Source organism: Lepeophtheirus salmonis, chromosome 5 (genome assembly GCF_016086655.4).
Source record: "Lepeophtheirus salmonis chromosome 5, UVic_Lsal_1.4, whole genome shotgun sequence".
Classification (NCBI taxonomy): domain Eukaryota; kingdom Metazoa; phylum Arthropoda; class Copepoda; order Siphonostomatoida; family Caligidae; genus Lepeophtheirus; species Lepeophtheirus salmonis.
The window spans coordinates 70448729-70520817 of record NC_052135.2 but is presented as its reverse complement, the minus strand read 5'-3'; the positions used below and the strand labels follow the sequence as shown (position 1 = coordinate 70520817).

At 30.3% G+C, this 72089-nt stretch overlaps 1 protein-coding gene across 4 annotated transcripts; it reads left to right on the top strand.

Annotated features, from left to right (window-relative positions):
* Nucleotides 1-49410: 49410 nt before the first annotated feature.
* LOC121118155 (uncharacterized) lies at nucleotides 49411-70014 on the top strand. Of its 4 annotated transcripts, none has more exons than XM_071888928.1 (4): nucleotides 49411-49825; nucleotides 66411-67335; nucleotides 67497-69343; nucleotides 69601-70014. In XM_071888928.1, the coding sequence occupies exons 1-2, from the start codon at nucleotides 49595-49597 to the stop codon at nucleotides 67269-67271; spliced, it is 1092 nt and encodes a 363-aa protein (XP_071745029.1). In that variant the 5' UTR covers nucleotides 49411-49594; the 3' UTR covers nucleotides 67272-67335; nucleotides 67497-69343; nucleotides 69601-70014. The 4 variants fall into 4 exon arrangements, with proteins under 4 accessions (XP_071745029.1, XP_071745030.1, XP_071745031.1 ...); XM_071888929.1 differs by having other exon boundaries at nucleotides 49412-49825; nucleotides 69302-69338; XM_071888930.1 differs by lacking the exon at nucleotides 67497-69343 and having other exon boundaries at nucleotides 49412-49825; nucleotides 69706-70014.
* Nucleotides 70015-72089: the final 2075 nt, after the last annotated feature.

Sequence of the window (72089 nt, the reverse complement as noted above, 5' to 3'; positions counted from 1 at the left end):
TGCCACTATTTAAATTTATCCCACCTCCATTTAAACCCAGAAAGGGGCCCCGAAATTTGAGACTGTTTTGTGTTTCATCTCGTTTTGAGGACAGCTGTACCCGAAATAGCCCCAAACTTCTAGGTATAGATTTTTAAGGGTTTTGTAAAGGTTTGTAAGAACTCGTTACAGTTTTTTTATGGAGGGGTGGTGGAGTAAATATCTCGGCCTGGAAATGTCTGGAGTGAAATGTCGTAGAAACAGTTTTTCATATATTGAAATGTAAAATTTGCAGGTCGACTTTCTGTCGGTCGATGTTCTGTCCATTCGACATTTTGTCGCTCGACGTTCTGTGGGTCGACGTTTTGGCCTACTACCTCAGTAACATACTTATATAAGCAACTTAATTATATATATATACTTTCTATTATCTATTTCTAAAATGAAGAAATATATCTGAAATCCCATATATTTGCAGAGGTCGGGAAAATCCCTATACTGCAAGTCCTACTTGAGTTTTAAGTATTTTTTTCTAAAGTACAAATTCTTAAATATTTTCAATGAGTCTAGTTCGAGTCTCAAATTTATTTTGAGCACATTTTCAGCTTATAATTACAATATTAAGCCCATTCTGCTTATACTTTTGTAGAGTTTAGTAAATATAACTCATGTCCAAGCCGAGTCGTATGTCTTTCATTGTGAGATGAAGTTTTTTAAATATGGACTCAAATTGTAGTCGATTCACAAGTCTTGAGCCCAAGTCTCTCACCCTTGTATATTAATAAAGCCTGGAATCCCGAGGGAGTTCTGGAATCCATTTCAATCATTTAAGACAAAATGTGGAATTGCGATTCTTCATTTTGTTTGCACTAGTCTCAGTCTTAACAAGTATTTTCCCATCGATAGTGAATAATCAAAAATTGAACAATTTCTTTTTTTGCCCTTGAACGTAATATAAAGTGAGATTACTTTTAGTGAAGAATCATGTTAAAAATGTAGAACTTTCCTCATCACTAATAATATTTTGTCAAAATAGTGAATAAAAGTACCATACAAGTACAAACAAGTCCGATCGAGAGCGTTTGTTGAAATAATATCCATTCGATATGGAAGATGCTGTGAATTAATATCTTAAAATGTTTACGTTAGAGCTATAAATAGTAGCGAATTTATGGCGTACAACTTGAATTATATTATTTACTTATGACTTACATGGGAGGATAAATTTGATTGGGTGATTTGAATGTTGAGGCGTGAGGATCTACCTTAATATGGTTTGTGTAGGAACGCTAAAAATGGAAAATTTAAAGGGATTTCAAGTCTCACTTGTTTCGTTCCAATGTCACACTTTCACAGCAGACATGAAATTTCTCACGCATTTATAACTCCATCATCAATCATGATAAGATTGTTAGTATAAATGGTGGATTTAGAATCACGATGTTTCAAAGGAGAGTAATCCAACCTCGTCATATTTTAAGAGCTTAAGTAAGTCACAATTGTAATTAAATGTTTATTTGTAGTTAAAAAATATTTATGTGTATAGGGACTGTTTGATGTACAGTCATTTCCATAGCCCTCTATCCAGTCAAAACACGACATGATCTCAAATTTTAAACACTCAGAGGAAGTCAAATATCAGTCCATATACTCTGTGGCATCATTTTCTTGTAATATAAACTTTGCCTTGAGATATGATTTTTCAAACTTTATAATGTTTTTGACAGGGGTGTTGCTAATAGAAACAAAGAAGAGAAGGAAGTGGAAGTTTTATTTCGATCACAAACAGTCTCTTAATGACCTCGAAGACCCAAAAATATCATATGAGCATACTTGGTTAATTTATATGTCTCCTTGCTAAATTTCAGGCTGATCTGTTCGACCATTTATTCATGGAGTCCAGGTATCATAAACACCAAAACCAGATATACGATATATGAAAAATGATAAAAAAATTATGGGACTTCTGAAACGTTTAATAGGGCTCAACCCTCTCCCCCCCAAAAAAAAAAAGAGATCTGCTACGCCACTAGATTTGATTGAAAATGATCGTTTAAAATCTTATTGAGTTTTGCCACGATCCTAGCACCGTGCATCTGCAGACAAGTCGTGCCAGACGTTGTAGAGGCTCTGTTCTTTTGTCCCATAATCAGTTCGTATTTATTTGGTCCAGTCCATTGTTATGGCCAGGTTTTTAAGTGAGTTGGTCCTGCGTACTACCAGTACTAGAACTGATCAAATAAAGGAAAAATAAAGTTGTGTGACGTCGTCAAGGACCGCACATTATCAGTTTTAGAACTGTCATGCAGGGCTGAACAGGAAGGACAGGAGCCTGTTTGCAGGATTATATGTTGTTGTTGTTGCTGTTTTTTTTTGGGGGGTATTTTTTTTCATAGCTATTCACAAAAAGTTAATTTTTTTTTTGGAAAAAAAATCATATATAAAAATTTTAATATAATAATTTGCCCGAATACAAAAATTTGACTCCTGTTTTCGCGTAAATTATTTTTATAATTATCAAACCAGGCCAAATCCTTGGGGGTTTTTTTTGGGGGAGGGCACCTCGAGCCCGCCCCATCTAGGACTGCAGTCTTCAGTTCTAAATAAGGACTGAAACAAGACTACTATTCTTCAATTATCAGTTAAATGACATCGTAATAAATGTGGCGTCCCATAAAATACTCTCACGGAGTCCACTTTTAAACTGGAGAGCCACGTATTTATAGAATAAATTTGAGAATGATAATTATTGAATACGTAATGATAGCAATTATATAACAAGAATAGGTATAAATTTAATACTGTTCAAATCATACTTTATTTATTTCTTCAGTAGGGGTACATATTGTATGTATACTAGTGTATAGTATATACCTACCTACCTACCTAAATAAATATACATACATGTATAAAGGGGTGAATGGCTTGAAGGGAAGGAGAGACAAACTAACACATATTATATACGATAGTCTATACAGTATATGTAGACTCATACGTAAAGTAAAGTAAGACGCAATTAGAACTCTTACATAGGTGCAACAACACTCTTTTTTTTTTTTCTCTCTTTTTCATTACTCGAGAGTAATGAAAAACTATCTGTGTCAACATAAAAGCAAGCTAGAGTAATATTGGATTACAATGCGTCAGCAGGATTATATTTTTTGGGGGCTTGGTTTGGGAATTATTTGGAAAAAAGTTTCAAATATTAAATTTTTTCGAAAAAAAAATTGGATTTAGGAGAAAAATCACACAAACCAATCCCTATTTACAGATAAAAAATGTTGGGGAAAAAAATTTAAAAATTCAACAGCTGTTCACAAAAAAAAAGAAAAGATTTTTAATTATTATACTTTTTGGAAAAAATTTCAAAAATCTACAGGTCTTAATAAAAAATTTCAATTATTAAATTTTTTGGTAATTTTTTTCAAAAAACCATGCCTAATCACAAAAAATGAAATTTTTTCGAAAAAAAAACTTCACATATGAAATTTTTCGGAAAATAATTTCAAAAATCTATAGCTCTCAACCAAAAATTAAATTTTTTGAAAAATTAATTTGAAAAATTAAAAAAAAAATTCCAATATTACATCATTTGGAAAAAGTTTAGGAAAACCAAAACTATTTACAGATAATTAAATTTATTTGAAAAAAATTTGAAAAATTAAATCAAACTTGAATTTTTGAATTTTTTTTCCAAAAAAATTTAAAATTAATTATTCTACTAGGAAGGAAAAATTCCTTAATTCAGGTGGGGGGAGTCCTATCAGCCCATCCAGTCTACGCCTATCGGACATCCCTGACTACATTAGTATACTTGAGAATTTATCGTCAATGGGACATGATTGTTATTTACTTATATTCGTTTGTAAATATAGCAATTGAGAGACTTGTCTTGTGGCAAAAACAAATTTAGCCCCCCCTTCCAAAATTAAGAATTTTTTACTTTTTAGTAGAAATTTTTTTGTTACAGATGAAAAAAATTTACACATACATATGGGTAATTTTTTTTTCAAAATATCTTATATTTGAAATTTAAGATTGGAAATTTTTTTTCTTAAAAAATAAATATTTTGTGAATGGCCGTGGATTTTTGAAATTTTTTTCCTAAAAGGTAATTTTGAAATTTTTTGGGAACAGCTGGGGACTTTTTAATTGTTTGTCCAAAAAATTTAAGATTCGAAATTTTTTTCAAAAAAAATTAATTTTTTGTGAACACCTGTGGATTTTTTGGCATTTTTTTTTCAAAATATTACTACTCAAAATATTTTTTTTAAATTTCATTTGATAAATTTTGAAATTTTTTCAATAAAATTCTAAAAACAAAGAAACAAATATATGTATATATATATAATCCTGCGAACGCCCCTGTGATCTCTAAGTATACAACATCTGATTAGAAATATACCCTTATTTCCTTCTTCTGAATTTATTTTTTATACGACTATCAAATTTATTCTTCCCTTATGTTACTACACATGTCTACAACGTTTGCATAATTTGTATTTTTTTAACAGATAATAAGGTTAGACAAGGTTGGACAAAGACAAAATCAATTTTAAGGAAAATTCATTTAAAACTTTTGAAAGATTGTTCATTCCTCAAAATTTAGCATTTAAAGTAAAAATAACTATTACAGAAGAACAAAAAATTCAATGAAATATTGGGACATTTAAGAAATAAATTTCTACATATATAAATTAGGACTTTTTCCTTTTATTCGTATGCAAGACTGCCTTTGTGTTGACTTATAACGTACTGTAATATGTCCCCTTTTTTAGTTATAATCTTTTATACTAACTTTGTAGACTAAAGAAGCAATCATTATAACAAACTCAGTGATCCCCTTAGCAGAAGAACTCTTCCTCTTAACCTTTCTTTCAAATTAAATATTGATGTACATCATTTTTCATATATCTCATAAGTCACATCAGTCGACTCTCATATTAAATTGGGATACTATACGTAAAAATGTCAGATATAATTATTTCATGTCTGGGAAGAAAAAAAAGTTAAATATCTGGTAAGTCTGTTTGTTTTATAAACATTTAAAGCTTGGACTCAAATTGGACAAAAATAAGTAAACGGAAAGGCTATTGCAAGGATTTTTCTGGAGCAACGTTCTTTTGGTGCAGTACTTTTTTTGAAAATTGTGACATTATTTTAATTATATATATATTGGCAGCAATCAATATTGTTAATTATATATATTTGACAACATTTCTTACCCAAATTTAACTACAGTTTTAGTTAGAGGAGTCTAGCACCTTTCCATACAATCCCCCCATCCCCTTTTATTTATTTTCACTTTTATGGCAGATTGCCATTTAGACGAAGACATCAAGACTTCCATTAAGCCACATCATACAGCCAAGAAGTACCAATACTTCTCCATGTGGTCCTTCTCTAATCCTAATATCACCCCATGGACTTTGCTGTTTATAGCGTCTTGAAGAAAAATATCTGACGCACTTCTCATCCAAATTTGGATACAAACAGAGCTTTCATGGTACACCATGAACACAGCCTTTATCGTCCAGAGCTGACAATCTATTCACTAGCATGGCAAGGCTGTTATTGCTGTGAAGGAGGATATATTGAGGCACCTCATCCAAATATGAGGTATTTCAAATCTGGCATTACAAAAAAAAGGAGCAAATATCCGGTGAATGCCATTATAAAGGCTTGACCCTCTTTCGAGATTTTGATGATGGCTAGTGAAGGATATAATATATATTTAATTGTTTCTTAAATATATCAATTTAATTGATGTAAATACTATTAAAACTTAAATGCCTTCAAAGCGTAGGTCAACTCTGTTTATCAAAATAATTGGTCAGTCAGTCTCATTGATTTAATAGTATACATATATATGTGAAACACTTTTTGTAGCTCACCAAAAATCAATTAAACGTTAGACATATGAAATGTCCTTGAATGTTTATATTGAAATAAAAGTCCACTTTAACAAAATAAATAAAATATATATGAAACATACAAAATAATATATTGATGAGGCAATCATTGATGTTTGATGTGTACATTGTATGACTATTTTACAAAGAGCTCTTCACGAATATTCATTATAAAGAGGTTTAAAAATAGATTGTTCTTTCTTATCGTTCTGTCATAAATGATAATACTATTTATTATTAGTATAAAAAAATGAGGGATGGATATATTTATTGAATGAAGGGGTTTCTAGGAATAAACATAACCATAAATAAGGACAATATTCTTCGTTACGAAGAGCAGCCGTATCTACGCACCAGCTGAAGTTTAATCATTATAATAATTCCATTGGTATATGTAGATTATAGATAGTTATTTGCGGTTCTTTTTTCTTCTAATCCTGTTTTTCTATCCTTTTTTATTATTCTTCTTAGATACTAAATAAATGCCCTACTTATACTCACACAAAAACCAAAAAAAAACAACTACACATCAATGAAATCCCCCAAAATGAAGGAAGGAAAAAAATAAAGGGATTCTGCAGTAATGAAAACACAATTGCTATTAACATAAAGTACCTTTATAGGGATTTCTAACTAAACCTACAAAGATCCCATGAGACGTTTTTACGAACGTCATAAATTGCATCATAATTAAAGATATAAAATAGACAAATTCCAAATAAATTTGTATGAAACTCTATAAAAGGAATTTAAAAAGTAGAAAAAACATTTTACAAGTCCCTAAAATAATATTGGATGCAGTGATAAACACTGATTTTTGAATCAGGCATTCAGGGTTCTCAAGTTTTTAAATCAGTTTGTCGTTAGATTTACAATTTTTAATCCAAAAACTTTTCAAAATTCCTGACCCTTGTTATTTTTTCATTCAAGCACTGGGCCTTAGCACTTGTCTGTAGTGTTACCCCTCAAAAAGCACACTGAATAACATTGTCCGAGATTTATAATAATCTTGTTGTCAATACAATCTTACCTTAGACCCAGATGATACTAAGGTATGAAGAGATCGTGACCAAGTCGAGATTTTGAGAAATAATGCTAATGGTAATTGCTTTATTCTTGGTCTGGACAACAAGATCAAAACCTGGCAGATTGATCTCTAGACAAAGAACGATCTCAAGAATGACATAATTGCTTAATACTATCCTCAATAATGTCTCCTTTGGGCTCAAGTACAGTAATATCCTTTTTTTTTTTTAAATCAGTTGATATGCTTGACTCCCTGAAATGAACTCTTAGAGACATAAGGTGTTTATTTTTAAAATTGTCTGATTTACAAATGTTAATTTGTGGATTGTATGTCTCAAAAAGATATTGTATTTTAAAACTATTATAAGGACTAATCGAATCCAAAGTATTGCAGAACTGTCCATCGCTTAGAAGAAAAAAATCTTATCCACTTGTAGCGTCTTGCAGAAAAAGATCTGTCGTATATCTGATCTAAATTTGGATTCACTCCGAGTTCCAATCATGACAGAGTGTGGTACGCCATGGATCTTGTCTCCATGGTCAAGAGCTGCCAATCTGTTCGGTGGTGAGTCAAGGCTGTAATTGCTCGGTAAAAGGACACATTGAATAAAAAAAAACCCAGGCCAAATATAGTATTTCAACATATCCCATATTGGTGTTGCGTTTTCTTTTTTTGATTCTAGAAATATAAGGTTTCCCCTGCAAGTTTTGGGTCCCCAGTCCGTATAACCTCAGATTTTTTAGTTTTGTATCCGTTTACTCTCCACCCCGTATTTATATACATACAAATGTATGATCATTATCTGATCAACTGATATTAATAATGAGAGTTGAATTTCATTTTTTTTCACTCTCTGGTTATTTACTTTCTATTTAATTATTATTATGATTTGAGCCGGTTCATGAATCGAGGAAAAGAAGAAAGAGAGACCATCAATCTATAATTATGATTAAATTTTCATTTAAAAATAAAATAAATCACTTTTAAAAGAATACCGAGTCATTTCCGGTGTGTCTGTAACTATGTAATAAAAATCAACAATAGACTACAATACATGGTTTTTCTGTTTTTTTAGGACAGTGATTCATGTTACTTAGGAGGTAAATAGTTACAAACTTTTAATTTCTCCTTATCAACAACAATAGATGAAGGAAGAAAATAATAATATTGAAGCAATACTTGCTTGATACATAGAGCGCACATTCTATTTTTCCCCCTTCCTTATTGTACCAACTTAAGGCTAGGATTATAAATCCTGATTTTTTTTAACGTCTGAGTTTTGTTGTTGCTTGCCACCGAAGTAGTATTGCCTAATATTAATAATATCCAGGGGTGTACGCAGGATTATATTTAAGGAGAAAGGTTTATTACGATCTTTTGCAAAAACAAAGTTTAAAAATGTAATTTTGATAAAAGAAAATTGAAAAAATAATTTTTTTGGAAAAAAAATTCAAAAAACTACAGCTATTCACAAAAAATTCAAAAGTCCATATTTATTCTAAAAAATGAAATTTCTTTATAAAAATAGTCAAAAATTAAATTTCAAATGAATAATTTTCTGAAAAAAAAATTCAAAAGTCCATATTTATTCAAAAAAAATTCAAAAGTCCATATTTATTCTAAAAAAAAAATTCAAAAGTCCATATTTATTCTAAAAAATGAAATTTCTTTAAAAAAATAGTCAAAAATTAAATTTCAAATGAGTAATTTTTTGGAAAAAAAAATTTCAAAAATATTTTTTCGGAGTTTATAACTTTCAAATATTAATTTTTTAGAAAAAAAATGATAGTCAAAAATCTTTAGTTATTAAAAAAAATTTCAAAAATTAAATTTCAATTGTAAAATTTTTTCAAAATAATTTTAAATATTAAACTGTTCGGAGAAAAATTTCAAAAACCCATAGGTTTTCACAAAAATGTCAAAAATTCCAAGCTGTTCATAAAAAATGAACTGTTTGAGGAAAAATTTTAAAATCAAACTTCAAATATCAAATTTTTTGAAAAAAAAATCATATATGAAATTTTGTAGTTAGTATTAAAAAATTCCTGAATTAGGGGGGCTAAAGCCCTTCAGCCCTCGCCCAGTGGATGCCCCTGATATTGTTCTGCAATTTTTATGTAGGAATAGTGTATCCACAAGAGATACAGTGAGGGACATTCAGGATTTGTTAGGAAGTTATAAGTCTATGTTCCTGGTGGTCTCTGAATAGAATTGAGGATAGACATTGAAGTAATTCTTGTCCATGTCTTGATGGAGTTGGATTTTTATATATTTTCTTCCTTTCATAGCTGTTTGTAGCTAATTTAAGGAAACTTTAAGACGGCTAAGGTACTCTCCTTCGGAACATTTTTTGAGTCGTCAGGATTACAATGTTCATTTTTAGTTTCTTATTTATTTACATATCGAAAATCGTACCTTTCTACTGTTCTATTAGTAGAATAGTTATAAAAAAAATGAAATACAGCCTTTGCGTAAATGAATGTATGGATTCTTATCCAGAAATTCGTGAGGTTACCATGTCAATCTAGAAATGTATTTGCTTTAAATTTGTATATATTTTTTAAAAACAAGTTATAAAAACCAATTTTTTTAAAATCTTAGACCAAAATATTCGGTCAAAAATATTTTTTTTTTCCTCAAAAAAAATATGTCGCGGCCCTCCAAAATGAACGACTGTCTTAAGGAATTTAAATATTTTTTGGTTTGCTAATTTGAAGGACATTCCAGACAAACATGCAAGACCTCTTACATGCTAAGAAGAAAAAATTCCACAAAAAGAGGCATCAGGAATTGTACGAGTAATAAAAAACCGATTGCTCACATCCTTAAAAAATGGTTCAACTACCGCCTGTTGTTTGGAACGCTGGAAGTACGTTTTAAGTTCTATAATGGACAAAAATCCTCAGTATTTTCTGCACAGACATAAAGGAGACAAGCAACCATATTTTTTGGACCTGCAGAGCACTAAAAGAAATATACCAAAAGGTAGTAAATGATTTGTCAAGTAATTTCGGAGCATATATTGGTAAAGAGGATTTCTTGTCTTACTTCACTTCAAACAAAGAAGGGAAAATCAACACAATATTAACAAAAACGTAGCAAGTATTACACGTACAACAATCATCAAAGGAAACCATTCTAAAAGATATATTACTGATCGTGGAGATGTCAATCAAAGTAGCAAAAATAAATGGCGTCAATTTGATCATTTTAATAGTTTTTATTGATGTTATTTATAACCGTATTTTACATTATGTGCACATGTAGTTCTTATTAAGTCGTTTGAACCTAACCTTTCTTTTGTTAATATATATGCTTATGACAACACTATTATGCTATATGGAAGCTTATAATTGAACGCCTACAAATATATTGTGAGAATAATAAGGAATAAATAAGAATTGAGAATTTGAGGAAATTGAAATATCCAAGAAATCGTTGATTTGACAAAGTTTTTTTGTATTGTAAATTTAAAAAACAGCAGTTCTCTATCAAAATTCATAACTTTGGGATGTTTAAAAGATTATTTAGGTGATTATGTTCATTCTATCTTGAATTTCATAACTTTTTTACAAATAGAAAAGTATAAAAAACAGTCTTTAAAACGGAAGGAAAATAAAAGAAGGCACGTTATATATAGAGAATATTTCTAGAATAGGCATATAGTATTCATATATATTCTATTTCTTCAAGAAAAAAAAAATATATATAGAAAATAAATACATAATACCTAATTTTTCATCATATGTGGATACATAAAATAATATTGTAGTATCGATACACATATTTTTTTTTATTTCCAAGTCGTGAGAATAACTTGGATTATCTTGTTCAATCGGTTTTTTAACCTTTACAATAATCGTTTGAGGTGCATGTATGTAGATTTCTTCAGACTCGTTCATGACTAGTTATTACTCTTCAAATTATTTTAGTAATAATTTTCAAGAGAATATTTTCTGGATTTATAATAATTTCAAACGATTTTTACATTTAAAAAAAATAAGAATCATTGGATCGTTATAAAAAATATAATTTTAGTGTTAGAAGTGTTACAATTTTTTGAGAGGGGATGTGGATTTTTTAAGTTTTTTTCTTCCAAAAAATTTAATTTTTTGTTAATGACGTTGTATTTTTGATATTTTTTTCTAAAAAAAAATTAATATATTAAATGTAACTTGTTAATTTATTTTGCAAAATATATATAATTCTGCAGACGTATCTGGTATTGGGGTCATACTTAAAATGTACATTTTGATCACTTATTCCTACCTTGCACTTGAATACATAATGTATATTTTCTCCAATCGTTATAGGCACATACATGGATATGTTTATATATATTCATGGAACCCCAGCAAGGAATTTAAATATAGGGACTTAGTGTGTGGGTTTTGGAAGATAAAAAAAACTTGAAGAAAAATGCAAAGTCAGTTACAATAATAATTTAATACAATGTACCATTAAAAATGGAAAAAAAAAAGAGTAAAAAAATCTATTTTTGCTTACATATTACATACTTTATGATAAGATCCGAATGTCTTAAGTAATTCTCTTTTGCTTGGGGTGTGTAATTTGGTTATGAGTTCATGGATGAATAAATTAAATTTCATAGGTTTCTTTTAAAATGATTTACCTACAATGTTCATAGGGTTTCTCTCCCGAGATTTATCGGGGTCATACATCAACAGGAAATTCTACAATTAATTATTGTAATTATATATGCATACCCAAAGGCGTCCACAGGAATATATATTTATATTTTTTCTTTGGAGTAAGGGGAGGGGGCTGGATTTTGGAATGTTTTTGAAAAAAATTTCAAATATTTTATTATTGTTGAAAAAAAAATTCAAATATTATTTTTTTTGGGAAAAAATTATAAATATCTACAGGTATTCAAAAAAATTTCAAAAATTAAATTTACTGAAAAACTTTAAAAATCCACAGCCGTATACAAAAAATTTCGCCAGAATAAAATTTAAAATATTAAACATTTAGAAAAAAAAAAAATGAAATATTAAGTTATTTGAAAAAAAAAATGAAATATTAAGTTATTTGAAAAAAAAAATGAAATATTAAGTTATTTGAAAAAAAAATTAAATATTAAGCTATTTGAAAAACACACAGGTATTGAATTTTTAGGAAATCTACAGGGGTCATCAAAAATTAAATTTTTGGAAAAAAATTTCAAATATCTATAACTATTAAAAAAATTCAAATTAAATTTAAAAAATTTAAAAAAATTCAAATAAAATTAAAAAAATTAAAAAAATTAAATAAAATTAAAAAAAAAAAATTCAAATAAAATTAAAAAAATTCAAATAAAATTAAAAAAATTCAAATAAAATTAAAAAAATTTAAAAAAATTCAAATAAAATTAAAAAAATTTAAAAAAATTCAAATAAAATTAAAAAAATTTAAAAAAATTCAAATAAGATTTAAAAATTCAAATGAAATGAAAAAAATTTAAAAAAATATCAAACAACCAGAGCTCTTTACAAATTTTTTTATAAAAAAGTCAAAAAATAAACACCTCTTTAGAAATTTCAGATATTAGTTTTTTTGGAAATTAAAAAAAAAAGTTGTTGAAAAAAACAGTTCAATATAACCGCGGAAACAATTATTTGGACCTATTTGGGCTATTGCTACAATCATGCTAAAAAAAACATTATTCCTTGAAAACAGTCATGTCTAAACCACATCAGATTTGCCTTTAGTTTTTCCGAATTCCAAAAATATATAATTAAATAAAGTGACTTCTTAATAAATGTTTCATCGATTTATAAATACATATTTATTTTGAAGATGATAGCAATTATACAACTTTGATGGCTTCGTATTTCTTTGGTTATTGATTTCCAGCCTTGTTTTAATGACTTCCTTCAATCAATTATGTATAACAGGATTATGCTTATCAATTAGAAGAGGAAGACGTACAAGTGTTTAGTGTTATAACATTACGTAAGAACACTAATTGCATAAGTCAACAATTAAAGAAGGTTGCAGGTTCCATATATATTGGACGCACTTATCACGCATTAGTATATTTGTATTAGTATATACTCTCAGTCGGTATGAAAACATTCTAATTTTGACTTAATCACTCTTAAAATGTAACTACACCGTGATTCAGGAAATCGTGGAAAGATCTTTGAAGCCAATTTTCGATCACAAAAGATTAAATTTTCGAGATTTTGTACAAGATATTTTTTGAAGTTCTGAACTTTAGCTTTCAAATGCTATTTTTTTAAATCAAATCAGACAACAACAAATGTTTGAAATAGAAGCAAAAAGACAACGAGTGTCTGACTTGCTCCTTGTCGTTAGCCAGTGTTCTCCATTTATTAGATTTTCCTTCGCGGAAAGACACTTGTTTATGAGGTGAAGAAGAAGATAAAGGATGGTTAAAGTCTGTAGAGGAGGGTAGGGAGTGGAGGGCAGAAAAAAGTGGGAACTGAAGTGTTTTTGGTGCATTTGGGGGACACAATCGAGGATAATCTAACAAGATCAATGCGAAAACTTTCAGGGGAGTTTAGTGTCTCGGTTGCCACAGAGCACAGAGCGGTAGTATACCTGGACTAATATCATATGTCAGAAAGAAATGTAAGCTACTGACTAAATAGGTACAAATCAGCAGATTGAATAGGGTAAAACAGGTCACTTTTGGCCCCCATCGCCCCCTCAGTGTGCTCCTCAAAATTGTGGAATCTAGGGCTATGTGGAATGTATAACCTATGTCAAATCCTGCGTGTCTGTCAAGGCCATAAATTTGCAGTTGAGAACCAATGGGATACAATGCCGGAAGACTATGTTATGAGGGCATGAAGAGTCTTCAAGGGCATAATTGGGACCATTGTTGAGAAAGATAAATTTTGAGAAATGAAAATTGAATATGTAAATAGTTAATTGTATAAATATATACAATTTTTTCTACCACAACCCCTCAAGCCTCTACGAAACATTGTATTTGACTATGTCTTTTTTCTGCAATTAACTGAGTACGTTGTACATTATTTTTTTTGTTTAGAAAAATTAATTTGACGTAGAAGGCTCGATTTATTTACTCATTTAATCATTGCATTAGAACGCTTTTAAAATATCCGTGGATGTAATTTAAAGAATAGTGGTTTAATGAAAACTAAACTAAAATTGAATTGGAGTCTAGCTTTTAATGAGATTGTGCTTCAATTTTTCCATTCACTTGCTTATCTGTTCATTTCTGATAAATTTCCGTTCAAACGCTCATTCGTTAACTTTTTCAAAAAACAATTGTACGACCATATGATTCTTTTTTGTCCAATTTAGTTGGCTATGAAAAACATTGTCCATGCAGAACGTTCATTTGAAGGTACCACAGATTACATCATTTTTACTCGTGACAGATGCATTTTTCTTTTTGCAAAAGTCATGGAGTTTGTGTAGTTAGTTATACAGGGTGATGCTAACAATGTTTCCCATTAGGGTTTCGTATTTTTAAGCCCTTGATAATGATCACACATAATTGAAAATGATGTCATTTAATAAATGAAGTTTAAAGTTTCAGATACAGTCCATTTATTAAACGCAAATCCATATTGTGGGCCTCAAAATAATAGAAATTATCGGGGATTAACTCAAGTAGGTGATAAAGGATATAAAAATTGTCGTGCAGTGAAAAAAAGATCGGTAACTCTGTGAAGGGATGATTTGGATGAGATAATCCCCAAAACGGTGAATCTGAACTCCAGGAAGTCGCCTTACCCTTGATTATTTCGAAGTAGATATATGTTTGTCTACATGACGGTGTGTCATCCCTCCCCACCAAGAAAAGCCCAAAGTTATATTGATATTTTTGAGAGGAAGTTTTTGAAAAGTATGTCACTTCCATCATGGAATTCTAAACACATCATGCATGTAGCTTGTTTTTCCTTTATTTCTCTTCTTGAAGACAAATAAATATTTTTTTGTCAACCAATAAATCCTTTTATATTTCCCTCATGTGGGAAAAAAAAGTTTGCATTATTATTCCAGGTCTCTAAAGTTTCATGCTCCCGTATTTACACCATCTAGGCTTTCATTGATCAGGTTAATTAATCAGGGAAAATAGCATGTTATACAAGCCTATTGGAACTCGGAACATGATGTATCTGCGTATGGTTATGAGTCCCAGTCTATTGTAATTCCTACTCAGTTTATATGGTTCAGAGCGTTAGTCAATTCTGAGTCCGTAAAGAAATGACGAGTCATTTCGTTAATAAAAATTATAGATTAATGTTACTAAGAAAATAATATATAAATTAATTTTGGGAAAATGTTAGTCACGTTTCCAAATATATCTATTGTAGTATTATTTTTTGATAAGTAATTGTTGTTTTATTTTGGGGAAATAAATTTTGCAATTTCTTAAAGCTTATATCCCTAAAATAATATCAAAAAATTACAATATGACACTTAAACATGTGAAAAAACGAGCCTTCAAGGGCAAAACGTCCTTTTTTTTACCATGGATATTTCTCTAGGGATGAATAAAAAAGAAAAACCAAGATGATATTATTCTCTATACCGTAAAAAAAGACATTAACTTTCATTATTCTCAGGTGTATTGCATACCTAATACACATTTGAAATTAGCATATGATTTCCATGGAGATAACCCTATCAATTCCTTCTAGTATATGTCTGTTTTCTTCTTTCGAAAAAATTGACTCCAATTTACATAAAGTGTTAAAATAATAAAAATAGATGTAATCAAAAACTCTGATCTGACAAAAAACAATTGTGTACATATAGTTTTGTATTCTGAACAATCACATACTACAAGGCTCAAATATTCAACTTTTTTTTTTAAACGCCAACTTATTTTAAGAACTTTATTTATCAATTTTAAAGAGGCAAAAATCAATCAGATATATATATATATATATATATGTTAAGACTAGCAGGAGTACACAGAATTACTTGGAGTTATCAAGTGTCAGCGAACAGACAAAAAGATAGACACACTTAATAATAGGGTAAGATTGTAAGTCATAACCATACCTAAAAATAACACGGGAACCCTGACAATTGAAAGAATTTTTTGGAGGAGATTTGCTTAGTTTTCATGACCTTTCATTAAATTAGCTGTGAGATGAAGTCAAATAAAGACAAGTTTCATTCTGTGTTTAGAGGAAAGTTCGTCTCCATTTCTTCACCCTGGAAAGTTCATCCCATGACAAGCTCATTGCGAAGCAAATTCACCGCAAGAAATGATCATCCCGAGAACAATTTCTTCATCTCGAGGAACTAACATTTTTTTTTCTATAATCTAAATTAAAGTTATTAGAGAAGGTAAAATGAGTGCTTTGCACTTTATAATAGTAATATACCTATATATTCAATTGAGGAAAATAAAAAACCATAAAGCTGTGAGGCAAATTTGTTGCAATCAGTTTGTGAAAAGTAAAATAAACTTTTTCGTTAAGCTTAAGAAATGTAAGTTCTTATTTCAATTAGGAACTTATTTTTTTCATTAATTTGTATTGTTGGGTATGAATTTTCCTTGGGATGAGCTTGTCTCGCGATGAACTTGTTTCCTGATGAACTTGCCTTGGTGTGAAAATAGGGAGCTGAGATTTTCTGGTCTGAAAAGAGAGCAGTGAAATTTCTGGACAAACCATTCTGTATCAAGCAAAGACATACCCAAGAATGACTTTGTTTTGGATCCTCAATTCTACCTTGTCTCCAACAGGGACTTACACACATAAATCCCCAAGATTTTTGTTTGATATTTTTTTTCAAAAATCTATAGTTATTCCCAAAAAAATTTTAATATTACATTAATTAAGGAAAATTTTCAAAAATCCGTAGCTATTTGCAGAAGAAAAAAAAATTACAAAATATAAAATTTTTTAATAAAAATTATTTTGTAAATCGTTTTATATTTACAAAAAAAAGTATTTTTTTAGACAAAAATTTCAAAATCCATACTATTTAAAAAAATTCAAAAATCTATTGCTATTTAAATAAAATTACCTTTTTTGGAATTATGTAATTTCAAAAATTACATTTTCTCGAAAAAACTTTCAAAAATCCGTAGCTATGTGCAAAAGAAAAAAAAATTAAAGATTACAAATCTATAGCTTTTTGCAATAGATTAATTTTGTTGGAAAATATTTTCAAATGTTACATTTTTTGAACAAAAATTTCAAAAATCCATGGCTTTTTGTAAATAATTAAATTTTTTCGAAAAAAATTTCAAAATTCATTGCTATTCACAAAAAAATTAATTAAAAAAAAAATTTATAAAAACCCATAGTTTTTTGCCAAAAATGTAATTATTTGGAAAAAAAATTCAAATTTTGAATTTATTGAAGGAAAAAATACAGGCTATTCTTTTATTTATGAAAGAACAACTATTTGTTTTTCAAATAAAAACCCTTTGTTATAAAAGAAATTGAAAAACCTAAGACGTTATGTTATTCCATTCTTAACAAAAAACCACCTATAAAAAGGTGGTTTTTTAACCACTTAATTTAATTTTCGTAAGATTGAATGATGATTCCAAATGAAATATAAATCCATGTAGAAATGAAAATGAAATTTTAAACATAATTGTTGTTTTTGTGAGGAAAAAAAGGACCATAATAAATTTTAAAATACTAAAAAAAATTCTTCAAAATAAGATTAGATAAAAATAAATCGTAATTCGTGGTTAGCGACTCTATTTAATTATAAATATTTGATCATTTATTCCACGATGAAATAGGGTAGAACTTGATTCATTTTCATACTATTGAATTAGTATGACTTCAGTAGTAGGTAGATAGATAAAATGTATGCCTTTATAATCAATGAAAGTTCCCTGTTTCATACCTCCGAAAAGGTATATCAAAACGCCTACATCTGTATAAAATACGCATCAACTTAAGTACTGCAGAAATCACTCTCCTTCGCAAATAAGATGTTTTTAAATTAATTTTGTTTAGGGGTCAGTCATGAACAAGTGGACTTAACTTTTTTTTACACATCCCAAGAAACACGTGTTTCTAGTGTGATTTTTTTTTCAAAAAAGATTAATTTATATGTTTGTTTTTTTAGGATAAGGCAAAATCTTACTTAAGCCCTTGTAAAAAACTGTTTCATATATCTATTAATGACGTTTTTAGAAAACATTACATGTATGAAATGTTTTGTTACGTGTTCACTATGACGTCATCATTTATGATATTTTGTCAACGTTATTCATGTTTATCTGGTTTTAAATTAACCCCCTTTCCATCCTACCAAAAAGACACATTGTTTTAGAACGTGTCCTCCCACTTATAAAGTGCCCAAATGGTTTGTGAATGCCCTCTGAGCTGAATATTCATTTTTATTAAAAAAAAAAGAACAGTAAAAATAAATATATATTGTAAATTCTTTATAAAATCTGCATGTAGGATATATGAAAAAAAAAATCAACCGGGTACGCTGTATTTAGTCCTTGATGATATATGCTTCCTTATGTATATAATAAACATATTTTGATTTGACAAATAGAAATGTTTCTTTGTAAATGAAATATTGAAGGCGTGTGCATATTGAATCGAACGTGGATAAAGGCTATACTGTATATAGTGCTCCCTGATGTACATTATATCAATATTTTTAATTATTCATAAAATATTGCCGGCGTGTGCATTTTAATAACGAGACTATGTTTATCTTTTTTTTCATAGTCTCTAATGTATATCATAATTCGTGTACATTTTCAGTATATGCTAAGATTTGAATTAAATATAAAAGCTGGTATGAGTTTTGTTTGTTTTAATTTTCGAAAGTTCTAAAGACTAAAGTATTCATCAGTCATATTAAATATATTAAAAAAATATCGTATTGATTTGCATACATATATACTATGATTTTGATCCCCGAAATGCAATCATCAAATAAAAATTACTCTATACTACTTCAGTCATTTTCTTATAATATTTTGACGATCAATGTTGCAAAAACACATAATTGGCTTTCATTTGCTAAGAACAACATTGTCCTAGTAGCTACCATGAGCACACAGTACCAGAATTAATTGCTGACATGGCCAGAAAGATGAACAAGTCCCCATCAGCGGTGTCCAGGGCTCTAAAGACGCCAGGGGAAATGTCTCTGCGGTGGATTCTGCAGCCTCTGTTCACTGAACAGCAGAGAAAAATACGCATGGAGCGTGTAAAATAGATCCTGAACGACCTCATGGGAACCTGTGGACTCATATTGATCTTTTGATGAGATTACCTTTACTGTCGATCCTGTCTTCAACAGGCAGAATGGTCGAGTTGTGACATTTGGGGTGTATCAGAGAAGCACCTATATGTCTCTAACACCAAACACCTTGTTTCAGTGATGATGTTAGGGCTGGTTGCATCCAACGGGAAGGTGAAGAATGCCGTTCCCTTTAGGATACAGGGTGAAGGCTGATGAGTACGTCAAAATTATGGGCATCAAAGTTTTCCTGTGGATCAAATCTATCTTTTGCGATTCTCCCTGGGTGCTCCAACATGACGGAGCACCTTTTCACACTGCTAAGAAAAACCATTACCGGCTCCAGGCAAAAGTACTTCTTGCCTCAGCAGACCCCCAGTATTCAACCCCTTATAATATTCCATCTAGTCGGCGTGGAGTACAAGGCCTGTAGGAACCACAACAACAGCACTTGCTCATTGAAGACCTTTGACTACAATCCCTGGGCCTTGATAAGCGGGAGTACATTTAGAGAGTAGCTTTAACCACCGTCTGAAGCTCACCATCAATTCTGATGGTGGATACATTCACTAAAATATGTTCTTTGGGTTTCAATTAATAATTAATAAATTTGTTTCTTAATTCCCCCAGGATCCTACCATGGACTTGAATACTTTGTGTTTTAAAATGGGTAAATAATAACGATTGGGCAGGTATGTGTCAGATATGATCTTTCAAATATTTGTAATAAACATTCAAGTATTTTTCTATAAATGTGATTTGCGACGTCTTCAAATGATTAATCAGAAAAATATATTAAAAGAAATGAAAGATAAGACTAATCAAGCATTCATTTTAGACCTTGGATTGAGATGATGTGTTCATGATAATAACTCTTACCTCAAGATATATGAAAATGACCTTTATATCCCGGAATTTCTGCTTTGATGGCCTACAAAGAGCAACATTTTATATATGTGCTCTCAATAAATCTAAATAGCTTAACAAATATAAAAAATATACTTTTTCAAGCAAGTTCAATAATATTTAAAATATGAAATTTTTGGTTCTAGGAAAACTGCCTGAAGAGGAATATTGACCAAGGCGTAATATTGTGACCAAGAAACTACCTTTTATTGGGCCTTGAACGTACAAAGTGACTTATAACTGGACCTATGACACTTTTGAAATTGCCTGAAATCAACTAAGTATTGTCTTAAGCATAATTTAGTTATTTAAAAATGTATTAATTTGATTTACTTTTAACATTAAAAGTCTTAATTAACAATATTAAGTTATTAATTGCATTACCCTTTTTGAATAGTGTTTGGTTGCAAATAATGGAGGTTGGTTCAAATTCTTTTTTATATTTAACCTTTGACAAAAAAATCTCATCGTTGTTTTCATTCACAAAATCCTAAAGGAGACAAACTTCACCATTATATTTTGGAATCTTTCAAAAATGTGTAAAATTTAAAAAAAAAAATCAGCTTAATATGTAAAAATTGGTTTCAATTGTGTTTTTGTTTCAAGCCCTCTTAAGATAAGATTTTATGAGTTCCCCGCGGCAATTTTCTTAGTCCCCATTTTGTATTTTTTTTGTTTTTTTTGTACATATTTTGAAATTGTATGAGTTAACTTTACAGCATACTAGAATTTTTATAATTGTGATCAAAAATGAAGAATTTGTTAAACTACCAAAGAAAAGGTCACTTTTTTATATTTTTTTTTTTTTTTTTTTTTGTACTCACATGGTATTTTCTCAAATTCAGAAAAGGATACAGGCAAAATGATGATAAAAAAATTGTATCTGAAAGTATGTATCTACAAACTTTATATAATGTTATTTTCTTTAATATAGATCTTCCAAGGCAAAAAACAACATTAAATAATGTATTTATACCCCGGAAAAAAAAGTAATCTTCTAAAAACAATCTAAAGGCCACAAATTTAGAAATTTTGGGTCAATAATGATCGTACATTATTACGCCATGTTTAGAAAATTTATTTAAGAAGGACTCTTGGAAAAAAAATTCTACATAACTGGATCCAGGGGAATATTAGGATCTAGTTAGTTGTTAATAAATATTGAGAAATTTAAGTATTTCTTTTTATATTTTAACAAGAAATGACAAATTTTAAGCCAATATTATCAATTATCATGTTCTTTAATTTGTTATTAAACTAATATTTTGTGGACTGTTATTTTTTTTTGAGCTCGCGGGTTCAACTTTTTTAAAATTGGGCAAACTGATCTGACGTGAAAAAAGAATAACAAGCTAATTTTACTGAATTACATATAATTGAGAAATAATTAAATGCGGAATTTCGGAGGCCCGTGACTATGGATTAGAGATGATGGGAGCTACAACCCCTCCTAACGAAAGTATTAATGTCAAGTTTGTCGAGAAGCAGAGGTTTTGTAAAAAAAATCGAACTATATGTCAAAATTTGGATGTTTTTTGTTCAAAATTGGAAATTATTTGTCAATTCTTGTCAATATTTTATTTCAAATTTCTAAAAAAATGTCATTCCAAAAATAAAGCTCTAGGTGGAAAAAACATGCTGTCAAAATTCTTCAATAACCCAATTTGGACATTTCTACTCCTATTGAATGATAATAATTTCAGTGGTTGCAAGATATAGAGCGTTCAATATGAAGATTTTAAGGGGATTGATGATGCTTGAAACTGGGCCTTGGATACATCTATATATCGTCTATCAAAATCAACTAGAGATTTCCTGGAAGATCCTAAAACTTTTTTGAAAAGAGCTAGAAGAAACGAACTAGTTGTTCCTAAAAAAACACTTTTGAGAGAGAAGGAGTTTGCATTCTTTGAAAGGCATCAATGGTAGATGGAAGTTCACCTCGCGTTGTTTAATACGTTTTTCACAATATATTGCAAAAATTGTGGACGAATATATAAGGATATGAAAAACGTTATATTTCACTGTCCAGTTTTGAAAATTAAAAATAATTTTATATTACTTAACTCTAAACATATTGTAGATTTAAGAGAAGATATTGGGCAGTACTTGTGTGCTATTTGGTATTCCGTCTAACAGGAAGCATAGCTTAAATGAGAAAAAAACAATTTGTGCAGCTATCAGTAACTGTAAAGCACTTATTACTCAACAGCTCACAGAAGATAGGGTGATTGAAGGGGGAAACGTCTGAGGACTATCTTGATATCAAAAGCCGCTAGATAACCCACTTTAGCTCTGAGGATTTTCTTACCACACGACTTATCGTGGAATTACTTGTGGAATTACGCGGCTGAATTAGTTAAATATTTTCCATTTAAATCACTGTGTGGTATGAAAGTACTCCTTGGCTTAATCGATATAAGAAATATAAGAAGGAAACGACGAAATGTGACGTATTTTTCTTTTCTAATTTTTTTGTCTGAGTTGTTTGGGTGGTTTTGTTTTTTTGTTTTTTTGTTTGCTGTTTTTTTTTAAAAGTATATTAAGTCTAAAAAATATTATATTAGTAAGTAGAAAGATTTGTTTTTATATAAGTTTGTACAATTCTTTATAACATGGATAAAGAGATCATAAAAAGGAAAGTTAATTTAAAACTAAAATGTTTATTTATAACGCAAATGTCAAATTATTTTATAACATTTAAATGGAATAAAGACTTTTCTGAAGAGGAAAACGTATTTGTTTGATCTACTTATATATTGATATTTTGTTGGCTTCCTTTCTGTTATTTATTTATTTTGATGTTGACTAGAATTGGTAAGAAAATGACTTGTTCTTTTATTTTATTGATTTTTATGTAGTTAATATTTGTAATCTTATTTTCAAATCATAATATCTAATTATATAAATATTTAGGTTTAGTTGGGAGTCAATTTTATTAGTATCAATATGTATGACTACTTAGAATGTTATGTTTGATATTTAATTTCCACAAAATATCATAGCGGAGGAATGAGAGTTAATATCAATGACTTTTTACGAAATTTAAGAGCTGCAATCAATATGAGGACAATTTGCACTAAAAAAACTATATGTATGCTTTAACAAGATTATTTTTTTGGACAGTACACTCGGATTTTTTTTTGTTTCTTGACTTCAACGTGCGTGGTTTCGATACTCGGTCTCTCATATAACATAACACATGTGCTAAAAATTCCTTCAATCATGTTTTTGTCCTTGCACAATTGACATTATTTATGAATATGACCTCCATCAAGAGAAAACAATCCTTCCAGTGCTGATTTAACATTTCAATGGCCCTTATATAAAACACGTCATCTTTTGCTTCAAGATATGTAGTCCTCAATTTCAGTGATAACATCTTCATTGGAGTAAAATTTCTTACCGACAAGGATTTCATTAGGTTTGCAGTAGTCGCTAAAAGACAATTCTGGAGAGTAAGGTTAGAGAGGTTAAAGTCGATTCGATGACTTGATCGTAGAGTGGACCGGGAAGTTTACATTTAAATGAAGATTACATCAAAAGTACTATTCATAAATGCATTTTAACTCGTTTGACTTTTAGTATATATAGATGTATACTATGTTACATCTAAAACTTTGATTAAATTAGTGCGTTATTAATCAAAATAATCCTAATATACGAAATAGAGTCCTATTATTTATCAATTCTGTGAGATACACTCAACATTATCACTTTATATAGAGTAGGGTGGATCGGAGAAGTTGAAACACATTTTACTGAATTTACTTAGAGATACTTCAAATTAGACAAATCAAAGTTTTACAAAACAGACATACATCTATTTTTTAATAGTCAAACGAGTTAAATGCATTTATGAATAGTACTTTTGGTGTAATCTTCATTTGAATGTAAACTTCCCGGTCCACTCTACGATCAAGTCATCGAATTTACTGTCAGCTCTCGTCGGCACCTGTTATCGTTGTCTTATCGATTTTTTTCATATTTGAGTAACTGAGATCAAATAGAAATAAATGTTGGGGGAGGGGGGTATGTATTTCAAATTTTTGAGAAAAAAAATTATGTTGTATCTCTTAGAACACCCTAATGTACAGCCCAAACTACCGTGGCCTTAACCTTGATAGATGTTTGTTGTTTTTTCGCCCGCTTTGGACGAGGTTCACAAGTTGCTATCCACTCAGATAATGATCGTTTTGATTTTGGAGTGATGTGATAGATCCTTGTTTTATCTATTTTGACATAATTCGCAAGAATTTCAATTCGTTACGTTCAGAAATGACGAAGCACAGCTCTTAATCATCAACACATTTTTGTTTTGGGTCAACAGTGAGCAAAAACGGCAACCACAATGAACAAAGCTTTCCCGTGGATAAATGTGCATGCAATATAAAGGCAACACAAGTCATCTCATGCATTTTCACATTGTGATCATTTATTTTTCTCACTAATAAGCTCAAGAAATTCCCTTTTTTTGGTAATCTTATTTATTTAAATGCAAGTTCAGCAGAAAGTTTTAGATAATTCTTATATTGTAGCATTTTGCTAAGAAAACAAAGGTATTAAAAAAATATTATAGAACGTATGTACACCATACAAATATCTACATAATATTCAAAATACATAAGAAGAGAATTTGTTTTCGAAGACAAATAGTATGTACTCTAACAGCAAGTATGTATGCATAAGCTTAAGCCTATATGGGCGTTATTTTTGTATGTAAGTTCTAAATATATGTCTTTTCTTTAAAAGAAAATACATAGATATAACTCAAATGATATGTTTTATTTATTTATTTTGTGAAACAACATTGTATATATATATTCCAATAAATTAAATATGATGCTCTACAGTGAGCAAACTCTCATTCGGAGCTCGTTATACCATATATTCATTAGAGTAGATGGTTTTATCAAGTTTTTTTCACAAAAAAACTGTAGTTTGTTACTTTTCCAAACTCCCTTTGTAATATGTACATTTGATTGTTCCATCATGTCTAATAATTAGTTAAGAAAATCAGGTTCAATTTTAGCTCACATGTTTTTAGTTTGAAAACTCAACAGTGTTTTTGTTTTTTTCCGCAAGCCTTTGTCTTTATTATTCGATGCTGAAGAGATTAATTCCTTGTTTATAACATACAAGCTATACTTTATATGTACGAAACCAGATTGAATATTTTATTGTGCTCTTAAAAGACGAAGGATTTATTGTGGATTTATAGTTGTAAGTTCTGGTTGGCCTAAGACAATAATTGGGGATGGATATCAGAGTAATTCTTGCTAATGTCATTATTTAATAATTCCCCCCTGCGTCACAGCTGTTTGTAGCTGATCTAATGAAATGTCATGACAGCTAAGTTTCTCTCTTCTAAAACATTCTTCAAATTGTCAGGGTTACCATGTTGGTTTTCTGTTTCTTTTTTTAACATTCCCAAAATGTTAACGATTAACATCATTGTCCTTATGGGTTGGCACAACAGGGGCCCATGATGCTCCCACCTTTTGAAAATTTACAATTATCATATAGCTAAGGTGTCCCTCTCCATATATTGATAAATACTAGTGATGGGACGATTAATCAGAATCGCCAATCGGGTATTTTTTTCTGGAATCGGAAAAATATTTTTAATTTGGGATTCCGATTTTTATATATTATTATTATATATTAATGGTATTCAAATTGTTATTATTACTTTTCTAAGTTATGAAAAAAGTAGTCCCCCTCTCAATTTAGGAATTTTGCTTTTTTTCCCAAAAATTTAATCTTTGAAACTAAATTACACTTTTTTCAAACCATTTAACTTCCTTTACATATCTTAAAATGTAATATTTGAATATTATTTTGAAATTTTTTTCTTTTCAAAAACAAATGACACATTAGAATGTACTTACTGGAATATTCTCTTGAGATCCCACTTTCCCATGATATTTAGTGGTTTTACATCTACTTAAAATCCTGCATGTAAATATTTCATGATATAAGGTTCATTTAATCATAGTATATAATTCATGAAATTAAACGTTGAATACATATTAAATGAAAAATCATTAGATATAAAGTTTCTACGATTTAGGGTTTTGTTAATAATCGATGCCCTAAGGAATCACCAAAATGTTTTTAATGATGGAACTTATCTGGAACAACAACAATCTTATATGTTGCTCAGAAGCGTCTGCAGGGGGTGGGCTGGAAGGGCTGTGCCCCCCCCTCCAATTAAGTAATTTTTGCTTTCTACTAGAAAATTTAATTTTTAAATTTTTTTTTCGAAATAATTTATATTTTATGAATAGCTTATATCTTTTTTAAATTATTTCCAAAAGATTTAATTTCTTAAATTTTTCTCCAAAAAATTTAACTTTCAAAATTTTTCTCCAAAATATTTAATTTTCGAAAAATTAATTTTTTTGTAAAGAGCTATCGATTTTTAAATTTTTTATGAACAGCCGTGGATTTTTAAAAAAGTTTTGAACAGCTGTGAATTTTTAAAAAAATTTCCAAAACATTTAATTTTTTGTTATTAGACGTTGATTTTTGAAATTTTTTTCCAATGTAATATTAACTTTTGAATTTTTCTACAAATTAATTCCAAAAACCAAGCGCCCCCTCCCAATATAAGCCTGCGGACGCCCCTGTTCCTAGTCCCTTTTTTACCCCATACATACAGTAAAAAATTGCTGCAAGACGGATTGGGTTATGGAATTACGAAAAGTGGGACTCATGGGCTATAAAAAATTATCCCACAGTCTATAGGGACAATTGAGAATAGATTTTCTTAATACTATCTTAAAATGTATTCTTTCTTCTTGAAGTATAAAAATAAATACATTAATTTTACAGTAATTATTTTAATTTTGCAACAAAATTCATGTTTTGGAATAACCACTGTCTAAAAAAAATGATTATTGTTATTATGCCATAGAACACGAACTTGATCTTTAAAATTTCCAATTGTAGAAGGTTTGGACGTTGGAGTCTTTTAACAAAAATACTTTTTAGCGTATAATTTCGATTCAATTCCATATTTCAAATAAAATGTCTATACAGATCGAAATTAAAAGCAATAACAATTAATAAAAACATACCAGCATTCAAAAGATATTATATTTATTAAGCTATCTTGAATACAATTCCTACAAAATGGGTCTTCTCATACAAAAATCAAGTAAATTAAAAGGTCTTATTAGGAAGGTAGTATTTTTTTCAATTGAAATTATATTATATATAGCTAAAACGAACAAACCTTATATTTCATGTCAAAAAAGTTCGATTTTTATTAATTTTTCCAGTTTAACTTTTCATTTTCGTATAGAAAATTTCATAAATACAAGACTGCGTGAGAAAGTTTGGAAATTAAATATAGTGAAGTTCATTATTTGACTAACCGTAGGAAGTAGTGAATATTTTATTAGCAAGAAAAGTTCAGAAGTTCAATATAAATTAGTCAATAAGGTTACTTTCATCTCGTATACATAGGATATGAAAATAAAAATTAAACTAAAAAACGTACTTTTTAAAATAATCCTTTAAAGGACAAACCTTGTGCGATTAAAAATATTATAGTCATATTCGTATTCTATGGCTTAATTTATAATGAATAGACAACAGGCAAAAATACTGTTTGATAAAGTCAAAGCCTGCAAGATATTTTGGAGAGAGTTTGTTTTTTGGAATTTCTTTGAAAAAGATCCAAAAATTAAATTTTACATTTTTTAGAAATAAATTTCAAAAATTCACAGCTCTTTACAAAAAATTTATTTTTGGGAAAAAAAATTCTCAACCAAAAAGATAAATTGATTTAAAAAAAAAGTCTAAAATCAATTGGTATTCACAAAAAATTAAATTTATCGGAAAAAAATTTCGAAAATCCAAGACTATTCTCAAAAAATAACATTTTTGGATATAAATTTCAAAAATCCAAATAAAATTTTAAATTGTAAATTTTTTTTTTAAATTTCAAAAATTCACAGTTATTAATTTTTGTGTGGAAAAAAATTCAATATTATTATGATAATTTTTTTATAAAATTCACAAAAAATCTAAAATATTTCTTTTTCCAGAAAAAAAATTCAAAAATTCACAGCTATTAATTTTTGTAAAAAAAAATTCAATATTATTATGATAATTTTTTTGAATTTTTTTTATAAATTCACAAAAAATTTAAAATATTTATTTTTCCAGAAAAAAATTTCAAAAACTCATAGATATTCTCAGAAAATTAAATTTTTGGAAAAAAATTTCAAAAAAATTAAATAAATTTAGTATATTTTCTTTTTTGAAAAAATTTTCCAATATTAAATTTTCTATTAAAAAGGAAAATTCCTTGATTTGGAGGGGGGAAGGCTACAGCCTCCCAGCCTACCCCCTGTCGACGCCCATGTATTATTTACTAACGGGATCCCATTATTTTTGGGACTACAAAATTTAAAAGAATATTTCGCGGGATCCTTCTCAATGGCAATTTCCAAGGAAATAATAACTTCTAGCACCTACCGGTTTTAAACAACATTAAAGTTAATTCATTATTATATATAACGTGTTTTTATCCATTCGAGACAGGCCTTGATCTGTATAAATCAGGAATAACGAGGTTCACTGTACTTACATACATATGTAATATTCCAATCTACATAAATGTGAATTCTGTACCTATAATTATTAACTAAGCACATGATGGATTTTCCCGAGAATTCATTGCGATAAAATATACTTTACCTACTTCTAAGAAACGATTTAACGCCCTTCAAACTTAATTTCTTTATATTTCATAAAGGCTTTTGAACCCTGCATAAAGCCTCACCCTTGACTAACTCTTCATTGACTATTGCAACCTATCCTTCAAATAGAAACAGGAAAAATTTCCTTCAACTTTGGAATTATTATAATTATGTAAGGGATCTTTGTAAAGAAAAAACTAAGTTTAGCGATTAAAAAAAGGAAAAATGGCTGTTGTGCGTTCGTTCCTATTTTTTGTTCAATATTTAATAGGTTGTCGTGGTGTGAACGTCTCCCTCTGAAGTAAGCATTCTTGCCTAACTATGCTCTTAATTATTTTTAAAAATGTAAAATAAAATTATAATATTTATTTTCATATTAGTTATAATTTTTCCTGCACTAATTATGTTTGAAATGTAAAAGGTTCTTCTCTTTATACATTAATTCGGGCCTTGGAAAACTGCCCTGGGGAAAATTGACATAGAGGAAAACGTCAGTTTTTTGTTCAATATTATTTATGACAAATAAATCTAAACATATTTGTTTATTCCATCCCCATCACTTCAAGTGTGATCCATATTATTGCAATACAATTTCCAAGCAATTTTTTAAATTCAATCCAATCTTCGAAAAAATAGATCAAGAGGATTGGGAAAGGCGGGGAAGGGGTCCAAATAGCTTAGGGGCTCCTTAAATATGGTTGATTACCCTCAGCCCTCGGATTGGACCAGGGGTAGTGTGCTATAGTTAAAAAACACCGCCAAAACATCACATACCTCCAAAAAATAGAAACCCCCCTCTAACATCAAAAAAATAGCCCTTGGTGTTTTTACGCATGTACTAGGTTATACTGCTTCAATAATAATTTTTTCTTTAATTTTGGGGTACCCTTCTTTTTTACATATAATGTAATACAATAAATATCTTACCAATAACTTTTACAGACCAAAAATAGATGCAAATTATATGATAAATCTTTTATGTATAAAGTTTTATACGGGTAATTTTCTCCCGAGCAATTTTCCCAACCGGGGATTTTCCTCCATCGCAATTTTCTCCAGGGCAGTTTTCCGTGCAGAATTAATCCATTTTCTACCCCACCTCCAAATCATATAACAGGCAGCCGATATTAACAAGACTCTTAATTCGGCAGTACCATATGTATCTCAACTCCTCCTCGCGTTCTTACAAAAATCCAATTCCTTCCATATAAATGATATTCAACTTTGATTGACTCTGATGATGTAATAAAAAGATAACCAATTTACTTATTCCTATTGGCTAACGTTGAAATTACAATGCACCTTTAGAGCCAGAGATAAAACAATATGTATTATTATCCAGAAAATTCCCACCTGGAGAATTATCCTCTAGTAAATTCCCCCGTGGTGAATACTCTCCCTTGTCTGTGAATTCCTACCTATATTAATAAACCAATTTCAAATAAAAGGACAAAAAATAAAGTAAGTCGATTTTTTTTCCATATCTATTTTCTACATTGACATTTTAACATTGTATTTTCTCTATTGTTTCTAAATTAACAGCAAATATTACCATGAGATAATAAAAAAATTGCTTGAATGTAATATAATTTTTCACGAGTATTCCAATCATTTAAAATATTGACAATACGTTGGTTACAATCACGATATCGTCTTCTTTGAACAGGCAAAGGATGACCTGCAAGCTGTTGAATGCAGATCAAGTTTTCTTTGTCCTTTAAAAGTTCGAGAAAGTTCAAGAGAACTGGATGGCAGGAAACAACTTCCGAGGAAAACCGACAGTGCCATACATGATACCTTGTCCGTAGTCATATTTCGTCCATTTGATTGAATTTGATGGAAATCTAGGACTACCACTATACACCTATGTCTACAAGAAGGATTTGACTACTGGTTTGAGAACATTGGAATGTATATTGAGACGAAAAGGCTACTAATTTAAGACAACAATCAAGATCAACGAAAACGATGAATTTATTGAACAAATCAAGGATCATACACACGCTCCATTGCAATTTGTAGTACAAGTTACGATTAAGACAGCGTATATTAAAAGAAAGGCTCAAGAAACAATGGATAGACCATAGCAAATTCTATTTAAGGAATAAAGAAACGTAAATGATGGTGTTACAGCTAATCTTTTTGCAAATTGAAAGGATGATAAAAAATAGCCAAAAAGTAAAGGAAAGGAATGATCTACTCCCGAATCCATTGAATAGGCAAGATGTAAAAGCTGAAATTGAAATTGGTTAATTAATATGTGTGGGAATTCAGTAGGGGATTGGCCAAGAATCTGAAATACAAGTTTAATTCATTCCTTGACGTCTAGTTAATAAGTGAATGCAATTAATCCCAAAAGAAATGAGTAAAATAATATATAAACTTGAAGTGGTTTTTACATTCCGTGCCCAACTTTCTATCAGCTCTTATCTTAATTCGTTTGTTGTGGCACTCGTATTTCCAGATATTTGTCTGTTTTTGTTTCTACCCTTCATAATAACTAATGTTCATTACTACAGACGGAAAATTTTAATCTACAACAGCCCAAGGCTAATAGAAATACAAGGTTGGACCATCATGTAATCGGTCTTGCTAGAATTTTCAATTTGATGTATCGTACGGACTGTTGGAAAAGATAGGCAGATTTTGACAAAACACGCAACCAATCAAAGTTTATGACGTCAATATTGCTAGAATTTTCAATTTGATGTATCGTACCGACTTCTGATCAAGACAGATAGATTTTGACAAAACACATAACCCCTCGTACATCATGACGTCAATATTGAATAGCGTGGTGGAAGTCAAACATCAGTCGTACACGCGTTATGGTATAACCTTGTATATCTATTAACCTTGCAACAGTCCTAATATGCCGAACTGGTAATCCAAAGCCCTTTGTCGTCTCTAGGTAGATATTTCTTACACTAGGGTCGAGAATGGTTCACAGCAGCTTAACAATAAGGGCTGATTCTAATTCAATCAATCAATATACAGAACACTTAATTGGTGAAAAGAAACTGAAACATCCACTGTTGACAACACATCCTGATTTTTATATTTTTTTAAATATTGTACATTTTTATTATAGGTAGAGAACGCCGAGTTGTATTAAGATTTAAATCAACTTTTTTGCTAGCTGTTATTTTTTCCACTTCCTTTCCCCATTTATCAATGTTTCTAACTTTGATTGGTTGAATTTGAAAGAGTTCTAGGTGGTGAGATGTTAATGATTTCCAACAATCATAATTGTTGAAGAACAATTATTTAGTGCGGAAGAATTGACTAACTACCACCAATTAATTCCCAGCCTTTTTTTATTTTTCTTACTGGAGGAGGAAAGATTGCAAGATACAATAAAGATAACGAATTGACAAAATAGAATACAATTAATATTATTTCCTTTGCAATTCCACCATCGATAATTAGTATGTAATACACAATGATGAATTTTTACTTGAGGACGTGATTATCGAAGGATTTCATGCCAGCTCAAAACTGGAGTAATTTATCTTTGTCTGAATTGAACGTCATGGTTATTTTATTTATTTTATTTTTTTGATAAATAAACGAAGTAATAAGTAATACTATATTTATGCTCCGTTTCTTAAAGGACATGAATACAATTTCTTGTTCATCCCTCCTTGAATGTCCATATATATATTATACGAGCCATCTTATTATTTAAGAAATTTTGGCTATCATATAGAAATAAAAATGTATAACTGCGCTTCTAATAAAATATTATGAAGCAATATTATTATAAAAAAATGTCAAATGAAATACTATGTAGGATTTAATATTATGAACTATATATATTCGTAATTGATTTTAAAAATTGGTGGAGAATAAATGACAATGATAGTCTGGGAGTATGTAGTAGAGAAATAACAGTTGGTATGATTCACTTATTTGGCTAGCTACCAAATGATTTTGGGCCTTTTTTCTATTTCTTTTTGGAGGAAAGGTTCACTGCTAGAATAAAGATAACGACGTGACAACCCGGTATTTCTACAAACCTACGGGATCCCTCAATAATCTTACTTCTACCTTTTAAAGGGCGGACCTCATTCTATTACATTTTTTATGATACTGTAACGAGAGGGAGATGGAGAAAAAAAGTTGATTAAATGTTCGTAAAAAGAGGCTTTATATGTATGTTGGATATTCTAAAAAAAAAAAAAAGATTTCTTTGTTTGATTTCTGTCTCGTAAATCTCATATACATATATGAAGAGTATGTATGTATATTGAGGGAGAGCCGTTCATTGCCTTCAAATTTCTTATCCAAAGACAGTAAAAAATTTGTAAATATGTAAACATTGCGTCCAATGTATGTATGTAGATTAGACTAAACTATGTTTTCCTAGTCTCAATTTATAAATAAGTATTATAAAGTGTCTAATTTGGCATAAATGAACACTCAAATAGATTTGATAATGACACTGGGTATCCAAAATATGAGATTTGAGAAGTAAAAATAAAGGGGAAAATCAAAATAAATGCGTGTAATACGCGGTACCAAACGAGAATCATTATTTAGTGAAAACATGTTTGCTACTAAAATACTCATAGCATGAGGGAAGTTAGAGATAGGTTGTAATAATATGATATATAAAAATATATTTTATCTATAATACTTAAACATTTAAAAAACCATTAACTTGATTCAAATCGATAATTTTCGAGAAACAAAAAAAAAAAAAATAACTCAATACAGTCTATTGTAGATACAAGTTGAATCAGAGAATGAATCATTCTTTAAATAAAGAATTTACAAGTGTTGTCTGGAGATGAATGTATAGAAGTTACCGAAGGTGGAACACGTTGTTATCACTATTGTATCACGCAACCTTCCTTCCAAGAAGGGGGAGGAAAAGAAAAAAAACACAAAAATTCATCTGGTGGTTAGCCAAATAAGTCAATCATACCAACTGCATTATAAATCTTAAGTACTCCCAGACTATTATTTCTCCTCAATTTTTTTAAATGAATTAGATATATATATATAGGTTATTTATTCGATAATGTATCATAATAGTGCATAGTAATATTTAATGAATTGCGTAGCAATCATTTCTATTGGTATATGGCAACCAAAGTTTATTAATAGTAATAATAAAATGGTCAATATATATATTATATAAGCAACAAGGGACTTACAAGAAATTGTATTCATGTCCTTTAAGAAAAAGAGTATAACTTATTACTTCGTTTATTTATCAAAATAAATAAAATGGCCATGACGTATCAAGTGAGACGAGTAAATAGACAGCTAACAAAATATATAGGGTATTTTTGTGTCAGCGAAGCAAGACAGTTGGGAAAAGAGAAAACACTTTTATTGCAAACAAGGCCGTAGTAGAGATTTTTCTTGCATGGTCTGTTCAAGTAGAGAACATAGTCATGAGTCCTCAGATTTTTTGGAGCTCAGGCCATGTTCATCATTGAATATTATATCCCTGAATATTATGTTATGTATAGCTTTTCTGCATCTCAATTAAACAATGAAAAATAAGGACAAAAATCAGTTGGTAGTTTTACAATGTTTCGCTAATGCAGATTTATTATTGAATAATTGTTAAAAATTATTCACAACTCAGGGGCGTTCGCAGGATTATATTTTAGGGAGGGTTCGATTTTTGGAATTATTTTGAAGACAATCAAAAATTTCAAAAAAATTCAATTTAGAATATTAATTTTTAAAAAAAAAAAAAGTCAAAAATCAAGATTTATTCACAAAAAATTAAAATTTTGTAAAAATTTTTTAAAAGTCTATAACTAATTGCAAAAAAAATTCAAATATTTAATTTACTGAAAAAAAAGTTAGAAAAATTTACACTTGCTCAAAAAAAATTAAATTTTTTGAGAAGAAAATTCAGTTATTAAATTTTTTCGGTAAAAATTTTCAAAAATTCATAGATATTCACAGAAAATTAAATTTTTTTAGAAACAAATATGAAAAGTAAAATTAAATTTGAAATATTAAATTTTCTCGTAAAAAGAAAAAATTCCTTAATTTGGGTTGGCTACAAACCCTCCAGCTTAACAAGAAATTATCATAATTCAACCAATCAACGTTCATAACACTGATGGAGAAGAGGAGGGAGAAGCAACATATACAGCTGACAGCAACAAAAAAATTCGTGATAGTGAGGTAACGCTGTGTTTGATAATGGAGTAATAATCAGCGTGCGGATTCTATGTGAGCCCGTCTCATCATAGTTATTACGATAATATATATATAAATATATAATGCTTTTTAGTAAAAGTTCCTTAGAAATTATAGTCACGAGCCACTACTGATTAAATCAAATTCTAAAACTAGTTCAGCGTGAAAAAAAAAAGGGGAACCCACATTAAAGGGACGTACTATCGATTTTATGAAAATAACGCTCTGAGATCATTCATACGTAATATCAGAGAGGGAGAATGTTCATTGCTTATACACATTAAACTTACATATACTATAATAATATGCTAGCTCTGAGGGATCGCAGCTTGAAAAAGTTGAAACTTTTATATATATGTATTTTCGAGAACAATGAAATCTTTGTTTAAATCAACCATCACAACTATTTAAATATAATCCCTTACTAATACAATATGTAGCAACGTCTGAACAGGTGAAAATCCGTGTATCACTCGCCTATTCCTAATCCAGTATTTAAATGTGATATTATTGTCCAAAAAAGAATAATTGTACAAAGTTTGAAGATCGATCGACTTACATACATTTATATATGACAGATGTTTACATATGAAGTGGCTGTTACTATATAAATTACTCGAATGCAGGGAAATCGCAATTTACGATTTTTTTTAGTACTATTGACTTAAACAGATTCTGACGACAGGAGTTCGGACTCAGGGGCTTCTGCAGATTTATTATTAAGCAGCCCCCTCCCCCCCCCCTGCAAAATAATAATTGGCTTTATTATAGAAGACATACCGATGAGAATCGGTCCAGGAACGTATTTTTTTTTTTTTTGTTCTTAAGTAATTTATTCTAAACCGATTTGGACCGATTTTTCGGTCCAGACCGTGGTCTCAAGCCGTGTACCGATTTTTTTCGCTGTCACTTTGTATACCATTTTTTTTCGGTCTCAATTTATGGCCGATTTTTTTATTATTTTTAGATCAACTTTCATTCATTTTTTTTCAAAAAATCTCATAAGTACACGATAAGTTCTAAAACAAATACTGTATACATAGAAGAGACGTTTAATCTTCGTATAACGTCATTGTACTTTAAAAATCATTTGTCATGTTATAAAAAATTTATCTGTAAAATTGGTCTAGACCTTTTTTTTTGCGACCGAACTAAACCAAATTTTTCCTTTGAACCGATCTTGACAGTGAAGCTCAGCCCCTCCGGATTTTTACAAAATTTTTTCAAAAAATAGTTTGAAAAAATAAATTTTTTGCAAAAAATATTTCAAATTTTGACCGAAAGTTTAATTTCTTGGAATAAAAGTTGAGAAAATAAATTTCAAACACTAAATTTTTGGGAACAAAATTTCAATTTTAATTTTCGAATTTTGAATTTTTTGGATAAAAAAATTCAAAATCCATATTTGTTCATAAAAAATTTCCACAATTATATTTTTCATAAAAAAAATGTTAAGTAAGTTAAATTTGTGGAAAAAAAATTGAAAAATTCATGGCCATTCACAAAAAATTTCTTTTTTTGGAAACAAAATCCAAAAAATAATTTTCATAGATTAATTATTTTTCAAAAAAAAATTCCAAAACTAAATATTTTGTAGGAAAAATTCAAAAATTCTTTGTTATTAACAGAAAATTAAATTTTTGAGAAAATTATTTTCAAATTTTAAGTTTCCTGTAAAAAGAAAAAAATTCTTGACTAGGGACACCACAGCCCCTCTAGCCCACCCCCTGCGCACACTACTATTTAAGTAATAAAATATGTGCACTGTCGATATGTAAGGCAGAAAAAGGAACGAAATGACGTTATAATTTAATATATCATGTCGTCACAAAGCTATGACGTATTTTCACTCCCTTTTTTTATTAGCTTGAAGTTCTTTAGCGTTGACAAATAGACAGAAGGACATACAAAATTGCTTCATACTACGTCTTACTATAGATTTGTACTCTATTTTTCATTAAATTTGTAATATGACGAGCTGAAGTTTTATTTACACATGCTCGTTGATAGAATAACATCTCTTAGATGAAATAGTAACGCAGTTCTATGATATGAAGCACACACTCAAAAATGGGCCTAAAGTTGTAAAAAATAAGCATTTTTTAGCACGGGAGTAACAACTTGAAGAGTTTCTTTATCTTCTTGAGCTGTACCCATTATTATCATAAAATACAAAGTGCAAAAACGAGTGACTTTGTTCATAAATGAGGTGAAGAATGTCAGTGAGGAGGTGTTGGGGGGCTTTCATTGTAGGTCCCTGATGGACTCAGAGTAGAATTGAGGATCGACCATAACGTAGTGGGACTTGCTTTGATTCCCTTCCTCTAATAGCTGCTCTAAGCTAATTTAATGCGACTTCAAGACCGTTAAGATGCTCTCCTCTAAAATATTCTTCAAATTGTTGAGGTTACAATGTGTTTTTTTTTTTTTGGGGGGGGTATCATCAATTCTTACGATTTACAATTCTAAACTATTTCATTATTACAAGTATATCATTTTGTCGAAAACTTATTTAATAAGGAGAATTACTGCTTGATATAAAAATCAATTTAAACTTAAAAGGAGGAAAATGGTGTACATCCACGTATTATACCAGGTGGTCCATTGAAATCGAAGCACTTACTAAATCAATAATTAATTAATCTTGAGTAATAAAAATTAATTCAGATTTCGATATATTAAAGCATAAGCAATGAGTTACACAACAAAGCAAACCTGAGCTCGCTGGCTTATGTACAAGTCGAGAAAATGTATCTTGAACGGGATCAACGAATTTCCATTCGTGGACTCTAAGCAGTGCGGGGTCACCAGGATCACGGCCTACGCTGTCAGCAAGTCGGAAACGTCGGAGAGAATTCACTCAAAAAGTCAAATTGAACAGGAGGAGTGCACAAAAACAGCCCAGGCCAATCCCCTCAAGTCCATGAGTGTCCATGCAAGTGATCTAGGGATTTTACACCAGACTGTTCAGAGAGCTACCAAAAAAGTGTGTGGAAAGACCCTTGTAAGAGTGGAGAGGCCACTAATAACACCGGTAATGAGATATCCCCATTTCCTCCGTTTCAAGGATCTTTTGAGTTGTTTTGGATGCAGAATGTTGAGGGAAAGGCCTACAGTATCCGTTATACAAACATCAAGGCCCTCAAAGCCACTTTCAGCCAACACTATGTACGCCATAAGAGAGGACTACATCCATAGCGGGTGCCAGGCCTTCTTCCACCACTTGGAAGCCATCATTGCTGCTAAAGGCGGCTACATTAATGATTTAGAGAGCTCAGACACACATCTATTTATAGTATTAATTTGTTAAAATTATATTCTTAATTAATATATTATATAACTCGTGTTAAAGATTAAATTTCAAAGTGTTCAGATTTTAATGGACCACTCGGTATATTTATGAGTATATAGGTCTAAGAAAGAATTATAGGGGTTTTCTTTTGAGGACGTGGGAGGAGGAGGGGGGGGATAGGAAGATGTAGAAGGAAAGAATTTTATTACTGGCTTTCTATTATATATATTTTTTCCCCTTGCTTTGAGTAAGTTAATAGGGTAACTTATATACATTCACACTTTTTAGAATGAGTATAATCCTATAGGTAAATAAGTGTATTTTCATTAATAATATGTAGAGTTAGTTGATAAAAATATTAAGTCCTGGTAAGTAAAAATAAAAGAAACCAAAAATAAACTTAGTAACCCTGACCATTACAAGAAACTTTGAGACGTGAGCGGGTTAGCTGACATGACGTGTCATTAAACTAACAACAAGTAGCTATGATAAGAAGTAAATCAACCTAAATCCCAATCCTTAACTAGTAATTTCATATCCAGAAATTACTCCTGATGTCCATCCTCAATTCCATTCCGACTCTGGGTTAACTATATTATCGTTTCATGTAACTTTATGTTAAAATCATTATTATAGTTTAGTAATATACTCTTTTATGACGACAATGAACAGAATTACGAAGACCAAGGTAGTAACTCCCTTATAATGATAAGCTTTTAAAATAATTAGTTATAAAACTTTAACTTGCAATGTAAAAAGGGATATGTACAAAGGTAAAACTCTGAGGTTAATAGCGGTCTGTCACTAGGGGGAAGGGAGAAGGGGAGAGGTATATGGTGACATGCTGGAAACCCACTCCCTTGATTTAAATCTTTTTGGCAATGTTTTGACAGTTTGAAATAAAAAGTACGCACAGTTGGACAACTTTGCTTTTTTTAAATTTTGTTTTTCAAAATTAATTAAAAATTCTAGTAACAGCCCTGTACTATATTCTCCCTAAAAAGAATGTGTATTTTAATAGGACAATGAAGAAACCTTCTAAAATAATTATCTACAAGGTGGTGTGCCAGTCACGTGACTCCTGTTTAAAACAAGGTTAATAGAAATACAAGGCTAGGCCATCATGTAATCGGGCTTCCTGTAATTTTCAATTGGATGTATCGTACCGACTGCTGGGCATGACAGGCAGATTTCGACCTAACACGCGACCATTCATAGTTTATGACGTTAATATTAAAAAATTATCGGTGGAAGCACCGATGACTGGATGCACAATCTATTGAATAAAAAGTAGATTAGTGCGACTCGTCTTTCAGCTGTTGGCTACTGCATAAATAATAACACTATTTGGTTTTTTTATTACATATAAATAACATAAAATATCAGCTGAGGGGTGATTCTCCTTTTCTTTTCCTATTGAGTATCCAGTTATTATGACGGTTGGTGAGTGGAAGTGTAACATCAGCCGTACACGCGTTATGATATAACCTTGTATGTCTTTAAACCTTGGTTTAAACTAGTTGTTTAAAAAAAAGTGCATGCTGGGAAGAACGCTTACTATATGGGTATGATATACCTGTATCTTATATTAAATAATATTTTCATTTAGAGAGTGTATTATTTTGCCGCAAGACGGCACCACTCAGTGTAGTTTTATTTAAAAACTATTATAAGTAAACAATGCTCCTACCCCATAAAAAATAGTTTCATGTTAGTCTTTTCTATGAACTCCTTTTTGTAATACGTACAAAATTGTACATTGTATTATTGATCAATGATTTTATTTCTTACTATGTAGACTAGCGAGGACTGCAAACATTCAGAGTACACACAACCCCTTATCATCATCCAATTTTCCAATTCAACAAAGAGGGAGAAAGCTTCCATTTCTCCGTCTTTCATTTCATTACATATACAACAATATTGTATATGTATGTGGTGGTACGTTATCAATAGAACAGTTCTGAGAAAAAATTAAAAATACCATAGTATAATACTCGTCAGTCTCGTAACGACATGGGGCACTAGGGATTCTGTCCTTCAAAAGTGATGATTATTTACCCCCCCCCCCAATTAAAAAATAAATGAAAACAAAAACTTTATCTAGAAATATTATTAAATATACAGGTAGATAGAGACAATTTTTTTTATATGTAGCAAAAATACATTTACTATGTATAACGCACATACTTTTCTACTGATTTCTTTCATTTAAGCAAATAAAGATGTAACAAATTGACGCAGTATTTCATTAAAAATAAAAATTTTGACAACATACATTCCTTTTTTGAAGCATTGCCTCATCTTTTCGACAAATTGAAAGATATTGAAATGTCAGAGGGGAAAGGTGTAAACCAAAAACCAACCCCTTACAAAATATTTATATATATATAATCCCGTAGACACCCCTGCAGACGCCCTTACAAACCTGTGACTACTGAGGGTTGTAATAATATCTTTTGAATTGTTTTAACAAAAAAGGATATAAATGAAAATGTATTTTCAAACTTATCGGTCCAGAAAGAAAAATCATAGGGACGGCTTACGCCCATTCTTTTATGGGATGTACCTTTCCTAGGACATTGTCCTAAGTAAAAAAATGCTCCATGTACGATCTAAAGTAAAAATTTTTGTACCAGAGTTTGAGAACCAATGGTATAGACCAATATTATCTCATCTGTCTGCTATAGCACAATAGTGTATTGTATATTATGCTTATTTGAAAAAAGCAAAACACATTCAATTATTGGTTCAATTTGTTGTCACATATAATAAAAAAATTTGGGAACCATATATCTGATCCCCCCAAATTTTTGATTACATTCCTAAAAGTGCGGGCATTTCCCTTTCAATACATGTATGAGTTCATATGGGCTTCAATAAATTAATTGTGACTTGAACTATTTTGCAATCGTTAAGTGCAGTATTTTTTTTAACTTCATAAATAATTACAAGGTGAAATTTTCAACAATATGCCTTATATTCAAAAAATTTGGAATGGTTTGAGATATGTATCAGGGGCGTCCACAGGATTATATTTAGAAGGGAGGGGCTTGGAATTTTTTTGGATAGAAATTTAAATTTTTTCAAAAACCTTTAGCCATTCACAAAAATTTTGTTAAAAGATTCAAAATCCAAAGCTGTTTAAAAAATATTTCAAAAAAGGAAATTTTAAATATGAAATTTATTGGAAAATAATTTCAAAAATCAAATTTAAAATAATAAAGTTTTTTAATTTTTTTTTTTAAAAGAATTTCAAATATTAAACTATTTTTGAAAAGAATTTCAAATATTAAATTATTTTGAAAAGAATTTCAAATATTAAATATAAAATTTTTTGAAAACAATTTCAAATATTACAAACAATTTCAAATATTAAATTATTTTGAAAACAATTTCAAATATTAATTAAATTATTTTGAAACAATTTCAAATATTACATTTTTTTTTTTATTTCAAATATTAAATTATTTTGAAAACAATTTCAAATATTAAATTATTTTAAAAACAATTTCAAATATTAAATATTTTTGAAAACAATTTCAAATATTAAATTATTTTAAAAACAATTTCAAATACTAAATTTTTTCCGAAAAATATTATCCCTATTTTCGCGTCAAATTTTTTCATCGTAGCCAAAAAAAAACCAACTATTAACAAACAAAATTTCCTTAATTAGGGGAAGCCCCTGTGAATACCTTTGTTTTAATTGTCTGCGATACGACATTTCAACCATTTCGTCATTTTTACAAAATTAATGTGAATAATTTATGATTAGAAATGAAAGATTTTTAACAAAACACTTCAAATATTCACAACATGTTGTTTTTATGTTGATGGGCAACATACTACATATATGAGGAACAGTGATGGAATATCTTCATCAATGGGCTTAAATGAATGGCATTCCCCCCCCTTTATTTTGTAACTAAATATGTATGTATAGTACTGTGGTGTTAGATGAACTTGAAGAAAACAGAGAGTCAAATAGACGATGACGAATTCGTCTAAACTAAAGAGACGAACTACACAAAATACATAATTTGTAATTTGAGAATACATACTAATGACAAAATATATATATTTTTTAATTATAAAACAGCTGCAATCTCCTCTTTTTCTTTTCCTTCGTCTTCTTTGAATGAGATGAGTTTTCAAGATTTTTTTACACCTAAAAATAAAGAGGTCAGTGAACCACCAACATCAATTCGACATCATAACAGCAGCCATTTTGTTGTTGCTCCTACTTTTCCCCCTTCTTAAACACTCTGTCGCTTAGAGGAGATTTACCCTAACACACACACACAAAAAAAAAAAAAATCTGTTTGCAGCACGACGCTTTTTTTCCCCTCTCTTTTTTTTATGGCTGCTATGATTATATTTTGAACGTCTATCGATTTAAAATATAAATGAACACCCCTATGCGTAAAAAAATTCAAAAAAAAAAATCAAAATCAGATATGAAATACATCAGCAGTTCACTTGAAAGGACCCAAGTCCTAATTACAACATAAAAATACGAATAAAGTTTTCGATTTTTAACGTTAATTTTTTACTGGAAATATAAGTCTTGTTGCCATGCTATTCGGAATTATAAATATTTAATTAGAGGCCATAATATAGAAATGATACGCAAGGTGGTGTGACAGTCTGTCGTTAGGAGCTGTAGCAGAAATCAATTACAAATGGTATTCCTTTTTCTTTTAATTTTCAGTAACCCCCCAAATATAATTTTAAGTAATACTATAATTGAAGGAGTTGTACTATTTTGACGCTAGACGGCGCCACTCACAATCATTTGGTAGAGGAACTTATATAGGTTAGCAACGTTTATATTTCATAATAGTCACACAATCAGAAGCTTGGTTTTTGGAATTAACAAATAGTTCAAATAATGAAAATCTTTTGGGAAAAAAAATCGACAAATTAAATTTTTTAGAAAAAAATTTCAAAAAATTATAACTATTCTCAAAAATTAAATGTATTGGAAAAAAATTACGAAAATCCTAAACCATTCACAAAAAGTCTTAAAAATCTATAGTTATTCTCAAAAATTATTTTTTTGTGAAAAAAATTTCCAAAATCTACAGGTGTTAACAAAAATTAAATTTTTTGGAAATTTTTTGTATTATTATTTTCTTTTTTAATTTCTAAAATCCACAGCTGTTCAGAAAAATTAATATTTTTATGGTAAATCTTTCAATTACTATTTTTTTGAACAAAAAATTTCATAAATCCATTTGAAAAAAAAATTGTAAATTGAAATTTAATTTTAATTTTAAAATTTTTAGAAGAAAAAAAATTTAAAAAAGTTTTAGAAAAAAAAAATTAAAATAATTTTTTCTCTCCTAAAAAGTTAATATTCCTTCATTGGGAGGGGGGCTACGGCCCCTCCAGCACACCCCATGCAGATGCCCATGAATATATATGTCCCTCACAGTTTCCAAATGATATAACAACAAAAAACAGGTCCCTGATATATTAATGATGAAATTGTTACTTTTCAGAGAGCAATTATTGTTAATGTTTAAAGTAGATTGGATTATTTTTAGTAATAAATATGATTAATTCTGCCTTCATTTGCTACAAAAATAATTGTATTGAATGAATTAAAGGATTATCTTAGATTTATTATTTATTACTTATCAATGAAGGTTTTTAGAATTATATAATTAATTTCAGGAAACTTTAAAATATAAGCTTAATAGAATATTCATTGATTTAAAAGTGTATGTAGGGCTTCAATCAGTAGTAATGAGTGATTAATTAACAAGAATGAATTTCAATACTGATGAATGCTGTTTAAATCAAATACAAATTTGAAAGAGTACAAGATCTTTAAAAAAACAAAGCACCATAAAATGTAATATAAGCTTCTTTTTTTTAAATAAATGAATTTAATACCTAGATGTGTATACACTATACATATAACATGTCCTAGAAGGCTGGAAGTGCTTTTTCTTGTTGGTAGTCTTAACAGGCTTTTTTATTATGCAAAGATGCTGTAATTATTATTAAATTCTAAAAGACAAAACAGACAGAAGTCTTTGTTGGATAAGTCCTGTAATGAGGATTCACAATAGAGTCATTCCAGCCTATAGAAGGAGTGTCCTCAGGAGGTGGGTTGGAGGGGCTGTAGCCCCAAAATTAAATTTTTTTTTCACTGAAAATTTGAAATTTAATTTTACAATTTTTTTTTCCAAAAAATTTAGTTTTCTCTGAATAAAAAGGGATTTTTAAATTTTTACCAAAAATAAATATTTTCAAAAAATTTTATAAAATTTTTTGTGAATGGCTGTTGATTTTTGAAATGTTTTTAGAAAAAAAATAATATTTGAAATTAATTTTACTAAAATTTCCAAAATATTTTAATTTTTGGTTGTTTTTTTTTCCAAAAAAATCCAAAAATCAAGCCACCTGTTAAATCATAGATTTGTTTCTACTGAAAGTTTAATATTTGAAATAATTTTTTATCTGAAATTTAATTTTTCAAATCTTAATCAAAAAATTCAATATCTAAATTTTTTTCTTTATACTTGAAATTTTATTCAAAAATATATATTTTTTTGTGAATGGCTATAGATTTTTGAAATTTTTTCAAAAATATTTAATAATATGAATTTAATTTATTCCATTTTTTTTTCTTTTCAAATCTAATGAATTTTTTTTTTTAATTTCTGAAAAATTTCATTTTATGGGTCTTTTTACAAAAAAAAACATCCAAAAACCAAGCTACTATTAAATGAAGATTTTTATTTTTAAAGAAAATTTAATGTTTGAAATTTTTTGAAATTTTGAAATTTTTTTCTAAAAATTTAATTTTTTGTGAAATAACCATAATTTTTTGAAATTTTTCTATTAAAAATTAAATTAAAACCAGTACTTCACTATAATATTACTGAAAATAATGTCTTTTAGAGGGCGTCTTAAAATTTCAGACAAGACCAATTTTAAGTCCTTTATTAAGGCCAATACAACACCAGTAATAATTGACTATTAATACATAAGAACTGAGGTCTATAAAAATATATGGCTATATGCTTGGATTGTTTTAATTCATTTAGAGGACTTACTCTTGACATTTATTGTACAAAGTGCTAATGGAAAAATATTTCAAATATTGACAGAAAATTAACACTTTTTTGAAAAAAATGGCTAATATTAAATTTTTGGATAAAAATCTCAAAAATCTACAGCTATTACAAAAAATTAATTTTTCTGCAAAAAGTTTCAAATGTAATTTTTAAAATAAATTTGCAAATATGAAATTTTTTTTTTTTTCAAAAATCCATAGTTCACGAAAATTTTTTTTTTTTAAAAAAGTTTCAAATATCAATTTTTTTGGAAATAAATTACAAAAATAAAAATTTAAATATGAAATTTTTGCAGAGAATTTCAAAAATTCTAAGCTATTAACAGAAAATTAAATTTTTTGAAAGAACAATTTCAATTATTAAATTTTCTAGCAACAAGCAAAAATTCCTTAACTTGGGGCAGGGGAGCTACAGCCCCTCCAGCCAACCTCCTGCAGACGTCCCCAATATTATCATTTATCAAATATATTTATAACTTGTGAAGGAAATCAGAACAAACAAAAAAGAAAAATAACATATTTACAACTTTAACAAAATCTGTAAAAAAAAAGATCAAAATACTAATCAGAAATTAATTAAAATATTTATAATTCATATATTTAGCATTGTATGTGAATAACTCCAATTGGTCCAATTTAAATGGATGATGACGTCACTGCCACATATCCGAAATGTCACCATTTATTAACGATGGAACGTCTTTGACGTCCAATTTGAACGCGCTCTGAAAATTTGGAACAAGCACAGAATTACGTAACTAAATAAAGAAATGTTCTATTTATTTTTCAACTTCTTTTAATAATATGAGCCTTCTAAATAACGTTGACTGGTTAAATTCAAATGAACATTTTTTAAGGTGAAGTAAATAATTTTTAGCGAATTATAATTGAATAATAATTCCACAGTTCAGGGAGAAAAATGGTATGACAAGGGTTATCAAAAGGGAGGGCCTCATGATCAAGGAGAAATTATCAGTTTGTAAGAAATAAATTTAATAGTAAAATAGGGAAAACTAATTTTGAAGGGGTTTATTATCTAAAATAAATTCAGGAGTGGGGCAAATACTTTTAAGTTTGTAACAAATAAAAAAAATTGACCAGCAAAATCCTACACACCCCACTGAATAATAAAGGTAACGGATGTGAAGAATGCCCATTTTTTACACCGATCCACCTCAAGCATGATTATTAGGGGTTATGTACGTATATATAATGGAAGTGGTTTACAACTGCAGGCACTAGCTAAAATATAAAAACAGATGGGTATTTGGTAAAGAAAAAAACAAAAAACAGTTGAGTCAAGGTTAATAGAAATACAAGGTTAGACCATCATGTAATGGGACTTGCTAGAATTTTATACCCTCCAATGAATGACCAAATTGTTAGGAGATGTTCCTCGTCCATCAACATTATCTGAATTTTTAAATAGAATTCTCTCTGGAGTGAGACAAGTCTCTGAATGTCCAGAAGGAAAAAAATATCCTACTTGATTTCGCGGAAGGATTAAAATACGAATGCCCATTAATCATTAATTAAATAAGTATAAATCTGGTTATATTATTGTGGAGAGAACATATAAAAAAGTGCTCATGAATGGTAGATTGTGATATTGATGATTTGTATTGCAGTTGCTGGATTGTGCGTGGGAGTTGTTGCTGAGTTATCAGCGTAAGTCCTCTAAGGGGTATTCATTGTATTTCATGCACTAGTGATCAATTTGATGTATCATACCGACTGCTGGGGAAGACAGGCTGATTTTGACAAAATACGTAACCAATCATAGCCTTTAACGTCGCTATTGCTAAAATTTTCAATTTGATGTACCAGTAGTTACATAAATAAACGGACTAATTTTTAAACGCTTATACCTCGAGGTTCCATGACCGGAAATAAAAAATTCCAGGTCAAGTAACTCTGTAAATCTTTTGGCTTTGTTTTTCTTACTTGCATCAAACAAAGTCGTTTACGATGAATGACGAGGCCAAACGTCATTTGGTTGCCACTCTCCTCCGCGCCTGTAGGTCTGTCAAGGAGATAATCAAGGACACTGGAATATCCAGGACTACTGTGTTCAAGGTCCAGAAGCTTGTCAAAGAGGGAAAAGATGTGAAGGAGGGTGTTCGGACCGGCAGACCACAGAAAATCAATGTGGATGAGGTGAAGGAGGTCTTCACAAAAACATTTGGCCACCTCAATCACCTGATTTGTATCCCTTTAACTACAGTGTGTGGTGGCAAATTGAGAAGAAGGCCTGTGCTACCCACCACCCAAATTTGGACTCATTGAAGGCCAGTGTCAATGAGCAAGGGGCAGCGATGGAAGAGCATTACATCACCAATGTGTGCAAGGCCTTCTGCGGGCGCTTGGAGGGTGTCATAGCAGCTGATGGCGGTTGTATTCAGTAATTATATTAAATTTATACGAGTATAAATTCTCTATTAAATAATTCTCAAAAAATACGTCATACGAATATTATTACACATTTTATTATTGACGAAAAACCCCAATTACTCATACACTATGACGTCAATATTAATAACCGTCGTGAAAGTCAAACATCAGTCGCACTCGCGTTATAGTATAACCTTGTATTTCTGTTGACCTTGAGTGTAGCAATTCTAAAAGGTGAAGCGATTGATGAGTACGCTTTTTTTTCCTTTTTTGTCAATTATTTAATGGGTCATCGTGGTATTAACATCTCCCTCTATAAGTTGGATCTTCGCCTATCTCTGACTTAATTTGATGTACCAATGCAAAATAACATAATAAGATATTGTACTTAAATATAAGACAATTATAAAATTGTTATTGGATATGTAAATCCTCTTTATAGCAACTTTCTCTAATAATGATGTCGACAAGGGTCTTACTTCAGTAGCACAATATGTCTTTATAATACGTACATTATGGTAAGAAATTTGAGCATTGAGTAAGTCCGACACATCAAAAAGCAAATTTTCATAAAAAATTGTGTACATACAGCGACATCTGCAGGATTATATCTATATTAAATTTTTTTTTTTAAATGTGAAAATAAATATATTTTGTATCCAAATTTCAAAAAATTATTTTTTTTGGAAAATATTTCAAAAATTCATACGTATTAACAAAACATCAAATCTTTTGAAAAAACTTTAAAAATCCAATTTCAAACATTACATTTTATGAAAAAAATTTCAAAAATCTACAATTATTCATAAAAAATTCAAATATTAAATCTTTTAGAAAAAAATTTCAAAAATCCAAAGCTATTCACAAAAAAAAATTGAAAAAAACTTTCAATTTTTTAGTAAAAAGCAAAAATTCCTTAATTTGGGGATGGCTTGATTATTCAATCATTATTGGGGATTGCTCACTGCTTAACAAGCTGTGATTTGTCTAATTTCCCCAATCAACCTTCAGAACACTGATATAGGAAAAAGGAAGCAGATACATCGACAGCTGATCAACCAATTACGAATAAATTTTTGGATTAGTGAGTAATTCGTTACCTATGTATATTGTATCACACAACCTTTCACACGAAAAGAAACAGAAAATCAGTCGATAGTTAGTCAACTCTGGGCACAAAGAGTATAATTATTATTCAATAATAATCGACAAGTGTTGACAAGAGCTCATTCTAATTTAACCAATCAACATTCAGAGCAACACTGATTAGGGTAAAAGAAGTAAAAAAATCGATAGCTGACAACTAAATACAACGTACATTTTTTTGTAAGTGAGGTATGTCTTTTATTGTTGGAAGGTTGGGAGAGATGGAAGTATAGAGATCCCTTATTTTGATGATGGATGATTGTCCATAAATAATATTTAAGCATTAAAAATGACGTTATGTACTTTGTAGATTTAATGAATAATTTTAATAACAATAGTTCGTTCAATACAACACGACTACGTCTAAGCATAATACTTACTACTACTGTTAACATAAGAATAATAATAATAATAACGCAGCGAGGGTTAGCCCTAACTAACTAAAATGGAAATAACATTGAAGAAGAAGAAGAGAACTGAAAGAGGGAACAAGAGGGAAACAACGCTCGCTGGCTCTGCCCTTTAAAAATGGAAGAAGAGAGGGGGAGAAGAAAAATGTAAAAAAAATAAAAAAAAACAGAACCCAGTTTGAGGATGACAATCTTCGAGGACGTTGTAAACATTCTACTCTAAGAGCTGTTAAAAATATAATTCTTTTCATCTCACCCTATATATATATATACATAAAATATAATTCCACTTAAATAAATAAATATTCATACAACAAGATAATCCCAACTAATTTAAAAAAAAAAAGCAGTTATATAAATGATGGACAGTGAACATAAAGGCGTGAATATGGGGGGGCTCTCAAGTTCAACAACCACTGGATCAAGAGCAGCAGCAACCGCATTAAGTCTGCAGAAATCCTCATCCAAACACGCGGCAGGAGGACTACCAATTATTCACAACAGCAAACAATACCCCGTGTTCAAGACAGAGTTTGGCTCTATGAAAGTCAAGTCTGAATCCAAAACACCCTACTCGGATGCAACTCAGGTTTGATGATTCTACTTATTTATTCAGTCAGTAATGAATCAGCAATGTTACTTAATTTTTGAGCAACTTTTTTATTCAGCACACGACTGATAATTAGTTCCTTACAAAACATTACAAAATGATTAATAAAAAAACAACAATCATCTTTTTTTTTTTTTCTCTTTCATTTTTTAATCAGCTGATACTATATATCTGTTACTAAGCTGTTTTTGTATAGACTTTTTTTTTTTTCTTCATTTTCTGTTCCTCCTTTCTTTTATGTGAGCTAGAAGCAGACTTATAATAATGTTAATCAATATTTTTAAATGGTTAAATCTCTTACGTTTTTATTGGTAGCATTGTTTCTAAATACATTCATTTCATTTGATTCTTTACACAACATTCGTATGTGTCTACTATTCATCAATTAGCTAAACTATATAAGTAACAAAAAAAAATGCATCGCAGACAGTCAAACTTTGTATAATATTTGCAGCAAATATAACAGATACAAAGTGCTATCATTACATGAGACTTTTTAGTAATTATATCCATCTTATAATACTATCACTAAGTTAGTTACATACCACATGATGTGGTTCAATAGAACCGTCTTTGAATGTTTTGTCTCCTTCACGACCCTTCAAAGTCTTGTCTTAGTTTTGATCCTTTAAAGTATTGCTATCGTTTTGGTCTCAATCCTTCAATGTCTTGGCCTTGGTAAAGGTAGACTTGATCCCAACACTGCTTTGTAGCACTTGAATATATTAAACTGTCTGGTATAAGGCCAAAATAATAAATAGCCCGGATTATTTGAATCACTATTAACGCATTAGTAATAAATAGATTCTTTTCACTTATTTTTAGAAATGTGCATTTCACTAAAAAAGTTAAATATCCGTAATTCGTGTTTCTAATCCATGAATATAATAAATACTACTACTCTGTTAAGTTCTGATTTTGCTTAAAACTACATGTAGTTTTAAGCGCATTTTTGAAAGGGAATAATAAAATCCACCATTTGAATAAATTTGGAAGGAATTCAATTGTTGTTAATAGAATTTATGTCATAAACAGTCTAGTATATCCACATTAGGGATAGGTTTCTCGAGATAAGTAAAACAAAAAAACTATTTTTTTTTTTCATTAAAGTCTTCATATCCTTTTACTCTCCATAACTCAAAATCTTGGTCTTGGATAAGGTCATCTTGACCACAACACCAACCCACTGGCCTAATAATACGGACTGCTCAGGGTTTTATCTTACAAAAAACACATATCCCCTAAAATTTTTAACTTGACGTATATTTGTAGTATTGTCATTCAAATGATTTAGTGACTTCTGTTCGATTCAGTGATTATTGGTACTCCTATAGAAAAACATGTATTCGGACTAGGATTGTATCGGTCCTTAATATGGGCCGTCTTTATTATCAATCCTTGAAAAATGTTCAACTCTCAGGACAGCATAATTATTTTTTCTAATATTTTACTAAAATACTTCACTTTATCACGTGAATTCTTTGATTAAAAGTTTATATATTTTTTATGATGCAGGATAATAGTTTCCTTAATATTCTTAATTTATGCCTGATCAAAGTATATATTATTCTTATAAACATTGTATGTTTATACCTCCAAGTTAATCGAAATATATTGATATGATCTTTCTTACTGAAATATATCTAATGACGTCGCCATTTATCGAGCATTCTTTCGTGGGATGGCTTTTGCGTTCAATTACAACGAATTCTTAGGATTTAGAACCTAACGAGATGTCAAAAGTTTGGGACAAATACATCTCCAGTATGCATACACATATTAACCTTAATGATCAAAGTTTTTTCCACCATATAGTTATAGAGGGAGATAAATTCAAGGTCTCCCTGTGTGAGGAATTAAACTTGTTTCTAGATAATATGATATTGATACACATATTTGTACGCAGTCAATTGAAGTTTAAATATATATATATTTGCTGTTGTTTAATGGAAGATTTACATAATTCGTTAGTGAATTATTATTAATATGTACATATCTCGCAACCTTTCCTTCTCAAAAAATAGGTCAAACATCATTTGACAGCAATGAGACGGTTCTTCTTTACTCTGATGTTATTCTTGATTTAGAAGTATAAGTTCAACCCATCAACTTTCAGAACACAAATAAATGTTTTAAAAAAGACAGCTGACAAAAGTACAATTTAATTTTCATATCACTGGGATTTTGTTACATTATGTACCTAGATAGATTAAACTTATGCAACTTCTCTTCAATTATTGATTAATTGAATTTCTTTACTCAATTCTTAACTTCGATTCTGCTCTAGAGTTGTCATTAAAAATTATCAAAGTAGCGAGTTGAGAGTGTTTGTAGGTTGGACGAAGGTAACTCAATTTTGGAGGGATGGTTTTTTATATATTATTAAATATAATTATTCTTCAATAATATGTAGTGGGGATTATTCAGAGCTTATCACCTATAAGTGTTTATTGGAATTCAACCAATCAATGTTTAGAAAAACAACAATAATATGGGGGAGAGTTGTAGAAAAATCGACAGCTGACACAAAAATACAATACATATATCAAATCCTATTCCTTTCCTTGATCATCACACAACCGCTTTCTCAATGGCTTCTAGACATAACAAAAATAAGAGTGTTCTTTCAAACCAACCCCCTTTGACTCATCTCTCTTCTGAGTAACCAGGAGTTATTATAAATCTCTTGTTGTCATTATTTTTCTGAGACATTGAACGTATATACTAGGGACTCAGGGGTTGAATTAGTATTGAGGTCATCAGCATGTAAATATTTCATAAGATTATCAAAAAAGCATCTGATTACGTCATTAACTAACAAAAACCCTTCGTCACGGATGGTTATTCTTTTTAAATAATAATAATAGAGTGACCAACTGAGCTCTTTTGACGTCCTGTCCAAGGACTGTGTCTATAAATTCATGATATTTGCTATGTCAACACAAGATCAATTTTTCTCAAAATTGACTCTCGATTACATTGGTATTCTTCCACGACGAAATTCCTTCAATTTCTATCAATAGGTAATTCTAATTAACTCATGATTTTTCTCCTACAAAGAAATAAATGATATAAAGTATAGTTTGTAAGGTACATGTTTCCAGAGTCAAAAACAAATGACGAAAACTTGACCCCTTTTGAAAGTCTATTACATTTCTCATTGTTGATTAGGGTGGTTTGACGTTCACATTTTGTCGAAGTTCGATTACAGGTTGTAAGGAAAAGGTTTCATTTGGTTTGAAAATTACAAATGCCAAATTGCATTGTCCTACGATGTCATTTTTAGGTCGTACATATCCATCAAATTATGAAAAAAGGTGAAGACTCTTTACTTAGTGAATATTGATACTAAGAATATACTTTTAGTTAATTTGCATTTAATAGTTTTGATAGACATTTTTTTAACTTATAAAAAGTATTTATAAAGTATTTTTCTAAATATGTCTTATGGAAGAAAAAAAAAGAGAGAAAAGATAGGATAATTTGGTGTCCTCTGTATAGCGCGCATCCTTTTTCTTAAATTTTCAGTAAGGAAAGTTCACATTTTTCTTATATTATTCTCTCTTTTTGATTCATAGAGTAGCTTCAGAACAAAACTTTACTAATCTTTATTAAAGGTTGGAATTATGTATATCAGAACGAATTAATACAAAATAATGATGAATGCTGTATTTGAATCCTTATTAAGCGAAATTAAGACCTTCAAACTTTGAACAATATGTGCTACCTAAAGATGACATCTTAGGGTAATGGCATTTTCCATAGGTTATTTTCTAACTATATGACATCTTTTCCGCACTATCTACTATCTAAATTCGAAAAAAATACTCAATCAAACCGGTCTATTGTTGCTCTCAATTCTACAAAAAAAAAGTATCCATAAATGAAGACAAACAACTTTGTTATAAAAAAAAAAGAACACCTTAAAAGAATTCATATTTTAATAGTTATTTAAGATTTGTTACTTATAAAATATTTTTCTATATTTACTCAGCTGTTAAGGTTGACTGATGGAATAAAAAGTGTTGCTCTCTGTAGGGCCCAAACATAATTTTTTTGGCTTATAAATGTATTTTCATGTTTCTCAGCGTAAAAGCAATGAAGAACATAGCATATATTGTTGAGTAATGTTATAATTGCATTGTGAAGATGCATTTTCGCTACTTGAAGTGCTGTCATTTGGAGCTATACCAAAGGATCATCCTTGTGTATAGAAATTGACGATAATTATTCTTTGAATAATACATAATATATAATCCAGTCTCCATTTTGAAAAAAATATATTCCATCTTGCTTTTGGGCTGAGGAGCCATATATCAAGTATGGACAATGATGTCCTTCATGGCAAAACACGAATGCAATGTTATTACACTGTTATTTTTAAGTAGATATAAAAAATGCCGAAAATATGATCCATATATGTTGTATACTTTATGTTTGTGAGAAGGAATAATCCTTGCCTAATACGTACGATCGGATTTTTAATCCATCTCTTTATTTATAATGAGGGGGATTACATTTGTATTCTTATACGACGAATTATAGTCAATTTTTATCAACAAATTATTCATATGAACCCTTCGGAGGCGTCGTAAATTGCACTTGACGTAGCAAAAGTTTAATTGTCTCAATAAAAGAATGAGAAATTGATAGATTTTTTAGTTACAAGGGGGCCATTTTGGGATCAACATAAGTATCTTTAATCAAATAAATGTTATAAACTATTGTTAAAATTCTTGGCTATCTTAACTCATCCCACAAATTGAATACAAAGCATATAATTGTCTCAAAAACTGGGTGTTGCAATGAAATGAGGACACTCCTCTTAACTTTTATAGCTCAAGGCCCTGTGAAACAATTTCAAAGCATGAAACTGCGTCAGAAACTATTAATGTTATGTTTGTTTTCTTGTATCACACGTCATTTTCATGCTAAAAATCACTTACGAAAGAGAGTCTCGGATCAACTTCTCTGCATTTCTTTAGGCCGTAATAACTCCCATAGAGATTTTTGAATAGCTCAAGGTGTCCAAAAACATAGTCTACCTCGTCAAGTAGGGGCTTGCCAGCAGTGAGACTGGCAAACGGCTCACTGAAGTTCCTCTGTGAAAACAGCAACAAGTTAGACTTTTGGTGCAAGTCGATGTGGCCTCCTACAGCCCTCAATTGAAGTTGATTGACATGAAGTTCTAGCCATATGTGTAGTCAAGGGAATACACCATCTGCCACCCGGATACGTCTACTGAAGGGTCTATGGACAATGGAAGAAAAGGAGCGAGGCGACTATCTGCAACGGATGTGTAGCCATTACACCTCCTTGAGAAGTAGTTTTTCTCAAGGAGGGTGTGAAGTAATTTGAAAAATTATATGTAGCTAGTAGCACTATTTATTTGCTTTTGAAATTTTAATTGGAAAATGTCATAATTTTCATGCAGTAGCAGCCGGTTTGTCTATGAAATATTGGGTTGTTTTTATACACAAAGTTAAAAATAAAATGAGGATTTTCTCCCATTTTGTTTTTGAGCTTACGCAACACACATCGGGTATGTACATACTTCCAGTTTGCAGCTTTATGACTATAAAAAAATTGTTTAGTTCAATCACATGTACATATGTTTTCTTAATACGAATGAAAAATAATATGATTTTTTATTTCTATTATGAGGATTTTAGTTTTGAATATCTAGTGGTCAACAATAAAGCAGGCCAGGATGATTGCTCTCATGCAAAATGAGTTAATATTTGAATGATGCACAAATTCCACTCACAAATTATTCCATTACAATTAGAGAATATGACAGATTTTTATATACATATTTGAATGGTATTTTATCGGTCTTAAATATATGTTGCTTCATATCTCAATGGAAGACACTAAACCATTGTTTCGTTAACTTTTTGTTCCGGGTAACATTATTGAAATAATTAATCAAACCTCAATGGGAACAAAAAGCTTCTTTTGAATAATCAAAACATACAATTTGAGGCGCAAAGTTTGAGAAAAACTGCTCTAGACTATTGCTAACCCCTATGGATCTATAAATGTATTAATGGTCTGATGAGAAGTAGGAGATAATCAAGGCTATAAAAAAGTGGGAAAACATGGAGGTTCCACAGTTTGCTGACAAAAAGTTGCCAACTACATTTGAGCACATGGTCTTCAATCAGCCATTGTATTTATGGCTTTAGATTGTAGTGGTAATGAAGTCTATTTTTTCAAAGAAATCTCAAAAGTACACGATATTTCCTCGAACAAATACTTTATACATCAAATACAAATTTATTCATTCAATTATACAAGCAAATCAGTTGAGTAATACGTAATAAGTCGTATAAGTAATAAGAATCCGTTTCTTCGCGCATTAGTTTGTTTTATTATTTTATTATTAAGTAGACTTCTACGTTCTCGAAGAGTTAGGAAAGAGGGAATCCAATGAACACACTTCTAACTTGATCATCCATTTCAAGAGATGCTCGAATTCAGAATTCCCTATTCCACGAGAGACGACATGATTAAAAATCATCCAAGCCATGTCTGTTTAAACTTCGTATGACGTCATTGTACTTGAGAATACACATGATGTCATGTTATAAACAATGTATCGAAAAAATCGGGTTAGTCCGATTTTTTGAGACCGAACTAGATTAAAAATTTTCCTTTGGACTGATCTAGACCGAACTTTTCTTTGAGACCGGTCTAGACCGAGCTTATTTATTAGACGAAATTATTTCGGTCCAACAAAAAATATAACGCTCTCTGACTGGTTTAGGATTTCCAGACCGAAGCCCAATACTAATATTTAGTATACTACCTACCTCACTCTTTACAAGATACTATGGACATAGAACACAGAGTTATCTCCCTAACTCAAAAATATATATTTTGTTGTCAGCAATGAAAGTTTCTCCCTACTTTTCTCCAAATCAACGTTCTGACTGTTGATTGGTTGAGTTTGAATTATCTCATATTAAGCTGTGAATAATTCCAATTAGTTATTAAATAATGATTACATAGTTGGAAGAATTGCCTTACTACAAATGATTTTGAGCCTGTTTCTTTTTGAAGGAAAGGCTGTCTGTCTGATTCAATAATAGAGAGGAAAGGAATATATATATTTAAAAAAAATCACATTCTATGATGAGACCATAATCACGCAGCGTCTCAGCCCAAAACAGGGCCACTACTAATCTTTTATTTAAAAATGTACTTCATTCTGTCACTCACAATATAATCCTTTTCAATGATTAATATTTGAAATACTGATAGTTCTTTTGGTACGGGGCCCCGTAGCAGAATATTTGTAGAGGGATATCCAGGATACTCCTTCTAGAATGTTCCTACATTTAGTTTTAACAGATTTGTCGTCCTAATAAGAATCCCTGATCATTGTTTAAAGGATCAGACTTTTTTATCCATGAATATGAAGCATGGCATTTTGAGTTGAGTGTATTTTGATAGTATACGGTAATTGAGTATTTACTCAAGTACATATTTTTTACATCTACTATTTTAAGTCATAATAAGTCCTTCTGTTAAGACTTTAATTCATTTTTTTTTTACACTACTCTCTGTATTTATGTACATATATTGTGTTTCGACATACATATTCGTTAATGCTTCCAAGGTCTTTTCCGTCTCTATTCCCTTCCTCTATCGTCTTTATAATTATTATATAGAATTTGTAATCTACATACTAGGGTTTCTGATTTCCCGGGAAATTGTATTTAAGTGGGATCCCGGGGATTTTTTTTGATTTTTTATTACGGGAATATGTTAGTAAATAATATATACTTTACTGTTGAAGTATTTCTTTTTATATTTAAAGATGAAATAATTAACTTTAAGCATGTCCAAGGACTACTAGAGAGAACGACTAGAGACGGAATTGAGTTAGCTATTAACTGTAGTTCAAATACTTCATTGCTCTCTATTTGAAACAATAACAATAGACCAATGAATGAAGAATATTAAATGAATTAAATTTGAGGACTGTAGTCAATAGCTGTCTCAATTCTGTCCACAGTTCTTCTCTCTGATAGTCCTTGGCTAGTCTTATACCTAATATATATATTTTCATATCTGATTTTCTTAATTTTTATCATTATGTGTAATAGGGATGTGAAAATTGTCGAAATCCTCGTGAGCATGTATTTAAAAAAAATATATATATATTCTGGTCATTTTAAAAGAAAGATATAATTTTCTTTGTGATGTACACTCCCCATGATTTCGACCATTTTTACATACCCAATAGTGCTCAGGTTTTGTTTTTTAGATCCTGTGGGTCCCGTTTTTGTTTTGTTTTTAATTCCTTATAAAAACTTGGTATAAAAACTGAAATAGCAGTTGATAAAAGAGCTAATTTTTGGTGGAACTAGAGGTTGTATAATTGTGAAGAGAGGACTTAGTGGATCTACTTGCTCCATGTTCTCACCTTATTTTAGCGGAGCAGAACAACGCAGGAAAGTTCTTAATAGCAAGTTCTTCAATGATGAAGTTGTGCTCGATCGAATCAAAAGCTTTCTCAAAATCGAGACATATCAGTACACAGTGTCTTCTTAATTTATTTTCGCCTGACCAACTATGGATTGTAAGAACATGGGCACACCCTCCATTTAAGGTCCGGTCCGAAAACCAAACTGAGTCTTTGGGAGAATATTTTCTAAATTTGGTTTTATTCTTTTTGTTAAACAACTAAAATAAATTTTATATTCAGTTTCTAACAAAAATAAAAATTGGCATCATTAACTTTAAGTGTGATGTTTGCAACTAATATCCTTTAGCAGGGGCGTTTGGGGGGCTGGAACACCCCCCCCCCCTAAAAAAATGAATGAATATTTGTTATGAACAATTACAAATTATTGCTGTAGAAGAAAAAAATTAATCAGAACACTGGTATTTTGTTTTTGGTTTTCTTAGGAAGTAAAAATTTTAATTTTTGAAATTTTTCCAATAGAAATACAAAAAAAAAAAAAATGCATACTATAAGGGATAATGTGATAATTAAGTAATTGTATATAGATAAAACTCTCTTGAAATTTATTCATCCTTTTTTTAAGTATAAAAATAAATACTTAAATTTCATTTTATATATTATTTACTAATATGATCCCAAAATATATTTATTTTTAAATCCCGGGATCCTGCTCTACGACAATTTCCCTGTAGATGAAAAACTCTAGAGATACATACTTATATACAATGTATTATAATTTAACATTCATATGTGTTATTAAAATGTTCAAATAGCGTTTTGTTTTGTTTTAAATAAAAATAAAATAATGAAGGTGTAACAGCTATTATTTTGCACTTGATTGATCATTTGTGAATTATTGCCCACTTGTCTGCAATAATGTTATTAATTTTCATTTTTTAAATTTGTTTTTATAGCTACTATCTACATAATATACCTTATCAATGTTTTCGAAATCCTATTCGTTTGCATGGGTATGTGATTTTATATTTGTACAAAATGTATTTCATGCAAAATTATATCACATTGGCCCTACTCCCTCGTCAGACTCATTGAATAATAATTATCACCAATCAGGGATATATTTGCTATAATTACTATAGATCCTATGTAAATTGCAATTATGTACTCGTAATGAGCTCAAAAGAAATATTAGGACTCGATCAAAATATTGAAGGACTTGGATTTGTTAGAAAAGAAGTCACCTTGGACTTGCAGTATCATGGCTTTTATCTACCTTGGGTGTCTGAGTGATATCTAATGATAACTTGTCTCAGAAGTGTTCCAAGTTTATTTGACACCAGTTCCCGTACTCCTCAAAGCAAATTTCTGCCTCATATAATGTGGTATTGATCCAGGGATGAACTTTTGTCATACAAACTTTAAATAGGTTTGCTGGTTTATTTTGTGACCATCTGGAGTCCTAAAAAAGGGATAATTTATTTCCATTCGAAGCTACGGCTTCGAATGGAAATGGGAACAATTTTTTTCTTCTCTTTTTGGATCCATCGGTGTTCTTTCTTTTTTTTGACACTTTGTTTTCGAATTTCAATTTTTATTAAGAAAAAGTTGAGTCACATAGAAGAAAACGGTTTACCTCGCTAACATAAAAATATAGAATGTATTTTGTTGTCAGCTGTGGATGTTTCTCCTTATTTTATCAGAATCTTTGTTTTACACGTTGATTGGTTGAATTAGAATTGATTCTTTTAAAGTTGAGAACAGTACCCTGCAATTATTGAATAACAATTTCAAGACTGGGAGGAATTGACTAGTTACCAACTGATTTTGAACCTCTTCTTCAGTTTCTTTTCATAGGAAAGGTTACGTGATACAATAAATACATCAACGTGTGAGGTACATATGTACATGCAGGGTAGTTCAGAATTAGAACCCCATAGAAAATTTGTCACAGATTATGGTTTATATTAATACTTTTTTACTGAGAATAAATACTGTCTTACAATCGACAAATATTTCATCACATGTTCTTGCCCAATTTTGATCAACTTGGCATAGACGCCTTGTCCCTGACTTGAAGTTTGTACGTACAACGTCCTCCGAAAATTTTATCCACTTATTTGACTTTAGAGAGTCCTTCCTGAGCCTGAAAACTGCATTGACATCCCCTCTACCGTACCTTACATTGCAGGGTCAAAGAGGTTCAGATCAGGTTAGTAGGAAGGTTAGACCATCATGTAGTCAGGCCAGCTAGAATTTTCATGAATCTTACCGACTGCTGGGCAAGATAGGCAGATTTTGACAAAACAATCAACAAATAAGTCTATGATTTGCTATTGCTGTAATGTTCAATTTGATGTATCGTGCCGACTGCTAGGCAAGAAAGACGGATTTTGACCAAACACGCAACCTTTTATACACTATGGCGTCAATATTAAAAAGTGTGGTGGATGTCAATCATCAGTCGAACACGCGTTATGTCATAAGCTTGTATTTCTATTAACCTTGGCTAAGAGGAAGTCCAACAGTGCTCAGAATGGTCTGAGACCCATTCTTGCACTTCAATTGCAGTAATGGCTTGGGTAATTCAGCTGCAAATATCTCTAACTTAAGACAAGAAATATAATTACGCACCACGTGTTCTCAACTACTGACCCAGTATTTTGGAAAAATACTACAGTAATTTACTGCTACCTAAGGGCCATTATATGCAATAATATCCAGTGTCAAAAACATGGCATTGGCCCTGTATACTGTTTTTACTTCATAACTACATGTAGTCCAATATTTCATAAGGATATTTAAATCCATTATAGGCATTTTATTCAATTTTTTTAGCCATAGTTTAGCTACGATATGACCCGTTCAACCATAAACTTATCTTTTTATTGTAAGGATACATTTTGACTACATTATGTACAATTTGCAGTACAGACAAAGGGTTAATTAGAATAATAATTTTGTTGATACAAAATTGATGATACTTCATTGTAGAAGAACTCATTTTATCCCCGCTCAAAATAGTCTAGCTTGTTTTTGTGTTGATCTGATACTCATAGTCTTTTATACTTTGTAAAAAGACTGAGCCCTTTTTTTTTTCATTTGTTGTTCGTTAGTTTCAAGTATATAGGCTACGGGCTGATGATATTTACATCTGCTTGAAATACATACATATTTTTCGTTATTGAGTCAAAAGGAAAAAGAGTTAGTTAACATGGAATCGGTGGATGGGAATAATATGTATACAATATTGAATGTTGTACATTACATATTACATAATCCAATGCTGAATTGAAGTAAAAAGAATACCCTAAAAGGAGAGATGTTGTTTATATTTACGTACGATACACTCCTTGCTGTCTCTATATATGGAGTACATTTAGAGAAAATCATTTAAACTAAAATCTTAATATTTAATAAGCGAGAATTTTGGTTGTTGCAATCTGAAGAATGTTTGGAAGGAATTCCTGCCTAAACTCCTCTTAAACATTCTTCAAGCAATTTTTTTTAGCGTATCGCCAGGTCATATTTCAGGGAAATCTACGACAATAGTATTATTATTGAATCTGCAGACTAGTGATGTAACAGACTCCTAATTTGCGGTTCCATGGGGATATTTTCTATAACGATTACCGCTTCTTAAGAGATCCCAATTAAATTTTAGAAGTTATGTTCTGGTTCGTCTATTAGGCTGTTGATCCAGTTCTTTCTTAGCCTATGTTCTCTATAAATCGTACCTTCGTTTTGTAATTTCCTTTAATAAGAAACAGAAATCCAAAATCAGTTGGTAGCCATCCTATTTTAGATTCAATTCTTCCCAACTAATGATTATTGATTAATTGTTGGGAACTTGTCACAGCTTAAAAAGAGCAAATTCTAATTCAACCAATCAACATTCAGATCACGGATTAGGAGAAAAGAAGCAGAAACATACACAGCTGTACAAAAAATACAGTGTATATTTTTGTGTTAAAGACGTAATATCAGAGACGAGCAAGAACTGGGTTTTTTTTACGTATTTTGAAAAACGATTCGTGGGTAACTCTCTTTTCTCAGTTACCCAGTTCTGGAACCGATTCCGACCCGCTACCCAAGAAATCACTACTATATATATATGAGTACTTGGTCAAATACATGCTAGCGGTAGTATCTATTAGGCGTCGACGAACATACACAGTTTGCTTCAATATTATGTAAGAAATCCTTAATGTTACTCCACGTTTTGTATGAGGTCACTTAATTGTTAGTTACTCAATACTTATATTTCATCCACTCTAGAATTAAAGAATGTGAATAACAGCTTTAAGATGGTGTGATGAGCCAGGGATTTTTTTAGTCTCAAAGAGGCTTCCTGGCTGAGTTTTACTCCTTAAATATGAGTTGACCTGAGCCCATTTGAGATTTCATTCATTTTTAACAAAGACAATTAATACGTACTCACTGGATTGTTTTGTTATTTCTTAGATCTATTCAGTCCTAAGATACCCTCATAAATGACTGTACATGCATACAGACAAACTTAACTTTATAGGTTTACAAAAGTAACCATGAAATGAAGAGCATGGTAATTCCATTACTCTGATTAATGCGTGCTTGTACATTCATTCCTTTTAAGTAATTACTATAAAAAGAAGATGTAAATACGTACTTGTATATAGAAATCCAAATGAGTGATAGATACATAAATATACATTATATGTAGGTACTACTCTGTTTAAATTAGCATTAAGTTTCTAGCCAGTAGGTAATTAAAGAGACCATGCCTAAGACATTAATAAAAACTATGTTTTATTGTCCAAAGTTTTGTGAAAAAGCCCGCCCTTCAAAAAAAAGAAAGGAGGAAAATCTGTCAATTTACGCTACAAATTAGTATATATTGACGTTGATTTATTTACGTCGAATGTAGTCTTTTTAAGCTGTTAATATGCATACTATTAACAGCTTCTTACCTCCATTATATACCACAACCTTTCATAAACATAAAAAAAAAAGGAGAGATCCAAAATCAGTTGATAGTTGTTGACCAATTCTTTCCCTTTCAACTGTAGAAATATTATTGAATAACATTGTTGTTGTTGTTGGGAATGGTTCAAATTAACAAGATGTAATATGAATTAATATTCAAAACGCTGCTAAGGGAAAAGAAGAAGCAGAAAAATCAACAGCTGACGACAAAATACAGTGCACATAAATTTTTATGTGTTAGTATGTAAAGAATTATCTAGGGGTTGTGTGAATGACGTTACTGGCTAGCAACAGTTGTATGAGAGTCTTGGTGTCTCTCTAATCTTAGAAATACAAGCCTAATGAGTCATTATAAAAGGTTTGTTAGGCGTCTCTAATATTCGCTGGTATATAAATATGTTAACCTTGTGTATCAGATGATAAATTCTGAATCTCGAGAGTTCGGGGGATTGTAACTAAAAAGCATGCAATTTGACAATTTTGAATGATCGACACTTGCCATAAATCTCTAATTTTCACATATACAGGGAGAGGGGATCAAATTGTCGCCTACTTTAAACCTTGATAACTTGAAGACGACATTGTCAAATAAAAAACCGGTTACCAAATAGGAAAGCTATTCTCGTCAGCTGACGATACGTAGTTCAGTTAGCATAATACCGTTATCATATGAGGAGATAAAGAGCTATAAGTGGAACGAGGAGCTTTCGAGGTCCGCCGTAGTCAAGGCATTGGTTAATAATGGAGGTGAAATCTCCAATTCAACGATTGTTTCAACCTTAGGAGTGAATTTACAGACTATTCAGCGTATCCGTAAGAAGCTAGAGGACACACGGGATGTTGATGCCACCATAAAGAGGGCACCCAAGGAGGACGGCGCCGACAGGAAGGTTAGGGACACCGACTTTGTCAACAAGGTGAAGAAGATGGTTGAGGATGACCCTACCAGGTCCATAGAGGTCGGGGACAGGCCTTGGGTGTAGCAACAGGACTCAGCACCCTGCCATGTGTCCAAAATCTCTATGCAGTGGTTAACTGAGAACTGTTATGACGTCGTAACCAAGGATTTGTGGCCTCCTAACTCTCCCGACCTTAATCCTTTGGACTCTTATGTCTGGGGCTATGTCGAGAGACATACCAACAGACATCCCCATAGCACCAAGGCCAGCCTGATGGACTCCAAAAAGGAGATATTTGGCAACATGGACAATGAGATGGTCAGAAGAGCCTGCGGCCGGTTCAGAGGCCGTATTGAGGCCGTTATTGATGCCAACGGTGATTATATCGAATGAATGGCTACTCTATACCTATATGCTCGTCATAGTTTTGATTTTCAATAAAAAAGTTAAAAAATGTATTTGTGTAGTATTTAGTAGAAAAATATTTTGGCGACAATTTGATCCCCGCTCCCTTTATATATTGCTAAAATAGCATATCAGCTATTAAATTTGGTCTTGAAATAAAGGAGAGAAAAAAGAAGGTGGCATTATTATACTGCTTCATTTCAAAGCAGCTTTTATTTACCCATTTAAAAGGGTATCCTTTCGAAAAAGAAGTAAAATAATTTATTGAATAAATTGGCATTATGTGACATTTTTTCATTTTTATTGCAGAGTCTAAATATTTGTTTGACTCATATTGACTCACTTTGCAATAATTAGGACAGAATGTCAAAAGCTTAATAAAAGATATTGTTCTCATAAAACTATATGTAAATGGAAGAATACTTTTTTTTAATGATTTTTTTAATGATAGTCGACCATGAGTGTTATGCATCTTTATTTAGCTACTAAGCCCTTCCATTTGTAAATTACCAACTTTACACACTACTAACTACTAGTCAATTTCAAATGGAAAGGTTGAGAGTTTGATTTAATGAGAAGTAATATGTGTATATATTTAGTAGTGTTGAAACACGGTCTAAGATTTTTTTTTTCTTTTGTTCAGTTTTAAGTGTGTGTGTTGTTTTTTTAAAGACAATTTTGACCGATATTTCGATCCAGACCGCAATCTTAGACTATCTTCCAAAATTAAATCGTTTTCGAATCGTAGACCGATTTATTAGGAGGCAATCAATGGACCGATTTGTTTCTTCACGTCGTTCCTTTTATTGTGTCTCACAACCTTTCATACGAAAAGAAACTGACTAAAAGGGTCAAAATAAGTTGGTAGTTAGACAGTTAGAAGCTAATTCTTCTTAGCTAAAGAAATATAATTCAATAATTGTTGTAAAGTCCTCACAGCTTAACAAAAGCTAACTATATAACAACCAAGGTTAATAGAAAAAAAAAGGTTAGATCATCATGTAGTTGGGCTTGCTATAATTTTCAATTTGATGTAACGTACCGACTACTGGGCAAGACAGACAGATTTTGACGTCATAGAGAATAACAATGGTATATTAATACCATGTAATGCTACAAATTATTCGATTAATAGTAAGAATATATATATATACTCTTTGACGTCACTATTAAAAAGCGTGGTGGAAGTCAATCATGTGTGAGAAAAGCGGCGTTATGGTATAACCTTGTACTTCTATTAACCTTGATATCAACCAATCAACGTTCAAAACACTAATTAGGAGAAAAGAAGCTAAAACAATGACAGCTGAGAGCAAAATACCCTGTATATTTTTTGTACTGATTTGAGATATATACAACACATTTAATTTCATATTTTTCAATTTTGGAAACAAGTATGACTTTATCGAAAGAATCGGTTTAGTCTGAATTTTCAATGAGGTCGATCCATACCTAACCCTTACCTTAGAGATAGGTTCAGACCGAACCCCAACACTAGGTAGTATTTAGTTGTATGCTATATTTAAAAATGAATGCTCTTTTCCTGACTCATGCAAGAATTCATTTATATGTATGTATGTATGTATATAAATTATTTTCATTGTAAGATTCATTTATTTGATGATTCATGAGTCGATTAAAAAGTATGCAGGGCTATAAGCTGGCTATACATATAATATCTACTCTACTCCCCTTTCTGCGTGTCATTCTATCAAATCGATAATTATATTTATTAAATGTACTTTTTAAAACATGTTCCTACTGAAAAAAAATCAGCCTCCTTTAAGGTTTGAAATCTAAATGTTGTAGTTCTTTTATAATTTGACCCACTAATTCATATTTTGTATTTCATCTTTTACAGACCAAAAAGCACAAAACGAACCACATAAAACGTCCCATGAACGCATTTATGGTCTGGTCTCAGTTGGAGAGGCGTAAAATCATCGAAGTCACTCCTGAGAAACATAATGCGGAGATTTCAAAGGAACTTGGACGTCGATGGAAGCTCCTTGTTCAAAAGGATCGACAGCCTTACATCGATGAAGCAGAGAGGCTTCGAGTCTTACATAACCAAGAGTACCCTGACTACAAATACAAACCCAGGAAAAGGAATAATAGTGGAAGTGTGATCCTTCACTCAAGTGCTAATTTGAGTAGTAGTAATATCAGTAGTCCTTCTCTTACTACTACTCAACAGTCGTCATCGTCAGTCATGAACAACAATAATAATTCGTCAGTGAATGTATCAGTAAAATCTACTTCGATATCGAATGCTGCGAATCACATTAATAACCTAAGCAGTCATTCGAATGCTAATTTGAGTCAACATCATATACGACCCTTTAGCGCCTCTGGTGCTTCCTCCTCCAAAACATACCACAAAACCATAATAAAAAAGGAAGCAGGGACCAGCACACCAAATAAAATTCGTATCCTCCATACAAGACATACCGTTCTACCTCCTCCTAATATTACGTTTAATAGTAATTTTCGAGACATTATCGATGACGAAGATGATGAGGATTCTATTGGAAATGATAAATTTTTATTTTTTGACCGTTTTCGTTCAGAAGATTCTCCAGAACCAAATCTACTAGATGCATGGGAGACTCGGAGCTCCATTAGCTCAGAAGGATCATCTTCATCAATTTTTGACTTTTCTGGATCCGAAAGTCTCCTCAGTGATATTGGGATTTCGGATTTAGATGTTCCAAATATTTAAAAGAAAAACTTCTTCTTTTTTTTTTGTTAAATAACCCCTCCGTTTGGATTGTTTTTTTGTATAGGTATACATAAACATTTAAAAAAAAAACGAAGCAAAATATCCCATTTGATTTTTGAGTATAATATTTACTATATATACCTCTCTTTATAAATCAAATTGGGATATTTTATGAAACATTTTATATAAAATAACAATCTCAATATTCATACCGTGTAAAATAAGACTGCAGCTATCGTCATAAAACAAAACAAAAAAAATACGATTATTATTTAGACCACATCTCTCAACTCTTTTAATTTTTTTTTTTTTTTTAAATTAAAATTCAACAAATATTTTATTCAAAAAGTTTTAAAGTAATTCCACCAGTAATTAAATACGGTTCATCACCAATCCTTTCAAGGGCAAAACCATAGAGAAAGATTCAAATAAAACATAGAAGGAGGAGTCAATGGGATTTATGTCCATTGATGTTTGACCTAATATAGATCAATCTTAATATGTATGTGTCATAAATTCATCTGGGCAAAGGGGTACACGTTATTAACTTGATTGTATCACGCATCCTTTCATCCAAAAAAAAATACCACAAAAAGGCCCAAAATGAGTTGGTTTTTAGTCAAATCTTCCCAAAATTTGTGACTATTCGTGAATTATTTTTGGCAATTGTTCGCAGCTTAACAAAAGCTAGTTCTAATTCAGGCAATCAACGTTCGGAAGACTTATTAAGAGGGGGAAAGCAGTAATAGCAACAGCTGACAACAAAATATTCTGTATATTTTTGTGTTACAGAGGTAACTCCGTGGATAATGGTTATAATTACTGTGAAATAGTAGCAGACATTCACCATTAAGTCCTTTGTTGTTAGTTCCACTATTTAAATATTTGCAAAAGAATACTGATAGTAGTTGTTTCAAATACTCCGGTATAATCGTGGAACCAATTACCCAGATTATTTGTAGAAATAACCAAATATTATTCATAAAACAAATGTGGTGCCATCAATTTAACTTCATTTAACAGATTTATTCCATGTTCTAAGTCTATATTAGTGTTGTTCAGTTCGGGTACTATACTAACCGCTATTTGCAGACCCATTACTTCATAAAAAATGACCTGAGGATACCGTTACCACCCAAATCTCTGAACCCGACTCTCCTTAATAAGATTGCCCTTTTAATAAGTCCTCAAATTTCTGAGCTAATCTCCATGCCAAACAAAAATCCTACGGAGGCTCTTTTAAGTGTATGTGAATTACCCTTGACGATATTTTGGTTTTGTTTTTAATCGAAAAAGTGTCAAAAAGTACGGGTACTATTTTTGGTATCCGAACTAGTTCAAAAATATTAGTAGTACCCTGTCTCCTCACCTATGTTTTTTCAGGTCATTCTCCATGGGGGAAGCCCATTTTCATTAGTAACATAATATATATAATCGAACTATTGCACAAAATTTAACTTACATAACCTTTTTGCAATCATTTTAATTTGAAGTCAATACATACCTATTTTTGTTCTTCTTCCCTCATTACAAAAATATATAATTTAACAAGAGACTCAAAGGAGCTTGTATTTTATGATAAAAAATATATCTTGATATAAAAAAGTCTTTCATTTGAAGTAATTTTTTTTTTTAAATTCTGTTTGCTTCACCAAAAAATAATTAAATATAAACAAACAATTGTTTGCCATTATCATGTCTGTTTTTTTTATAAGCTACGTACATATTATAGAAAATACATAATTAATTAATTATTCATAGATACATACTACATACATATATATTTATAGGATTCACTCAAAAAAGTTTAAATAATAATAATTTAATGATAGTAAATACTAAATATTCATTCGTTTGGAACCGATTTAATAAAGTCTGAGTGGAATTTAAGTCTGAAAATACAGAAATCAATCTTGCCCAAGAGTTAAGTTATAAAAAAATGACTTTAGAAATAAATAAAAGTATTCAAACCTTACAAATTATGTCATAAATATCTTTATCTATCATTATTAATTTATCATACTTATTAGTTGAAACAAAGAAACAATTTTTCATGTGTATAACGTCGTACTGTTAGGCATTGATTATAATAATAATAATACCTAATTAATTGTAGAATGATTTAATTAATTAATTAAAAATCGTAGTTTCGTGATGTAATTATATACCTAAGTGTTTTTTCTCTTCTTTAAGTTCATATTACATAAGTTGATCACTTTAAATTAACGAGAAACAAAATGTAATTACATTTTATAAAATAACTAAATATTCTTTTTTTTTTTAGAAGTTAGTAGGTATTATCTATCATATTAATCATTATTACTTAAAGAATTTTTTCTTCTATGTGTCCAAAAAATACAAAAAAAATATTTTCAAAAATACACTCGTCATTAAAATTATACCTATATTTCATGTATGGGATTTGGGCATCAAGTTTTTATATTGGATATAAATCATTATTAATATTATTACTTGTCAAATGGTGGAGCACCTTAAGAAAAACCCACGACAAACGGAATACATAGTATATTGTTTTATCATCAATATATGTAGTTGCAAAAATGCAATATAGAGCTCTTTTTTGAACAAACAAATGCTCACTATCCAATAGCTACAAATTACATATTAACTTGCCTTCATTTCCCTATTCAAATAATGAAAAAAACAACATATATTTTTATATTCGTTAGATATTTTTTGTGTTATTATGTAATTAAAGACAAATAAAAAAAAAATAATGGAACGCGTTCATTTTTTATAATTATTACATATTCATGAACATTGTGCGCCTATGTGTTAAGCAACAGACAAGAAATTCGTTTGGAATATCGCAACCTTATTCAGTTTGACTTTCACGCAACCTAGCGCATGACTTTATTTCTAAATTTTGACAATTTTAGTTATCATGGTATAAATATTATTAATTCCAGTACTAAGACAAGGCAATTATGCAAGGATTCGACATCTTATCAATATTCAAAGCTGACGAGCTTTGATTTTAACTAGGAATTTTTTACAGTCATGAAGTATATTCCGTATTTAGGTAGCGTTCGTGAAACACTACATGTAAACCATCTTTCATTCTTACATATAAATATAGGAGCCTTTCTTAAGGATTTTATTTTGATGGCCCAACTCACTGAACCCTCAGTTTGATGCTGTGAATGCTATAAAATTATTGCCATGTCCAAAATTGATTTCGATTTTTCGCTTAATTAATAATTAATAGGGGCATCCGAGGGATTTTATATATCTATTAATACTTAAACAACATATTAAACATATAAAAATTTGGCTTATTATGTTTCCAGGTCCAGTTTTGATACTTTCGTACGTCATTGCTCTTTAGTTACTACGGCAACTTGGTGCAATACATATATTTCCCATGATTCTATACTAAAATAAACCAAGCTCTATATTGTAAGTTAAAATATCAAGCTACCTACTTAATGCTGTGTTACTCATTATAATTTAATATTTATATATTCATATAATGATACTTGTATTTTCAATCTCTTTGAGTTATTAAAGAAGGAGAGGTTGAGATAACTTATCTCTTGTTAAGATGTTATTGTATATAAATTTTATTTTTTTAAAGGGAGAGCTTGGGTTTTGGAATTTAAAAAAATGTCAAAAACTAAAAAAAATCATCCTCTGCTTGATTTGCGTCGAATGATCTTTTTTTTTTAAAGAAATGAAATCCTAAAAAAAAATCTTTTTTACCTATATTTGACTCCCTGTAGCTTGGGCTTGAACGCTGTTGTTCCCCAATCATAAATCAATGATTAATCATCACACAAAATTGCGTTGAATTCATCTTTTTAAGAATCACAAAGTAGCGTCAGTTAAACCACTGTAACTCGATAAATAAAGAACCAAACGTCATGAAATTTTGATATTAACCTTTTGAATGTTTGTACTTCCGAAAAATATTATGTTAGTTGTGCCATCTGGTAGTTAGGCCCTGGACTTATTGACCGATGTAATAGAATGTCACAAAGGAGATCAACTTGTGTAGCTGCCTTTAGACTACTCCTTTCCCTTTTCAAAACTCCAAATCATCATATAAAAGAATAAACATCTACGTATGCAACTTTTAGTTGGTTAATTGACTGGTTTGTAGGTTTCCCTCGTCTATCCGGAAGGAAGTAGTCTTCATGTTTTTTCATAATTCTCAAGGGGCCCTCATACGGAGTATCAAGAGAGCCCCTAATAGGATTGTTCATTATAAAGGCATTTTCTGTAACGTAACTTTCTCTCTTCTGATGAGTCTCCCCGCCTAACGGCCGAGTAATGATTAGTTTTTATATCATGATTAACTCACTTCTCCAGTCCAAATACATCGGGGAGAGAAGTAGAACAAATATCCTCACCATAGACATTCCGTGCAGGATTAAGTCCTCAAGTTCCGTTATAGAGCTGCGATCCAATCTTCATCATTTTCGGAAAGCCAATATCTTAATGCCCTTTTTAGCACCCCATGTGCCCTTTCGACCAATCCATTGGTCTGTGGGTGGTAGGGTTGGTGTATTTGCCGTCAATTATTAAATTCCTATACATACGTTTCAATACGTTGGAGATGAACTGTCTGCATGGATCTGAGGTAACGATACCTGGTACCCCAAATCTCGATATCCATCCCACCTGAAATGCCTCAGCAACGACAGGAGCTGTTGTATTTTTCAAAGGCTTTGCTTCTATCAATCATGGTCAGTAAATACCTCATTTCATTAACTTGGCGAAAGGACAAACTAAATCCACGTTAATTTGATGAAATTTTTTATTAAGCATATCCACACAGTAAATGAGTTATTACTA

Bases quoted from the DNA above. Each gene is read 5' to 3' on its own strand.
- LOC121118155 (XM_071888928.1), top strand. From the start codon at position 49,595: ATGATGGACAGTGAACATAAAGGCGTGAATATGGGGGGGCTCTCAAGT. The intron at 49,826-66,410 runs GTTTGATGATTC...CATCTTTTACAG, and splicing joins CCTACTCGGATGCAACTCAG to ACCAAAAAGCACAAAACGAA.